We start from the raw sequence: 72,089 nt of genomic DNA on the forward strand, positions 1-72,089 counted from the left end.
TAGATGATTATTATCCATTTGTTAAATATATACATAAAAATTATGCTGAACTTTCAAAGAATGATTGCGAACTTCATAAACAATTAATTAATGAAGGAGTTAATCCCAATGAAATTGCAAAAATAATTCGATATGATGAAATCGAAAAACTTCAAGAAATATCATCACAAGAAAACTTTGATTTTAATCAATTTATTGAGCCATCACTTTATGAAAGATGTTCTTTTATCAACCAAGATAATGTTTCATTAATTGATTATGCAGCATTTTTTGGATCAATAAAATGTTTTAAATATTTACTCATGAATGGTTCCAAGTTATATTATACAGGCAAGTACGCAGCAGTAGGTGGAAATCTTGAAATTATTCATTTATGCGAAAAAAATCATTCATCATTTGAAGCTTCATTAGAATCAGCAATTGAATTTCATAGGAATAATATCTTTACATATATTTATGAAAATAAAATGGATGAAATTAATTATTCAATACATCTAGGAAAAACATGTGTTTTGTATCATAATTATGAAGTTTTATCTTACATACTTGAAAAAGGAATGGAAGCCAAAGATTCAATTATAAACCAAGCAGCTAGAATGGGAAATATATTTCTTATCAAATATTTTCTTCAAGAAAATCTAATACCTGATGACATATTAACATACTCTTCAGAATCAGGAAATATTGAACTAGTTAAATATATTTTAGAACAAGAAGATATTGATATAAATGAAAAAAATGTTAATTTGTTTTATATAATATTTACATTCATATTTTAATATTTCAAAAAAATGTTTGAAGAATATTTTAAATATGTAAAACATCACTAATAATTGCATCAGAAAATGGATATACTGATATAGTTAAATTGCTTCTTGAGCAACAAGGAATTGATATTAATATTAAAGATATTTATTTATTTTGTTTAATTTTTATATTAATAATTTGATATTTCAAAAATCTATTTGGAAATTATTCAATAAATTTAATACAGCTCTTATATTTGCATCAACTAATGGTTACCTTGACATCGTCAAATTACTTCTTAAGCAAAAAGGAAATGATGTCAATACTAAAGACACTTCATTGTCTTATTTGATATTTCATCATAATGTTTGAAAATTATTTAATTTTTTTAATATAGCGTTTATTAGAGCTGCTAAAAATGGTCATATAGAAATAGTTAAATTATTTATTGAACAAAATAGTATTGATGTTAATACCAAAGATCTTTATTTACTTTATTCAAAATAAATTTTAATAATTTTATATTTCAAAGTAATATTTGGAATTTATATAAATTATTCAACACAGCACTTATTGAAGCAGCTAAAAAAGGTTATACTGATATAGTCAAATTCTTTTTAAAACAAAAAAGAATTGATATTAATGCTAGAAATATTCATTTGTTTTATTTTGGATTTATTTTAATAATTTAACATTTAAAAGTAATATTTGGAAATTATTCAAATTATTTGATACAGCGCTAATGGAAGCTTCATATTATGGAAATATAGAAATAGTGAAATTACTTATTGAACAAGAAGGAATCGATATTAATGCACAAAATAATATTTATGCTAAAATTTTGATCTTTTAAAATAATATTTGGTAATTATTTAAATTATTACAGACACCACTCACATTCGCAATGAAAAATTATCATACAGAAATATTTGAACTACTTCTTAAAACAAAAAGGGGTTATAACAAATAATATTTAAAAAACATAAAATTTCTAAAGTAACATAGATGATATCTTAATAAATATTATATTAAAAAATTCTTTTATTTTAAAAATCTCATAATATACTATAACCAGTTACAATATTTTTTCTTTCTGGTGCTTTCAATAAAATTTAGCTCTTGAGTTTAATCAAATTGGCATTACTTCAGACCTTTTTTTATTATGAATTTTCTCATGTTAAATGTTCATCTGACCATGAAAAAGTGTCATCAAAGGTGTAAACAATTCAATTGAATGGAGAAAGAAGAAAATAACACTGAAGAAGAAGATTTTGAAACTCTTCGAAATCTTCATGTTTTTCAGGTTATAGAAGAAGACAGCATCCCAGAGTTATCAAAGTTAATGGAAACTTCTGATATAACATCAACAATTTTATCACCACATGAAACAAGAAATGATGATATGTTACAATTTAAACCTAATACCATATCTGTTGCAGCTTTTAACAAATCCATCAATTCATTTCGATATTTACTTATTAATGGTTCAAATATTGAGGAAAAAGATGAAAAAGTTTTTTTATTTTGTAAGGATTTTCTTTTAATTTTTTCGATCGTGTCCACATTTTGCCGCAGCTGGTGGGTCTATTGAAATCATTAATATTCTTTCTGAACATGGTATTAATTTTAATGAATGTCTCGATGTTTTTTCAAAACCTTTGGCGAAGGAAACCTTCCTATTCATTATGCATCACTATACGGGCAACTTCAAGTTGTTAAATTTCTTTGGAGTAATGGTTCATCACTTCAATCAAAAAATGCCAAAGACGTTAATTTGTCACTTTTTGGGAACCTATTCATTTTGCGTCAGCTAAAGATCAAATTGGAATTATATCATTTTTATTAGATAATGGATCTGATGTAAACTGTCCATCTAAAAATGGAATAACGCCATTGATGATTGCAGCACAAACCAATTCTGTTAAAGCCCTTAACTTATTATTAGATAAAGGTGCTAACATATCAGCTGTTGATTCACTTGGTAATAATTCCTTAATATTATCAGTACGAAGCGGGTGTATTGAAGCATCTGAAGCACTTATTGATCGTGGGATTGATGTTAATTATCTTGATTCTAATAATTGGACTGCATTACATACAGCAGTACGTATGAAATCCTTCGAAATAGTTTACTTACTATTACGAAAAGGTGCTGAAGTTAATATACCCGATAAATATAATATGATTCCACTTCATTGGGCATCAAAATTTGGGCTAACTGATATTGTCCGTGTTTTACTTGATTACAAATCAGACATTTCCATCAAAAGCTTTGAAATATATTTAAATTTTTTGGATTTTATTTGGAATGTTTTGGAGTGCATTGAGTTTAGCTGCTGGTTATGGTAGTTTGAGTTGTACTATGCTTTTAATTGAAAGAGGATCTGATATTAATGTGTCGGATATGCATGGATTAACGCCATTTCTTTTCTCTTGCTTAAATGGACAATTAGAAGTCACGAAGTTACTCGTAAAATGTGGCGCTGATATTAATGTTACAGATTCAAAAATTTGTTTGACATTTTCGGAATTTATTTGTTGTGTTTTGGAATGCTTTACATTGGGCAGCAGCAAATGAAAGAATAGAAATGATAGAATATTTACTATCAATAGGTTTCGACCCATTAGCAAAGGCTAGAAAAGGTGTAACAGCTTATGACTTAGCTAAGAAATATAATTCGGTGGATGTGATGAATTTCTTGGAGGCGCATGGAGGAAAGCCTGAAGAAAAATGTTTCATATCTTGAAATAAATTTGATTTAAGTATTTGTCTAAAAATGAAAAAAAAAAATGTTTTGTTTTGTGGTAAATCGTTTAGTTTGATTCCCTAAATAACAATTACTATTTTTGTGTGTCTCATCTTATTCTTTTTTATTTCTATTGTACAAAAAATTAAAAATTAAATTGTTTTAACACAAAAATAATTTTTTAAAAGATGGCTATGAAAATGACATTTGATTTTCCTTTAATATATTCTAAAATTAATCAGTTTTAGAAGAAAAACTTCCAAGTACGAAAGGTTTTGGTGACATCAAGAAAAAAAAAGATGAAATTTAATAAATTTTTTGATATGTCAAAATGGAAACTTTCCGAATGTCCGCGTAACTTTTTGGGAAAGGGGTTTTTGAATGAGATCTTATTCAAATCCGATGACTTTTTCAGCCAAACCGTTATTCTTGTTCGGAGACTGACGGTTAACTCAGGTCAATGTGCAAAGAAGTTGACGAACCATCTGCGTCTTCAAGCAAGAAGCAGACAAAGCCACAACCACAATCTCCTCCTCCTCCAGCACCTGAAGCACCACCACCAGCTGCTCCACCACAACAGTCAACTCCTCCTCCAGCACCTGTTTCACCTCCACCAGCTGCTCCACCACAGCAACCACCACAACCTGATCACTCTGGCACAGATTCATCATATTATTCTTATGGAAGTGATGGATATTACACTGATGAATATTATACAACAACTGAATCGTAATCTAAAATATTTCTCACCAGTTCTATTGCTTTATTCAGTTCTAATTATTAACATGTGTTTTGTAACTGTTTTTATCAAATTTTAAATTATTTATTGGGAATAACCATTCTTTTTTAAGTATACATTTTTGATCTTTGAAATACTAAGTTATAATCTTTTACCATTTTTCATGAGGTCTTTGCTTTATCATTAAAATAAATTACCTTTTAGAGAAAAAAGATGCAAACAGACTTTGTCAAAATTCTGCTCACTCAATTTTGGAATGAATAGTTTATACATTGAAAAAAATACGGTTTTAATTTCCAAGCTAAGCACGTTTACAAAAAAATATCAAAACGTTTAACTGAATATTATTAAAAATGAAAAAATAAATGAATTATATTTATTGATTAAGAAAGGAATTGATGAAATTTTACCATCCGAAAAGCAATTTTAATGAATAATATTCATCGAAGTCCATCAACTGATTACAATGAAATTCATACAATTGCTATGAACCAAATTCAAATAAACAGTGATGAATGCTTAAATAAAATAACAAAAAGTGAATTCAATGAAGTACAAGAAAAAGCATATAAATATGTTAGAACTCAAATTTCTTCATTAAGAACATACTAGAAGAAATAGAAATAGTTACAGGAGAAAATACTGAACAAAGTCTTCAATCTTATAAAAGTAACGTTGATTCAAATAGAAATAATGAACAAAAGTATAGAAATAAAATCAAATAACATAGTCAAGAGCCCCATTCTTCGAAAACTTACTTGACCAAATGAAAAATAATTGTGAAAACGCAATTGGTTTAGAATCGATTCTATGATGAAAGAGTTAAAATGGAAATCAAAAATTATTTAATGCAAAAACTTAACGATACAATGAGAATATTATCTGAATTCTTTGATGAAAATATTCAAAACAACATTGCAAACAAAATAAGCTATCTTAAAAGAATTGTTAATGACTCAATCACAAGTTATACACAAAGAAGCTTAATTACAGGTACAAATAATGATTAAAGAGCTGAAAAATGAATATAACGTAACTTGCAAAGTTAATCGTGCAATACAAGAATACATTCAATAAAAAATGGATGAAATTCGCAATAAAATATTAAGAAAAAAAGTTTCATACTTGGTTATAAGGCCTTTATGCACAATTGCGTAATATAAATAATTATAACATCTCTAAAAAATGTTTCTTAAAATTAATTTTATTATTATAAATTTGAGTTGACATTGTTTGTTTTAATTTATCTGAAATTACAAATTTGCCGTTGGATCTATCGGATGGACATAAAATTTTTATGTAATGTCAAAAGCAATATGTCCGAAAATCAGTCTATTCGAGCTGCTGTTGAAAGTGATTTCCAAAATCGTGAATTCACACAAAGCATATCTCTTGGGATGATGAGAGTTGTCCGATTTTTAAACACTTTTCATTCAAACGTAAGAGGACGTATTGCTGACCTAAATCAAAAGTTAACACAATTGGAAAGGAGATTGGTGTTTATTGAAAATCAGTTGAATTGTTGCAATGGAAAATAAAATAAAAAAAAACAAATTATTTTTCATTTTTTTTTAAAATGTAAAAACATTAGAAAATAAATATTATTAATAATTATACATCTTTCATAATTTTAAGATTTATTTGATTGCCTTATATTAAAAGATAAATTGAATAATATGTAAACAGTTATTATATTAATGTGTTTTGATAAATAACTTTCTAATTCACAATGACTTAAGTAAATTAAATAATTCCTAGACCAGAACACCTAATTATACATGTGACTGATTAACATCACTCGAAAAAATTTATTATAAAATTTAATTGCTTTAAAAATGATGCATCTATGAAACACTACCTTGTAAATTATTAAATTGTTTATGTGCCACAAACGAAAAATCTAAAAATGTATTTGGACAAAGGAAATTTCTATAAAAAATAGATCACTCAAAAAATATTAAAACAAGATCTCAAAGACTTCCTTCTTTGGTTTAAATCGTAACTTGCAAGCGAAACTTGAAACTTAATTTATCGTAAATTGAAACAAAAATAATAATATACAATTGTACATAAACTATTTATTTGGTATGAATATCGTTCATACTTTCAACAAGTGGTTGATCAAGTTTCTTATCCATCCTATCTCTTCCCTTTTGAAGTTTAGGACCAAAAATCCAAACTATTGCTACAATTATAATACACGCAGAAGAGAAGACTGCAGCAATTGCTATACCAACAATTTCAATGGTTGATGAAGAAGGATTTACTTGATTTGGATATTCCGTCGGTGGTATACTCCATTCTTCTGTTTCTGATGGCCAAGCTGGCGTATTTGGTTTTGGCTGCCATGATATAGTTTCTGTTGGATAATAGGATGAGCAAAGCTTGAATATCAAGAAAGCAAACATTTCTTGTCGTTTTTCTATTTTTTTTTAAAAAGTGAAAATTTGAAGTTGGTGTAAAACTTACAATTTAAGCTACGTGTAAAAAAGTGACAATATATTTAAGCAGTTACATGATTCAAAGATCTTTATCAGAATATTACATTAATATCAAACTTCACCTAATAAAAAAACATAATCAAAGAATTCTTTGCCAACTAAAATGCATAGTAATAAGATTAATATTGAGATATGAATATTTTTTGATTTCGTAAAAAGAATGCTGGTTAAAATGGCACTTTTTGATAAACAGCCGCTTTGGTCGATTGGAAAAGTGTCATTCGGATGTCAAGTGGCCAAGCTGAATTGTTTTACCTTGGTGCTCTAAGACATTCCAACACACAAACACAAGGAATGCATATCTATTCGTTTTAGCTATGTATTTCAACCGTTTGAAATTCTTTTAAAGTTTTATTAATTATTTAATTTGTTTAAATCAACGCTGAATCCATAACACTGTTAACTTTGGAAAAGAATTCAAGAAGGTTTAGGCCAAACATCTTACTTATGAATTCAATTTATCTTTTCGGCGGAATCAAAATTGAATTTCCTATAAAAAAATGTTTTTAGAACCAAAATTGTTAACTTGTGGAATATGTGTTAATTTTTTCTTTTTATATATTTGGTTTTTTCTTTATAGTTTTCGAAAGTTATAAAAAAATTATCTAATCAAAATGAGTCATACATTTGCATATAAGTCTTTTGATAAAGAAGATCCAAATGATCAACTTGGCACTGAAAATGAGGTACGTCCTCCTGATAATGAGATGATCCCCTCAGTTATTGACACCAGTGAGGCAATGCCATCAACAATGTTTTATAGATCTTTTGCCATCAAGCGATCGAATCCCAAACAGCTCAGGCATGGACAAGATGGTGTTGGCAACTATGTTAGCATGAAGAAGCAAGAAAAAAAAGGTGGGAACTATGGGACGTTTAGTGGTGTTTTCCTTAGGTGCACACTTAATATTTTGTCTGTTGTTTATTATCTTAGACTTGGATGGGTTGTTGGCAATCTTGGTCTTGGATTAACAATTGTTTTAATTTTATTATGTGGTATTACAACTACGTTAACAGCTTTATCGTTGTCAGCACTTGCAACTAATGGAACTGTGAAAGGTGGTGGCGTTTATTATTTCATATCAAGATCATTAGGTGCTGATTTTGGTGGAACAATTGGAGTAATGTTTTCATTTGCAACAACTTTTGGTACTGTTTTAAATGCATATGGTTTTACTGAAGTTATTCATGAATTAGTAGGTAAAAATATTACAAAAGATGGGAAATATGATATTCCTATAATTGGTATAACTCTTGTCACAATATTGTTAATAACAGATATTATTTCTTTAGAATGGGAATTTTATTTGCAGTATATATTAGCTGTATTAATCGTACTATCTTTGTTTGCTATTACTTTTGGATTTTGTATTCCTTCAAATCCAAAATGGACGATTACAAATGTAAAAAATAACTTTGGTCCAGATTTTCGAAATGGAAATAATTTTTGGTCAATATTTGCTGTTTTTTTCCCAGGATGTACTGGCATTATGGCAGGTGCTAACATCAGTGGTGATCTTAAAAAGCCTCAAAAATCAATTCCATATGGAACATTAGGTGCAATTGCTTTTACAACATTTTTATATATACTGACAGCTTTGATAATTTCTTCTGCTGGTGATAGAGATACATTACATACAAATATGCATATATTAGCTGATATTTCTGTTTGGAAATATTTTATTACGTTTGGTGTAATTGCTGCTTCAGTATCATCTGCATCAGCTTGTTTAGTAGGTGGCCCTAAAACATTTCAAGCATTATGTAGAGATAATTTATTGCCTAAAATTTTCATGTTCTTTGAAAAAGGAAAAGAAGGATCTGATGATCCAATACGAGGTTTTGTTCTTGGTTGGGCAATTACTGTCGTATGTACTTTTATTTTCGAAAACTTAAATGCAGTAAGCAAAGCTCTTACTCAATTTTTCTTAATTAGTTATGCAATTGTCTGCCAAAGTTGTTTAGTAGGGAAAATGAGTCATTCACCTTCATGGAGACCTGCCTGGAAGTATTATCATCCTATAACAGCTATTTTAGGAGCTTCGTTTTGCATTGCTGCAATGTTTTTGATTAGTTGGCAATTTGCTTTTGTCGTGATAGGTATTACAGTTTTATTATTTATGTATTTCCATTGGAATGAAAAACCAAATGCAAGTTGGGGTGAATTTACGCAATCACTTCTTTTTACTAGGACTATTAATGGAATTGATACATTAAAGAAAATTCCAGAGCATGTTAAATCATATCATCCTGAAATTGAGTTTGTAATAAATTATGAAGTAGGAAACATTGAAAAGCAATTAAAGAATATTGTTCCATTTAAACAAATCATTGAACAAGCTTATTCACTTCTATGTGTTTCTTGTATTGGCGAAGAAACAGAAGAAAAACCTAACTTAGATGAATACTATACTAGAAATTGGAAAAAAATTGATCCCGTTCAATTTGTATTGTATGTAAGTAATACATGTAAACTTGGTAAAATAGGACCAAATATTTTAGCAATACCTTTTATTAAAACAACTTATGATAACACATATATATTTGATATGGTAGGTGCAGCACTTGATGGAAATCTTGGAGTAGCTATTTCACGTGGGTTTGAATTATTTGATACAAATATAGAACAAAGATGGCCTATAGATGTTTGGTGGCTTGCTGATGATGGTGGATTAATTATATTATTTGCACATTTACTTGATCAATATCCAAAATGGAAACATTGTAAATTAAGAGTGTTTACTATTATATCAAATGAACAATACATTTTAGAATTCCAACTAAAAATGGCACATTTATTGGAAATGTTTAGAATTAAAGCAGAAGTAAATGTTCTTGCAATCGATGCTCCACCTTCTGATCAAACAATACAACAATGGAATAATCTAAACTTAAACATTCAAAATGAAACTGATACAAGTAACTTAAATACTTTCTTAAGATTAAGAGAATTGATTTTAGAACATTCTGAAAATAGTTCATTGATTTTATGTTCAATGTTAATTCCAAGAACAAGCCAAGACCCAGCATTCTGGCTAGGTATATTAGATTTTGTAAGTGATGCTATGCCGCCTTTTATTTGGGTTCATGGAAATAATGAAAATGTGGTAACATTTATTGCATAAAAAAAGAAATATTAGCTAAAATATTTTGATTAAAAATATCTTAAATTATAATATCAATTATATGAGCAATTAGTTTCATTTCCTGGAAGTCAGAATTTTTATTTTTTTCTTTTTCTGAAATTCAATACTTTTTGATCGTATTTGGAATGGAAAGGATAGCTGATGAATTGTTAACACCAGAGAAATTAAATGAATTGGTAGTTAATGCATATTCATCAAGCACACCACAAAAATTACTAGATGGTATTTATCAATTATTTAATAATACTAATGCATCTGCATTTTTTTTAATTGATACATTAGCATGCAATGAAATTGATCTAAAAACAGTCAACTTTTGCCTCATTACACTTGCAAAGTATGTTAAAGATAATTTAGTTCCAATTATACAAATTCAAAGTTGGTTCAATCCATTTTGTATTAATAATATTCAAAGGTTCCAAGGAATACCATATTTAATTTCATCTTTATCAAAGTTATTTACACTTCTCTATAAAGAAGAAACAGAAAAAGGTTCGATATTATTGAACACAATTTTACCAGAAAACGAATCAAATTTATATGTTGGATTGCATATTTTTTCAGACTTTGTTAAGCATGTCAAATCTTTTCAAGAAATCGAAGGAATTGTTCGGATTCTAACAACTAATATTCAATCTTTATCTTCATTTAACATTTTCTTGTTAAGTGCAAAATGTTTATTTTCAGTCATAAAACGATTTCCAGCTAACAATAGTTTAATGTCAGCCATTTTTTCAAATAACGGTTTAAATAATTTCGAGGAAGTAATCGTCAATTCGCCCACACAAACATCAGCCAAACTTCTCTCACTTCTTCGTAAGTTTTTAAAAGTTGATTATGCCGACAAATTACATTTTTTATTTGATCTTATGAATTTGATAATTCGATTACTCAACGAAAGCAAAACATCAACAATTCAACTGTTAGAAATATCATTTATATTATTAACTCTCAAAGATATGAAAGAGATTCGTGAAATGGCGGTTGATGATTTTTGTATGAATTTCATCAATCAAATTTTTAACTTCAGTTTAATCATTTTCACTCCCATCAAAATTCATTCCAATTATATATTAATCGATAACATGATACAATTTTGGTTATCTGATATTCCATTTGTACATTTCAATGAAGAACAAGTTCAATTATATATTAACATGCAAACGCAAATCAAAAACACTTTTATTGATTCAATGATCGAAGAAACGGAATATCAACAAGAAATCATTGAGAATTTATATGAAGATCCGTCGATAATGTTATTTAATAACTTGGGGACATTTCTAAGTCAACATTATAAAGAAGAAATAACAAATTTTTGTAATTTGTTTATAATTTTCCCAAATAATTGTAGCTTAAGTATTATAATCGAAATCTTAAGTTATTTACTTCAAAACCATCATAATAACGAGAATTATAATTATTTCGTTTATCTTGAAATCGATTTAGAATTAAATAACACATTAATTAACTTTTTTCATAATGTTCAAATCGGCGATGATCAAATTGAAGATAATTCGATGTTATATTATTTAGAATTAAGTTTATGTAATTATTTACGTGAGTTTTATATTTGTTATTTAACAATGGATAAAATTAATATAAATGTTTTTAATTCATTTTTGGAGTTGTTAATACATTTAATAAACGTTTTACTGATTAATAAACAAAATGTTCATTTGATTCATGAAATTAATAAAGTTTTCGACTTTAGTCCAAATGTTTATGGATGTTTTAATCAACAATTTATTGATTATATAAATAATTTGGATTTTGTTATTGTGACTGATGATGAATATGTTGAACATTTATATAATTTCGTTCGATTTCTTTTTCATATTTATTTTGTTGCTGGTAATCAAAAAATTAATTTAATCATTTTCTCGGATTTATATTGTATTTCCATTCTAAATGAAAGTAAAAACATTAATTACGCAAACTTTATCCTTAATAATAAAATGAACTTTGATATAACGTGTCAACAAAAATCTGAATTCTTAAAATTGTTTTCGAACATTAATTTTTATACTTTAGTTAATACAAATTCACTTCAACTTGTGAAAGATGTAATAAATAATTCACAAAATCTTATAAATTATATAAAAGATATTAATTATCATTGTAAAGAAGTTGTTATAATTTTAATAAATATAATGGAAATAATCTCGAATTTCCTTTCGTATTCATCATTAAATTTCGGAGTTTTTTGTCTTTATGGTGATACATTTTTTAATGATTTTTTAAGTGAATTTTTTGATTTGATTATAAAATTAAATATAAAATATCTTTGTAACGAAGATATTTTCATAAATGTGAATATTAAATTATTAAATTTAATAAGAAAAACGCAAATTGAAATTAAGCCAATCGAAAATGTTTTAGTATATTTGTTAAAGTTTTCGACGGAATTCTTCTTAAGACCTGAAAATGATATAAACAATTCCAAGAAACTTATTAAATGTTTAATAAATTACTTCAATGTTGTCGACTTACAAAAGTTCCAACAAAATGTTTACGACTCATTGTTAATTAGTATCATTTCGTTTGTTACTTCCCAACAAAATGTTCCATCGATATTTTACACATTTGTTTTCGTGATTATTAAAATGACATTTCCTCTTTTTAATGATTTGTTGAATAAGTTACGAAAAAAGTTCTCCGATGAATTGAATGAATACTTTAATCAAACATTCCAAACAATCGAAAATAGCGATGAGTTGGATGACGCACTAAGAAACCAATTAGAAGATTGCTTGACCATAATGGAAGACGACGTGCAGGCGTTGCTGTTACTCGAAAATGAAGAAATACCAACAGATGTTTAAATGCGTAAATATAAATATTTGCTTTTGTTTTTGGGATTTTGTGAATTGATAAAATAATTATGCAGAAATTACACGTATTCATGAATGATCAATTGCTTGTACAACTGAACTTACTGTATTATAGCTTTATATTATTAAACATTTAAAATTTTAATTGATTTTGAGTTGCGATGTGATCAATTGACAAAACATTTTATGTTTAATTTAACTGAGAATCTTTTATATAGCCAATTGTTTCAATAAACTCAAAATTGGTTTAAATTCATCATCTAGTTTTAGATGCAGTTCAATTCTTGATCATTTTAATTCAGCATTTTTTTTAAAAAGTCACTTTTTAAAATACGACACTTTTGTTGTCAACAGTTGTTTGACAAAGAGCTTTGGCAAAAAAGATGGATTCTGGCGAAAGAAAAAGACCAGAGCGCAGCTATTCATGGAGAAATAGAATTGTGTTTGTATCAAACATACCATATAAGTTTAAAGCTCAGGATGTTATGCTAATGCTTAGGCAATTCGGTCGATGTTATCGTGTTGATTTGTCCAGAGATGGAATTGGCGAGTCTCGTGGTTATGCATTTGCAGAATTCGAAACCCCTGAAGGAGCCAGAAATGCAGCAGAATATTTAGACGGAGCAGAACTTGATGGAAGATATCTCCGTGCTGAAATTTCTGTAAAGCCGCCAAACGAGTTAATTGAAATGTAGTTTTTAATTCTAACATCAGATATCGTGCAACTTCTCGTCAAAGAGCAGAAAAAGATCGACGTGGAGAATTCGATGATGATACAAGACAGAAAAGAAATCAGAGCAGGAACGAACCTGCAAGGAATGGCAAAAATGATCGTGCCGATTATAGCCAATCTGATTCAGATTATTCATATTCTGGTTATTCATATTCATATTCTGATTCATACACATATTCATACTCAGATTCTTACTCTGGTTCACCTGAGTACTCTGGTTCTCAGTATAGTGGATCTGAGTCCTATAGTTATTCAAAATCCGAAAAATCCGATAATTCAGATAAAGGATCATATTCATACAGCGGTTCAGATTATAGTTATAGCTATGGCTCGGATAATCGTAGTTATAGCTCTGATTATAGTTAAACTTTATAAAGTTAATTTAAAATAATTCCGATAAATAAAAATTATTTCCATATATTTCTGATTTCTACTGATTTATTACAAGTACCGAAAATGTTATAATAGCGAAGAGTTTGTAAGGAATTCATTAGATTATCAAAATCAGTGATAAAGGAAAATATCAATACATTCAAAATTTAGATATTTGGTTTTTACTTAATATACTTTGAGAATTCATACTTTGCTTGGTGTATTCTTTGGTTAGATTAATTTTTTAGAATGTGAAAACATTTGAAAATTTGGTTTATTAGACATTATGAAATATTTACTTTCCCCTATTGACTTTATATTTCTATGATTAATATATTTGTGTTTTTTATGTCGCATTGTTTGGACTCAAAATTGTTGTTGAACTCGGCGGAAACATTTCATCAATTTCTTTCACTATAGCCCTAATTTCTGCACCTGCCGCCTCTTTTGCTCTTCCCTCAAGTGCATCATCGATTTTTTCCCAATTTGTAGTATCAATAGAATTTTCTCTCCAAAGAATATTTATAAATTGGTCTTTATTCCTTAACTTGAAATGAAGTTCTTCTATTTGCATTCTTAAGAGGAGAGCCTTAAGAATGGGTTCTGGTAAATTTGGAGGAAGAACAGTAGCAATATTTGGTATAGCATAACGAGTTTCTTGTTCACCCCAATGGGATTTTCTTTTTCTAAAGGGTATAAATTTCTTATCTTCTGTTTGAAATTGATTACTTGTTTCCATTTTTTTCACCTTTAACGTTCTTGTTGAATTTTCTATAGTTTATTCATGAGAACATTGGGGTGCCCCAAATTTTTTTTGAGGCATTTTGTATGGGCGATTTAGCCAATTTTTCGAATTCTTGGCATGTTGTTTTCCAAACTCCAGAGCGAGCACTTGTACTCTATAATTCGTCACTACAACAAATACGAACTGTTTCACAAACATCTGATCCAGAAGTTCCAATTTCATGGAGTTCGCCATCATATTTCCAAATTCTTGCAGATATTCTAAGTGGCAATGGTCCTATTCCATTTTCTCTTGGCGATTTTCTCATGAATGGATATTTTGAGCGGTTCTTTCCAATACGACAAATAATTGGTAAAGGTGGATGTGGCTGCGTTTACAGAGTCGAACATATTCTTGCGGGGATTCGCCTTGCCGAGTATGCTGTTAAGGTTATACCAGTTGGAGAATTTGCATGGCTCAAAAAAGTAATTTCCGAGGTGAAACTTTTAGAAAAACTCGCACAAAAGCCTAACCCTCTTATTCTCGGGTACAAGCACTGTTGGATTGAAGAATGGCAGACAGCAACATTTGGGCCAAAGATTCCATGTCTTTTCATTCTCATGGAATATGCGCCTTTGGGAAACCTTGAGAACCTTCTGATGTGTGATGATGGGTCTGGTGACTTCCAAGAGTTCTCTGAAGAAGAAACTTGGCAAATGTTCTTAAATATCGCAGTTGCAGTACATCACCTTCATTCACTCGGAATCATTCATAGAGATTTGAAGCTGTCGAATGTTCTGATTTTTGAGGAAAAGACAAATATGCCGCTGCCGCTAAGACTTGTTTTATCTGATTTCGGAACATCAATTGATACCGGATTCCAAATGAAGCAAACAGCTAGGACAGGAGCGACGGGAACAATTGAAACAATGGCACCGGAACTGTTAGTTCAGTCATCGAGTGGATCATATTTATATTCACATTCATTTGCAAGTGATATATGGTCACTTGGTGTAATATTGTTCTCACTTTTCTACAGAAAAAACCCTTTTACAGGGGATTTTGGTGAGAAAAGATTGAAGGAATTCACTTCTGTAGATGAATTAATATCAGAATTGAAGTTGGAAAACGTACAAGTACCGCCATTGGTTCATATGCTTTTGAAAAAGATGATGATGAGAGATCCTAGTAAAAGATGTAGCATCGATGAAATTCTTGGAAATCCGACTATTCACGAAATGGTGGTAAAATTTGGATTAGAAACATGCTTGAAAAACGATGGACCAAGAGTATTTGTGGTTTCGCCGTCAATGGAAGACATACAAAGCAGCGTACTGTTGGCGTTGACTGATAACTCTTTCATGAACGAAGAAACTCAAACAGATGAAATAACCGTCAAAAAAGCGGTTAAAAAGACCGTTAAAGTCGACAGGAACAAAATCATTATGAAAATGATAATGTTCCTCGCACTGATGGCACAGAAACCAAAATCAATCACATACGGAATAACAAGAGCTTTAATATATGCTTTTATCATTTTAATGATTTCTGATGATAAGATTCTTGCACTTACAACAATTTTCGGCTTGCTGCTGGAAACATGTTTAGGACTTTGTAAGAATTCTCATGTATTGATGATCCTTAATATCTTTGTTTGTTTTGTATTTTTAAGCGGATTATAATTAAAACATTTTTTGTTCTTAAAAACATTAGCCAATAAAACATTGCGTATGAGTTATCATGAATTTTGTGAGAAATGCGAATAAGCCATCAACTAAGTGAATTTATTTAGCTAAATGATATGGGAATTGGATATATCAAAATTAAATACCAATATCAATAAATAGATGTAAGCATGAATCTCTAATATTATCTTCTGTTTAGTGTTGAATTAAAAGATATTTACATTTTGATTTTGTTAGAACGAAAAAACGTCGGTTTGATTTTTAACCGCCATAATGGCGGTTATATACCGATCGTTTTTATGTGTTCTTAACCGGTAACGGAAATGAACAAACCGAAAACGAAAGGGTAATTTTACCATATAACCTCCACGATACAAGAAAAGTTTGCACAAATTCAAATACTTATGTGCGCGTGATAAAGTTTATGTAATTTTTCATAGTTGCTTGTATATTTTTACATTAGATCATATTCTTTAAAAAGCAAACTTTGGCTAAAAAAATGCTGGTGATATTAAATTTGATTTTAACGAAGATTTAGAGTGTTGTTAGTCGAATTGTTTTCTCCTCATTTAAATGTACATTTTTTTCGAATTATTTCAATCCTTATTTGGTCATTGAATTCAAAAATAAACGGTCACAAATGATCTAGATCAATTTAAACTTCGAATGAAAAGAAATGAACTCCAGTCAAACAAAACAAAAACAAAAAGAAAACAATTACTATCAAATGCTGAACAAAATGAAAAAGAAGAATCAGGAAAATGTTTCATTCCTTTTTCAGTTATGCTTAATTCATCACTTGTTTTTGCAAATAATCCTGTAATAATGCTTGACTGCATCTCAAAAATAAATTCCATTGGTCGTGGTATCGAAGATGGCAATTTTATTACTAATGTCACTCCAACACTTTTATACTGTCTGAAAGCACGTGCGTTTTCTTTTGTAGCTTCAAATGAAATATTTGAATTCTTTTACTTACTTAGTTTAAATATTCAAGGACATGATGATTTATTTCAAGTCCTCCAAGAAATTGACATTTTTAGTTTTTTTCAAGATTCACTTAAAGAAACAACTAATGTACAAGTTCAAGAATATATTCTAACTAGCACAGGTAATTTCATTCTTTATTCAGAAGCCATTCCAAATTATTTTTGTCAATCGTCTTTTCTTCAATTTCTAATTAATTGGGTTCCATTTGACATTGTCATACGACAGAAATGTTTTTGGGTTATTTCAAATATTTTTACACATAGTAACGAAACAATTCCAAGAGATTTACTTATTAATTTACTTTTATATCTCAAATCCCATCTTCGTGACATTGATGATATTCAACAACAATGTTTAAAAGGTTTAATTAATGCGTGCAAAAACATTAATGGTATAATCGAATTTGTTCGTGAAAGTAATTTGTTTTTTGATTTGTTGCAAATTTTGCAAACAGACTCTGTCAAATCTAAACGTCTCACTTTTGAACTGATTTCAATAATTTCTCAAATGGATTCAGAATTTTTGAATGCTGTTGACGTTACGGTTGTTTTTGAGAACATTGTAAACTGTCAAAACCGAATTGTAAAGTATTGTTTTGATTTGTTAATTAATAAAATTTCTAGGAGCATAAATGCGAGGAATGAAGCATTACAATGCTTTCAATCAGTTGATTTTTTGCAAATATTTGGAGGAAAAGATTTTTTGGCAAAAAGTCAATTTATAAATTTCATACAATATTTGGCACATAATGACGTTGACTTCTTTTATTCTTTGTTTTCTGAGAAGCTAGTTGATGAGATTATTGAGTTTTGTAATTGTGATGATCCGATGTTAAGTTTTAGTGTGATCGATTTGTTTTTGTTTGCTTCTATGAGAAATGATAATTTTAGCGCTTACTTCGCAGAGCGTTTGCTGGAAAATAGAGAAATTTTTGACTCATTGGAAAAAAATGATTCTTTTGATCGGGAACAAATCGAAATGATCGAATTGTTTTATGAAAAAATTAATGAGATTCAAAGCGATGAATAATGAATAAAATGTTTATATCTTTTATTTGTTTTCATATTCAAACTTTTATCTGATATGTAATAATTTCTTTTATTTCAAGCTTATTAATAAAATGTTTTCTTTTTCTTCTCTGTTTAAGTCGGGTAAATTTGATTTTGGAGATATTATAATTGTTTGAAAAATTTTTAAATTGTGTATTAAAACAAAAGAAATTTATGTTTGTATTAATTTTAACTAATATTTGAAATAAAGACGTCTTGAAAGAATACGAAGAACTGCTTAGAAAAGATAGATAATGATCATAATGATCCTTGTACCCGAAGATATTTCTTACCAAAGAACCAGAAGATTTTAATATTTACAATTGTAAAAAATTGGAAGTTGTTAAAAATGAAAATCCCTTAAATAAATTCTTCAAAAAAGCACTGTGAGTAAAATACAATGATATTATTAAACATTTATTCATTTAAACTTGGTATGGAATATCTGCTTTTTTATAGGTTTTTCATTTCTTTAATTTTGTTTCATCATTCATTCTTTGTAATTTTATACTTCAAAAGTAAACACAGGAGCAAAATCTTAAAAATTTAATAAATTGTTTAATCAAGTTGAAACAAGTGGAATACGCAAGGAGATTCGTTATGAATTTCCATAAGTTGATCCCAATACATAACAATGAACTCGGATTGATCTGTTCTACCGATTTCTGTTGGGTGTACGCCGCATTTTTCATATAGCTTTTGGAGGTCTGCTGCGATCAGATGCAAATTATTCGAAAAATCCAAAACGCTAAACAGCGTGTAATTTTCGTATGACCCGGCTCCTCTCCATACGCATCCTCCAAGTGATGCAATATCGATTGCCGGATGTGACAAATTGATGAAAGTTGATGGCCATTCTCTAATATTTTTGAAAGATATCTGTTGTTTCTTGTTTTCGAACAATTGTTCCACCAACTTAATAATAATATTTGCCTCAGAGAATATTATATGAGCTTTTGATGGGTCAACATTAACATCCATCATTGATGAACAGATCTGATTATCTCGATAAAAATCAATGCATATGATATACCGTGGAAACCTTTTTGGAATCGACCCAAATTTGGCCCAACAAATCTCATTCACCTTCTTTTCAATTGTACTGTTCCGTACGGGGCGACCGTTAACGAGCAAAAGTTGTTTTGATTGCATTCGACTCGTTGATGCGTCCTTCCATTCGCATGTAGGGGATGGGACCAATCCCTTCATACGTATCTTGATGTCTCCGCTATAAGTTTCGGCATTTTTCTCAACAAGTGCAGCGGAAACTTGAGATCCATACTCATATGTAACAGCTTGTGAAAGTGAGGCGAAAGGAGGTCGCGTTTGATTAAGAAATGGTGGTGCATCAATAACAAAACGAACTGATGGTGCTGCAAGATAATATCTGGAAAGAAGATTTTTCAAAGAATCAACAGAGAAATTTACACGCTCTTCACGAACACGTACCGGGAAAACAGAGAGCAAATTACAAACTGATACAGAAGTTCCTTGAGGAGCTGCAACAATTTCTGTTTTTAAAATATTACCATTATGATCAAATATGAGTTTTTTGGCTGTGTCTTCATCTTTGCACCTAGTAATAATTTCTACATCTCCAACACAACATAGTGAATGGAGTGCTTCGCCTCTAAACCCAAATGTTGTTAAATCATTCATGAGATCTTCAAAAGATAGAATTTTAGAAGTGGTGTATGCAAGACCACAGGTTTCTCTTCCATTTGGTGTAATTCCACAACCATCATCTGTAACAACAATGCGTTGTAAACCTTGATCTTCTAATTTTATTTTGATTGTTTTTGCACCTGAATCAAGAGCATTCTCAAGTAACTCCTTAACAGCATCAATAACACCGGAAATTACTTGACCGCTTGAAAGTAAGTTAATGCAGTCCTGGTTGAGTGCTTTCATGCGATTGTGAATCACTGCCCGCCATTGCTAGTTGGGGTGCCCCGCAGAACTCACAAAAGGAAATAACATTTATTAACGATAGAGTTGAATGAAAAACCATCGCACTTATATTCAAAAACTGGAAAGCCTTTGGAAGGACATCTTCAATCATAAAAAAAAAACTACAAGTACAGTCACTACTAACTAAATGAAAAAACTCACTTAGCTTAAGCTAGAATACATATTAATATTTTTAATAAATTATGATCTATGAATTGCAAATTTACATTATTTTTAAAAAATAGGAATGAATGTGCTTTTCATTAAACCATAAGAAAGTTTATTTGAGAACTTGCAATAGCCACCACTAACATGCAAATCTTATTCATATTTCCAGTTTGTGAACTTAGCAAGAAAGACACAAAAGTGTCATTAACTCGCCAACATAAAAATGGATTACTCAAGCCACCCTTCATACCGATCAGGGAAAAAAGGTGATGACACAGAACCATCAGGCATCCTTATTTCGGTTGAATTTGAGCCTGTTCCATTTTATTCATATGAAATATATAATTTCATTGAAGATTACGTAAAAGTTGAACTAGAAGATCTTTCCTTATTCAGAGACTTGAATGGCACACCAACAGGTACTGTAATTGCCCAATTTACAGAAGAAGTTACACAAAGTCGATTAGAAAGATTACAATCTCAGTTATTTAAAGGAAAAGCTGTTAAAGTTCGTTTGTTCCAAAGTGTAGGAGCTTTCCACAAATTCATTAGAATGATGTCAATTTCCAGACTCGATGCAATTAATTTTGATAACAAGCAATCTCCTCCAATTATTTATGTTCTCAATTTCAATGGTGATAACTCCGATGTCAATGAATTTTTCGGACAATGTGGACAAATTTCAATGGTAAAATCTTATAAGTATCGAAATACATTTTATTATGTTATATTCTTCACGACTGAAACAGCTGCAATGACTGCATATCGAACATTTAATGGCCACCGAAGGTCAGGCGTTCCAATTATTGTTGCACCTCTTTATAAAGGTGCTGCCGAAAGAACATTTGCAGTTCATAATTGTAACGACTTCCAATGGCTTAAGCAAGAAGTGAGTTACTTTGGTGGAATTGATTCAATTAAACAATCTTCCGATGGAAGCGGAGATATCTTTTTCCAAATGGATTCTCTTGAATTTTCAAAGGCAGCTTGCGTACTTTTGAACAACAGAGAACATGGTGGACGTACAATTAGAACAAATTTTGTTGATTTCGATTACTTCCAAAGAGTAAAATAAAGAAAATTATAAAAACCGTTTATTGTTCGCACGTTTATTATAGTATAAAGTCACTTTTTTACTTTCTGTGTTATCACGAAAAAAAATATTTTTTAATTGAATAATATTCAACCTGCAACGGCGGCGATCGAAGTGTCATATTACTGTTTTCAAAGTTTATGGGTTTTAAAATATTTTGTTTATTTCACCAAATTATTTGAATCAAAAAAATAGGAAATTAATATTTATCGATACCCATCCTTAGGCGCAGCGGAGCAGCTTGTCTGCGATCCATTAATCTTTTTTCCAATCCAATTATTAGCACTATAAATAAATACTTCATCGAAAATATATTCTATTTTAAATAATCCTAATTCATTACCTATATATCCCATATCATTTAATTTATTAAAATCGTTTTCAGATATCAATAAAAAATCAACTTTTGAATAATATACTTTATCAACAAGATTATAAATATCATTCATTTTTTTATTAAAGTTATCTAATACTGATTTAGCAAACTGTGGAAACGTATAATGTTCTCTAAATGAATTTACTAATGAAACATAATTATTATCATATTTTATTACATAAGGAGGAGAGTAAGTATCAATATATTTACTTATTGAAGAATTATTAATCAATTTATTAACATAATTTTTATAAGATCTTATACTAGTTCCCCAACAACTATTCATCATAAATTTAATTGTTGTAGATAGCTTGTCATTACCTTTTAATTTATCTTCTTTTCTAATATTATATAATTTAGTAATAAGTTCTTTTATTAAATGATTATTACCAACAAATTCACCTTTATCATTAGGTTTTCCAGTAGGTATTGATATAACACTACTCATATAAGCACCATTAAGATCAATGTAGTAATATTTTCCTATTAAATGCTTTTTTTTCCATATAGTTTTCTGAAAATTACATTCTGAACGAAGTTTATTAGCAATATCACCACTTAATTCATATACGTTATCAAAGCAACCATATTTATACATTAGTGTTGACATAAGATCTGAATATCTGTAATAGAGTATTACATTAACATCAATTTTTAAACTATTAATAGTTTGTTTTAATTCATTTAATCGATATTCTATTTCATCTCTGATATCATAACCAAATAACTTTTTATTATATTTACGTTCTATATTTATTTTTCCTAATAATAATCTAATAAAAATCAAATTCACCAGGATATGTTTATTTCATTAGTTTGAGGAACTCTGATTTACCTCTTTTTTCACTCAAAACTGAATAAACAAACACCCAAATTGATTTATTTACAGTTTTGCAAATTGATTCATTTATGTTCAGAAAGCAATTGGACAGTTGCTCTATTCTGTTTTCGTTTGCTAACTTAAGTGCTGTCTTAAATAATTTGAATAATCACCAAATATTATTTTTGAAATATCAAAATATTAAAATAAATTTTAAATAAAACAATTAAATATTTTTAGCATTAATATAAATTCCTTCTTGTTCAAGAAGTAATTGAATTATTTCTGTATGACCCATCCAAGATGCTAAAATAAGTGCTGTATCAAATAATTTAAATAATTTGCAAATATTATTTTGAAATAGAAAATTATTAAAATAAATTTTAAATAAAACAAATAAATATCTTTAGCATTAATATCAATTCCTTCTTGTTCAAGAAGTAATTTAACTATATCTATATGACCATTTTCAGATGCTTTCATAAGTGATGTTCTAAATAATTTAGATAATTTCCAAATATTATTTTGTTATCCAAAATTATTAAAATAAATATTAAATAAAACAAATAAATATCTTTAGCATTAATATCAATTCCTTCTTGTTCAAGAAGTAATTTAACTATATCTATATGACCATTTAATGATGCTAACATAAGTGCTGTTTTAAATGATTTAAATAATTTCCAAATATTATTTTGAAATCCAAAATTATTAAAAGAAATATCAAATAAAACAAATAAATATCTTTAGCATTAATATCAATTCCTTCTTGTTCAAGAAGTAATTTAACAGTTTCTGTATGACCATTTTCAGATGCGTAAATAAGTGCTGTCTTAAATGATTTAAATAATTTCCAAATATTATTTTTGAAATATCAAAATATTAAAATAAATTTTAAATAAAACAAATAAATATTTTTAGCATTAATATAAATTCCTTCTTGTTCAAGAAGTAATTGAATTATTTCTGTATGACCCATCCAAGATGCTAAAATAAGTGCTGTATCAAATAATTTAAATAATTTGCAAATATTATTTTGAAATAGAAAATTATTAAAATAAATTTTAAATAAAACGAATAAATATCTTTATTATTAATATCAATTCCTTCTTGTTCAAGAAGTAATTTAACTATTTCTGTATCACCTTTTTTTACTGCTAAAATAAGTGCTGTCTTAAATATTTTAAATTATTCCCAAATATTATTTTGAATTTTCAAATTATTAAAATAAATTTTATACAGAGTAAATTGATATCTTTCGCATTGAAATCAATTCCTTTTTTCTCAAGAATTAATTTAACAAATCTATTTTGATTTCTTTTAATTGCTAACAAAAGCAGTGTTTCAAATATATCAAAAAAAACTCCAAATTTTATAATGAAAAATTTTCAAATAGAATGAAAAAAAATTTTTATCATTTAAATCAATATCATTCTGATTAAAAAGGAACTGAAAAACATCATGATATTGGTTTTCATATGCTTTGTTTATTGCTGTTTCTAATTACTTTGATGAAAAATCCATAATTTGATATAAAACATAAAAATGTTTTTATAAACGTTATGATTAATAAGTTAACATTCCTATAATTTAAATTACATCCATTTTCAACAAGTAAACGAACAATTTCAAAATAACCTTTTTTACTTGCTATTAAAATTGCCGAATCAATTAAATTCAAGAAATACCATAAAATAAATAAGAACTGTTATAAATCAAATCAAGAAATAGTTCTCACATTAATATCAATATTTTTTTGCTCAAGTAAAAATTGAACAATTTCAACATGGTTATTTGAACATGCTGCATGAAGAAGAGAAAAAAATTCATTAAATAAACATTAAATTATGATAAAAATCATTAAAAAATTTATACTAATTATATTAAAAAAATATTTTTTATATTAACATTTACACCTTTTTCTAAAATAAAAAATTTAACAATATTAATATATCCTTTTAAACATGCACAAATAGGAGCAAATTCAAATGATATTATAATATTCTAAAATCAATATTGAAATATAAAATTATTAAAACAAATATTAAACAAAATAAAAATATGTTTTCATAATAGAGATCAATTCCATCTTGCTCAATTAGATATTTAACAAGTTCAATATTTCCTGAATTTATTGCTTCAATTAAAATATCTTTTGGAATTTCATTTTTTCTGATGAAATATTTCGTCAGAAATAAATTACCTGTTTTTACTGATAGATTAATAATATCTTCATTAATTGTTAGCCCTTGTTCAAGTAAAAATGAGAAAACTTCAAAATTAAATGAATAAAGACATATCTTTGCTAACTCTTCTATTTTTTTATATTTCTCAAAATTATTATCATAAATATATTTAAAGACATCATTTCGATGAAATTTAATTGATACTTCATATGCACCTTTAAATATTACACCTTGTTGTTCACATAAATGAATGATCTCTAAATTTCCGCCTGCAACTGCATATTTACCTGTGTTTGTTAAGATTGGTTTATTTAATAATAAAAATTTAAAACATTCAAGTGATCCAAAAAATGCTGCATAATCAATATATGAAACATGTTTTTCATTAATAAATGAACATCTTTCAAAATATGATGGTTCAATATATCCATTAAAATTAAAATTTGATTGTGATGTTATTTCTTGAAGTTCCTCAAGTTCGTCAAATCGAATTACTTTTGCTATTTCATTTGGATTATTCCTTCTTTATCATATTTGCGTTGAAGTTCAATATCAATATTCGAAAGTTCTGTTAAATATTTGTCTTTACTTGGACATTCTTTTGCTTTAAATTGTAACAATATACTTTTATCTATAATATTTCGTTCAGTCATACTATGTAGAAGATATAATGATTCATTAGAGCTATATTTAAGGAGAACTTTTGTAAAAATATCAAAAATTCGAGAACAATATTTTTCTTTAGTTTGAATTAATTGAAGCATTTGAATACAAAGTTCACCATCATTGGTATTATATAAAATATAAGAATATATTAATTGACAAACAATATAATTAAAAGAGTATTGAGTTTTCTTGTGAAATAAAAACAATAATTGATTAACATTTTCTTCAATATTATCTCTTTTTATATCAAAAATAATTTTTTCTATCTTTTGTAGGTATTTGAGTTCAGATGTTCTTTTCTTTTTATTTTGCTTTGGTTTTTTATTCATTAAATATAATGTCAAATCAAAATTTAATTGAATTACAAAAAAGTACTAGTATATAAAACCGTTCAATTTTACGCATAAGGGTAAATTAGGGACATGTTTATTTAAAAAATAACTATTTATAATGTTCTTACGTGTAGCTATTTGTGCTGATCAAATAATATATGTTAGTCAAATTATTTTAATCTAGCGCTGTACAGAACCATTAGGTTTTATAAGAAAGAAGGAAGATGCAGTAAACCTTTGATTGTGCCACAAGCAATGATGACATCATTTAGGTACGTTATGAAAACATGCAAAGTAATGTTTCGAACAATTGTCGCTTCAATGTTTGCGTTTTAGGCGAAACTGGTTTTGGCAAAGTCTAACATACTGTGAATGGTCGTTATCAAGAACTTAATTTTCAATATAAGCCTATTGATAATGTTTACCAATACTCCACACATTTAACAACAGAAAAATTGAATTTGATATCAAACTTGTAAGTAATTTTTGGGATGTACATTTTGATATAGCTGTTGAAAGAGAAAGGGGAAAAAGGTATTATACCTTGAAAGCGCGTTATCTTGTATTAGTAAAGCAAATGTCCCGGTTGGTAAACAACAGCTATTTTGTATAACATGTTCATAGAGACAGTAGTTAAACGGATAACATGTTCGTATAGGTTGTATCCGACGGTAAAAGATTAGCTCGCTAAGTGCTCCATTTTTGAAACTTCTGTACTTTTGGGAATTAATGTCGAAAAACCATTTGAAGAATTTGCCCAAATAATCATAAAACGGGAAGAAAAAAAGAAAAGAGGGAACAAATTTGTTCCATAAGTTAATTTGTTTATAAAATTTTTTTTGTTCTCTCCATCAACAGTAACAATACTTTGGTAAACTGACACTGACGTTAAACTATTCGATAATTATCTGAATTATATATATCCTAATCTTTACGATTTCCATTCTTGAATCCAATTTGTTTTGTCCAATGCTCATGGATGTTGTTTATAAGCAACATTATAAATATAAATTTGAAATAAATCCAAAATGCATTTAATTTTAAGGTTTTTATCATTTTCAAACTGCCGCGATAATATTTTAATATTTTTACTTTTCAAGCTCCAATGGGAGAGTAAAATTTTTCATGAAAAAGATGAAAATATATGTTATCTTTGTTTCATGAGAAAAGCATGCTTTTTGGCGATTTTACAACAACTTTTTTGTGGAAATTGCAACATTTTGTGAAAATAAACCTTTTTCATTCAATATTTTCTATGAGGTCTCGCAACCCCAACATTTCAATTAAAAGTCATGCAAAAACATTTAAAATCCCAAGAATCACAAAAAAAAATTTCAAATGCAATCTCATTCCGAGATTAGCGAAACCTTCGAAAATAATGATATTAAATCGAAACCTACAATCATGGAATTATTATTTAAACTTGAACAAATCATTTTTAATTTAACTCAAGATAACTTTGAATTAACAATTGATCAAACAATGAAATTATTCGATTTAGATTTCCCATATTCATATAATAAAATTATTAGTAATTTGGTTTATTTTGCATTTTATTCTAATAACGAACTTAATATATATTTAAATTATTTGGAAACAATACAAATAAAAGAAAAAGAAATTCAAAAAAATGTTACAAATATAACAAAAATTTTTAGTAATCATATAAGTAAAATAGGTTCTCAAGAATCATATTATTTACTTGAGGAAATGATTAGACGAAATTTGATTGATTCTAATATTACTAAAAATATTCGATCATTTTATTTTATGCATTATAAAGTAAACCCTGATATTTATGCTAAATTTTATATTTCACCTCATGAAGCATTTTTTACTTATGAAGAACTATCAAAGAATGATTTTGAACTTCATAAGCAATTAATTAAAAAAGGTGTTAATCCAAATGAAATTGCAAAAATAATTCGAAATGATGAAATAGAAAAACTTCAAGAAATATCATCACAAAATGATTTCGATTTTAATCAAACAATTCCAAAATCGGTTTATGAAAGATGTTCATTTATTAATCAAAGAAATGTTACATTAATTGATTATGCAGCATTTTTTTCTTCTATAAAATGTTTTAAATATTTACTTATGAATGGTGCAAGTGTAGGAAATACAGGCAAATATGCAATTGCAAGTGGAAATGTAGAAATCTTTCATTTATGTGAACAAAATCATTCATCATTTGAAGAATCATATGAAACAGCAATTCAATTCCATCAAAATGATGTCTTTAAGTATGTTTATGAAAATAAATTAGAACAAATATATGAAAATGCTCAATATTTAATACGTAAATTTTCGTCAAAAGGACATTCTTGTCCAGTCAATATCAATGACTTGGGATGTTTATGTATAAAAACAGGAAACTATGAAATTTTTTCATTTTTACAAGGAGTAGGGCTGAAAATAAATGATAGTATTATTGATGAAGCAGCAAAAGTCGGAAATTTATATCTTGTTAAATATTTCCTTCAAAATAATCAAACCCCAAAAGATATTTTTATTTTCTCTTCGGAATCAGGAAATATTGAACTTGTGAAATATGTTTTTGAACTAAAAGAAATTAATATTAATGCTATGTATAATTCAAAATTATATTTAATGCTTATTTTAATGTTTTATTTACAAATGATATTTGGAAATTATATAAATTATTAGAGACAGCATTTTTAAAAGCATCTGAAAATGGCCATATAGAAATAGTTAAATTTCTTCTTGAACAAAAAGGAATTGATATTAAAGCTAGAGGCGTTTGTTTGATTTCATTAAAATTTGCTTTTATAATTTTATATTTCCATATAAAATTTGCGAACTATTTATTTTATTTCAAACACCACTTATTTTGGCATCATTAAATGGTCATATAGAAATTGTTAAATTACTACTCGAACAAAAAGGAATTGATATTAATAATAAAGATATTTATTTATATTATTTGATATTTCTTTTAATAATTTTGGATTTCAAAATAATATTTAGAAATTATTTAAAATATTTAAAACAGCACTTATGTATGCATCTGAAAATGGTCATATAGATATAGTTAAATTACTTCTTGAACAAGAAGGAATTGATATTAATGCTAAAGATATTTGTTCGTTTTATTTAAAATTTATTTTAATAATTTCGGATAACAAAATAATATTTGGAAATTATCTAAATTATTTCAAACAGCACTTATGAAAGCATCTGAAAATGGTCATACAGGAACTGTTAAATTAATAAATGAAAGAAAGGTAAATACAAATACCTTTGATTTTAGTGTATTAACGAACAAAAATAACTTCTTGTTATTAAATGGTTTTCAAAATAATTTTAAATTCAAGGAAGATACTCATAAAAATTCAAATAACAAAAATATTTCTGGGTCTAAACATATTGACATAAGTACACAAACTAATAATATTGAAATCAATTCAAGAAAAACATCATCTAAATCATTACATTATCAAAATGTAATCCATATAAATTTACAATAAAAAAATTTAAAGGGAATTACTTTAACAAACTCAAAATGTTCATAAAAACATCATAATTATAGTGAAAATTTGATGAAATTACTTCTTTTATCGATTTATGTGATTGTAGTTCAGATTTGTTGATTTGAAGAAATTTTGGGTAGACTAAACTTTGAAATCAAAGAAATTTTTGGCAGATGTTGTAAAATTATCAAAAAGTTACGATTTGTTTAATTGAATGCATGATTCAAGTATTTTGAGCTGTTCGTTTTGTGCCTCAAAAAAGAAAAATGTGAACGTTAAAAAAAATGAATGTACAAAATGACCTTGTTGAATATGCGCGAGACATTTTGAAAAAAGTTATTATCCAAGGAGATATAAAATCACTACATGATTCTTTGGTTGATGAACTTCATGATGTTTTAACTATACAAATACTTGCGCAACGGATTTCAAAAATTGATGAAATTTCAGAAATTAGAAATGCAACAGAGCCAAAGCTTAATTTACTTTCTCCTGGCTTTTGGACTTTTGATATACCTGTGATCATCAAATCGACTGAATGGCTTGCTCACTTCTCTATCAATTCCTCGCATAAAATCAATGACTTTAACTTTTCTCAAAAACCACATTTCATATTTTAATCCACACAAAGTAATTTGCAACAATTTCTGATATATTTTTTTACAAGCATTCAATATCACTCAAAAAATGGTGGTTGGATGACCAGTTATATAGTCAAAATTTCAAATCACCATTTTTACAACAAATAAATCGAATCTGCTCAAGGAGAAAATACAATACGAAATCAAAATAAATGGGATTTAAATTTATTTAAAATACCACTTATTTTAGCTTCTGATAGAGGTCATACAGAAATAGTTAACTATTGCTTCTTAATGAGAAAGGAATTGATGTTAATATTTATACATCGATTAATTAAAGCGATCTGCTATTGTGACATAAACAAGATAACTATAAATTTCTGATATTTATCATGTGTATGCATTGCAAGTACTTGCTTCATTAATGATTTTGTATGAAATTTCTATTATTATAGAAGGCACATTTGCTGAAGTTTCAAGAAAAAATTAATTTGTGATTTATTTGTTCATTTACAGATACTTAAGTTTTAAACCTAAAAAAACGAAAGTATAAAGTATCCAAAATATTAATTTTTACTACTTGTATTACAATTTAATGTACTTTTATGGAAAAGCTAGAATGAGACACATGTGATTTATTTATAATCAAATGTCTAATATATAATCTATTTTGATGATATCATCAACAATTGGATGTCAAAAATAGCATCCATATTTTTTATAATATGCATCTTGCAGCAAATCATAAACCTCATCGCCTGGAAAGGCGTAATAGAATACGCCATAAAATAATATGAAGAAATTCCAATTAAGTAAAATATACATATAATTATGACAACAAACCTCAAATAAAATCAATAAACATCAGTTTGCTCAAAATCAGTATCTTCTCTTTCAAGAAACAATTTTACAATACCAGCATCACCATTAAAATAAGCAATATTAAAAGCACAACCAATCAAATTAAACAAACATAAGATTATTTTAAAATACATAAAACAATAGTTAAAAACATTGATATAACAAATAATACATTTGGAACATTAATATCAGTCTCTTTTTGATCTAAAAGAATCTTAACAATCTTAATATTACGATTTAAACATGCTGTCATAAGTAGTGTCAAAAATAATTTGAATAATCTCCATGATATTATATAAAAAATCAAATTAACCAAAAAAATATTTTTTTCATTAACATCAAAATATTTTCCTAGTTTAGAAATTATTTCAAAACATTCGGATGAATTTCCTGATTCAGATAATGCAAGAAGAATTTTATAACTATCACAGTATTTGTAATTCACATCTTTAACCACAAATATGTTTCCAATTCTTAAAAATTCATAAATGATTTCATTACTTATCTTCAATCCTTCATTTTCCAAAAATGTGAAAAGCTCATAATTACAATATTTTATACATTTAATTCCTAAACTTGTTTTAACGTTTTGATTTATATGTTTTTTATCATAAAAATAATGGAAAATATCATTTCTATGATATTCTATTGCTATTTCTAATACGTCTTTACATGGTGAGTGATTTTGTTCGCATAAATGAATAATTTCAATATTTCCTCCTGCAACTGCATATTTAAGTGAATTATTTACATTTGCACCATTCATTAGCAAATATTTAAAACATTTAAGTGAACCAAAAAATGCTGCATAATCAATTAATGTAACATTTTCTTGATAAATCAAAGAACATTTTTCATATATTGGTGGATCTGTCTTTTGATTATAATTAAAGTTTGTTTGTGATGCTTTTTCTTGTAAATTTTCAAGATCATCATTTCTAATAAATAATGTAATATCCATTGAATTAACTCCTTCGTTGATATACTTTTTATAAATTTTTAAATTATGTTTGTAAAGATCGCAAATATATATTCTAAATTGTTCGATATCTTCTTCTTAAATATTTGAAATCACTTCTTTTGTTTTATAATGTAAAAAATATGGAACTTTTAAATCCGTTCGAAAATGAGGTTCAATTAATTTTTGTCCAATCATCTTTCCAAGTATATAATATGATTCTTGTGTTTTTAATTCAACAAGAAACTTACAAAAACATGATATTATCTTTGGATTGCTTAATTCCTTTTTGTCTTGTATATTTTCAATTAATTGTAAATAATTAAGATATATTATTGGCTCATGTTTTTTGAATTTAAATACTGAATATACATACCTGCAAACTAGAAGATAAAATGAAAAAGGAAATTCTTTTGTAAATATATTTATTGTTGATTGAGCACATAATTCTACGTTATCTTTATCTAATGTGAAAATAATGGACTCCAATAATTTTGTAATTTTTCTCCATCCAATGATCTTCTTATTACTTCGCATTTTTATATAGTGACTAAAGTTCGAGTAAATAAAAAGTGTCAAATGAAATGGAAAAGAAATGTAATTAAATTAAACACAAAAATCTACTACAGATATTACAAAAAATTGAGGAAATTATTTTAAATTTAAATGGAGATAACATTTCATAATCTGTTAATTCAACTTTAATATTTATAAATATGCATTTTACATATTTATTCAATCTTATTATTTGTTAAAAAAAAAAAAAAAAGCAATTTAGATATAAATAGAATAATAAATGTTTTTGGTCATCTTCTCATTACAATCACAAGAATCTAATTATCTTCTTGAAAAAAAATAAAGAAACTGCAATGAATTCAAAAAGTTGTTTTTTCTTTTTTGTTTAGAGCCTCCAATCATGAACGAATTGCTTCAGGATTCATTCTACTTACACAACAATTCAATCAAAAAAATTTGTAAAAACAGATTTTTGCTTTGATCATTAGATATTGAAAATCATGTAATTTAAAAAAAGTAAAATAAACCCTTAAAATTAACATAAAAAATATTAAGTATCTTGAGTCTCATATATATCTTGAATTTGAACTTCTTTTTTAATTCTGAAACCCAAAAAAGTTTTGGAGATTGTTCACATAAAAAGATAAGATAACAAAATTTGAACAGTATAATTTCATTTATATAAAAAAATTTATTTCAATTTTATTATATTTAATTCAGAGGAAATGAAAAAATTAATTTTTTAATTCAAAACGACCGTTTATTAGATCTACATTGTTGTTTTCAAAATATGTAAAGTTCAAAAATTTATTTTTCAAAACTTGAAATACGCCAGTAAACGTTGATAAGCTTCGTAATTTTTCAGATGTTTATTTAAAACTGTCATCAAAGGTGTGCAGCACTTTTTACTAATTCAGAAAAATCAATTGAAAACAAGTTTTGAATTTGTGGATGGTCAGCCTCAAGATTGGTCACTAGTTGTATCTTTAAATTTAGGCTATTCTGATGAAGTTTATAAAGAAATTCTTCATCAACAAACATTTATCATAAAATGTTTTTAATTTTTCCTAATAATATCTTCTCAATCACAGGAAAAAAATCAAATTTTCCAAAAAACGAACACATTTTACATGTAAACCATCCAAAAAATTGAGCCTTTGTCACGGCCACTCCTCCGGCAGAAAAACAAAATGTCGTACCAAAAAAAAAACAACAGGCGCTTTCGTCGGAGGGAACAACCCGCTGAAGAAAACCCAAACTTTACAGCAAATTGGGACCAAAGAATTGATGATTTTGAACAGATGGGCCTGAATCAACAACTCGTCCATGGTATTTATAGTTATGGATTTAAGCATCCTTCCGATATCCAATCATTAGCAATTCAACCAATTATTGAAAAAAGACAAGTTATTGCTCAAGCTCAATCAGGTACTGGTAAAACTGGTGCTTTTGGTATCGGAATATTAAATAACCTTGATCTGTCCCTCCAAAAAACACAAGCACTTGTTCTTTCCCCAACACGTGAACTTGCTACTCAAACGTTTACATTTATGAAGGAAATTGGAATTAAAATGAATGGCCTTACAATTGAACTTTTCACAGGAGGCCACTCCGAATCCGAAGATCAAGATAAAGCATCCAGCCTTCCAATGGTAGCTGTTGGTACACCTGGCCGAGTCTTATCATTGATTGAATCAGGACATCTCCGATGTGAAGACCTTGTTATGGTTTGTCTTGATGAAGCTGATGAAATGCTTTCACAAGGTTTCATTGAGCAAATCCAAGAAATATTCAGGTATCTCAATCCTACCATTCAAATTCTTCTATTTTCTGCTACTGTACCACCAGAAGTCTTCAACATTGCTGAGAAGTTTATGGTTGATCCCATTAAGATTCTTGTTAAAGCAGAGAAGCTTACACTCGAAGGTATCCGTCAGTTTTACGTAAACGTCGGAAAAGAAAACCGTAAAATGGAAACATTGGCCGATCTCTTTGGCCGTTTTCGCATTCAAAAAGCTGTTATTTTTGCCAACACAAAAGATGTTGTTGACTACATCAAGGAACAAATGGAGCGGGAGAACTTTATGGTCTCTGCCATCCATTCAGGGCTTCCACAATCTGAGCGTGATAGGATCATGCAGCAGTTCCGTGTAGGAGCAACAAGAGTATTAATCGGAACTGATCTCATTGCACGTGGTATCGATGTTCAACAAGTTACACTTGTTATGAACTTCGAAATGCCAATTGATCGCGAAAGTTATTTGCACCGTATTGGTCGAAGTGGTAGATATGGTAGAAAAGGTATCGCAATTAATATTTGTTGTGGGAGAGAAATGAGAATTATTGCTGATTTAGAGAAATTTTATAATACAAATATTGAGGAGTTACCAAGTACAATTAGCGATATTGTACAAGAAGCAAACGAACAATTTGAATAAATAAAAATGATTAAATTTATGTTCGTGGTTGTCGGCGCTCTCAAAACAATTGTAAATTATTCAATATTCGGCTTTTTGATACTAACGATACGTTGTTTAGTGATTTATTTGAATTCAATTTTCCATGGAAAAAATGAAGTTTTAATTTTTCTACTGCAATAGAGCTATCTCCCAATGTTTAATTCCCAGAATGGTGTCACCAAGAATGTTCGACTCAACATAAAGGTCTATACCTTTTAATTATAATAGGGTTCTTTGCAAATTTTTAATTTGACATGTATAAGAGACCGTTTATTAATCAGGTGGTTTTGCGGCAAATTTATTTCAATTATATGAAATTCAATTCAGAGGAAAATGAAAAAATTAATTTTAATTCAAAACGACCGTTTATTATGTCCACATGATGGCAATAGCTATTCTTTTGATTATCTTCATAATGCTTCATTTTTTCTCCGATCATATTATTTTTATGAGAAAAATAAAACAATAGTGAGAATCAGAAAATGGTTTCATTGAAAATGCAATTGAGTTAACATATTATAAATATTTACATTTTCTTCATAGATATAACGAATTAATGTTTGAATATATATTTATATAAAAATGGAATTTCAGCATTTAAACATAAATTCTTACATGATAAAATTTTCTCAAAATTCTTTAAATTTAAGTTTTTCTCCTTGATCAAGGGAGACATAAATATTTTTTCCTGTGAAATGAACAAGTTTACTTCTCGGAGTTACTGGAACTTTTAATCAATTTTTACCTAAATCTTTTATACTTAACTATTTTTAAATACAAATGGTTCATCAAGTTCAGTTCCATCTGAAGCAATAACTGAAAAAGAATTAAACTAATTGGAGATTTATTTATAATTTGATAAAAAAATCGATTCAGAAACAATAGAAATATCTGATTTATTATTTGTCTGAATACGATTTGGATTCGACGGTTTATTTCCAAAAATTTGAGATGAAAATGATTATGTAAACTATACATTGTATTCAATTATAACAACATGATGAATTGACACAAAAGTGGCATTTGGTATGATATTTCAAGCAAAAAGCCAAATTCATGGGAACGAATGGGAAACATCACAATAATATATTAAGAATTTAATATTCAATTTAAACAAAGAAAATATCATTCTATCTTCAAAATTAATTATAAGTAAATTTGATGATATTTATCCATTATCTTTTAATTTAATTATTGTTAGGATTACATACGCAATTGCTATCATACGAATGAAAGATATTGATTTATATTTGGATTTTTTTAAAGAAATAAAAAAACTAGAAATGAACATTCATCAAGAAATTGATATTTTTGATATATATGGACATTTTCTTGTTAGTAAAAGTACACAAGAATCATATTATCTTCTTTCCAAAATGATTGAAGATAATTTACTTGATAAAAAAATCATTAAAAATATAAAACACTCGATTGCTTCTCAAGGATATTTTGTGCAATACATGCCAAATGAAACAATTAAAGAAGGAGCTAATCCAAGTGAAATTGCAAAAATAATTCGAAATGATGAAATCGATAAACTTCAAGAAATATCATCGCAAACAAATTTTGATTTTAATCAAATAATTGAACCATCACTTTATGAAAGATGTTCTTTTATTAACAAAGAAGATGTTACATTAATTGATTATGCAGCATTTTTTTCTTCTATTAAATGTTTTAAATATTTACTTATGAATGGCGCAAAAGTAGAAAATACAGGCAAATATGCAGTTGCTGGTGGAAATGTAGAAATCTTTCATTTATGTGAACAAAATCATTCATCATTTAAAGGTGCATATGAAACAGCAATTGAATTTCATCAAAATGATATCTTTAAATATCTTTATGATAATAAATTAGAAAAAATACAATCATATCCAAAAATGTCTAAAGTCACACATTGTTTGATAGATCTTTGTATTCAAAAAGATAATTATGATATTTTAGAATTTTTGGAAGAAAAAGGAATTGATGTTAATGCTTGTAATATAAATGAATCAGCAATAAATGGAAATTTATATCTTGTTAAATGTTTCATTCAAAAGAATCAAATTCCAAAAAATATTTTGCCATTTGCATCAGAATCAGGAAATGTTGAACTTGTGAAATATATTTTAGATTTAGAAGGAATTGATGTTAATGCAACAAATATTCATTTTAATAATTTGGAATATGTTTTAATAATTTGGAACATGTTTTAATAATTTGAAACAGCACTTCATATAGCAGTTAGAAATAATAAAATAGAAATAGTAAAATTACTTTTAGATAAAGAAGGAATTGATTTTAATGCAAAAACTATTCATTTGAATAATTTGGAATATGTTTTAATAATTTTATATATGTTTTAATAATTTGGAATATGTTTTAATAATTTAAAATATTTTTTAATAATTTGAAACAGCACTTCATATTGCAGTTAGAAATAATAAAATAGAAATAGTAAAATTACTTTTAGATAAAGAAGGAATTGATGTTAATGCAACAAATATTCATTTTAATAATTTGGAATATGTTTTAATTATTTGGAATATGTTTTAATAATTTAAAATATTTTTTAATAATTTGAAACAGCACTTCATATTGCAGTTAGAAATAATAAAATAGAAATAGTAAAATTACTTTTAGATAAAGAAGGAATTGATGTTAATGCAAAAACTATTCATTTTAATAATTTAGAATATGTTTTATTAATTTATAATATGTTTTAATTATTTGGAATATGTTTTATTAATTTATAATATGTTTTAATTATTTGGAATATGTTTTATTAATTTATAATATGTTTTAATTATTTGGAATATGTTTTAATAATTTTATATATGTTTTAATAATTTGGAATATTTTTTAATAATTTGAAACAGCACTTCATATAGCAGTTAGAAATAATAATAATATAGAAATAGTAAAATTACTTTTATATAAAGAAGGAATTGATTTTAATGCAAAAACTATTCATTTGAATAATTTAGAATATGTTTTAATAATTTTATATATGTTTTAATAATTTGGAATATGTTTTAATAATTTGGAACATGTTTTAATAATTTGAAACAGCACTTCATATTGCAGTTAGAAATAATAATAATATAGAAATAGTAAAATTACTTTTAGATAAAGAAGGAATTGATGTTAATGCAAAAACTATTCATTTGAATAATTTTGGATATGTTTTAATAATTTTATATATGTTTTAATAATTTTATATATGTTTTAATAATTTGGAACATGTTTTAATAATTTGAAATATTTTTTAATAATTTGAAACAGCACTTCATATAGCAGTTAGAAATAATAATATAGAAATAGTAAAATTACTTTTAGATAAAGAAGGAATTGATTTTAATGCAAAAACTATTCATTTTAATAATTTAGAATATGTTTTAATTATTTGGAATATGTTTTAATAATTTTTTATATGTTTTAATAATTTTATATATGTTTTAATAATTTGAAATATTTTTTAATAATTTGAAACAGCACTTCATATAGCAGTTAGAAATAATAATATAGAAATAGTAAAGTTACTTCGGAACAAAAATTCGAATTGTATTCTTTTATGATTAGAATACATTTGATTATCTGAATAAATATTAATAATTTGGAGACTTCCACATGAACTAAAAGTATGTGGTGATATTAATGTAACACTAGAATTGTTATGTTAGAGGTCCTCAAACTGAGGAAATAAACATATCCTGGTGAATTTTTTGATTTTTATTTAGATCCTTCTCAACATATGAATAAAAATCTGCTTTCAAATTGGGGAAAAAATATCCGGATCAAAATCGAAATTTCGAAATCGATTTTTTCCGGATCGGTTTTACAACCATCACACATTGAATATCCATTCAAAAAGTGGTACAATTGGTCAGAAGCCAGACTACAATAGCTCAAAAAAGCCAAGTCAAAAGATCAGCTGAAGATTCTTCGCAGTGTTAATGCAAACTTACGGTCGATCAGTTTTGGTTTCATATGTTGACTTGTAAGATTACATTTAAAACCATACCAATTTCCTTCTATTGTATTCGTGTGTACTCCATCTTCTCTTGTAAATCCTTTTTTATGATTCACAATTTCATGTTTAAAATTTGTATTTTGGTATGTGTTTAACTCTTCGATTGCAGGGACATAAGCTTTCCATGCATCGGTATAAATAATCGTACCAGGCTTAACATGATCTGATATTATTGTTTTAAGTATATGTTTGTCTCTAGACGTAACACTTAATGCAAATATTTTTCGTTCTTTTGTTCTTTCTACACCACCAACAACCCAGACACCTTCTACTCTGTGCCCTATATTATATTTTCTTTTTCCGAATTTAGATTCATCTAATTCTACTATAATTCCTTCACCACCGATTTCGAACCATGCATGAAACAATTTTTTCGAATTTTTGTATATATTTGCAAACTGTTGTTTAAGATAATCCTGTTATTGAATCGATTGATGTTGTTGGGGTTTTCAAAAGCCAATAATAAGCAACCATCAAAACCATGTCAAAAGGTATTGAACATTTTTCGTATATTGTCCCAATTGTGATGGATTGTTGTTTATTACAATATCTACAACGAAATTGATTGTTACTGGAGTATAAAATTATGTTACATTTTTTGCATTCTGTTGTTTTAGGAAAAACGCCTTTGAATATTAGATAATCAATTGCAGCGAGATGAGTGGGGATCATTTGTATTAAGTGCTTAATACAATAATTTTGTGGAGTCTGTTTGGCCATTTATGCCACTTTTTGAATGAGCATTCAATTTTGAGTGAACGGGAAACTTTTTGAGAGAAACGACAGCACTTTTATGCCACTTTTCACATAAACTTATCGACAACCTCGTATGACCAGCACAAATTGTCTACGGTTATTATTTGGTCGGATGTTAAGTAGTCAAGAAGCGACGGTTATTGTACGGTCGCATGGCGAACTTCATTTTCATAAATGCTAAAACCTGTGACTAAAACGTATTTTTGTACTTTTCAAAAAGAAAACCGTTTTCCGCCTGAATTTTTGGATTTTCAAAATCCTAGATATATAGTAGTACAACAATGTAAGTGTAAATTTAAGGATTATTTGATATCTGATGTTACAATGCACGCTGATTTTATCGAACGTGACCATTATGAAGATTATTTTTGTATTTATACGAATGAAAATAGAACTAAATATAAGAAATATGAATATAAAAGTAGAAAACCAAATATTAAAATATGGCTTAATAAAATGAATGGTAAAGAAATTGAACCAGAATATTTTATGTTAGAATTATTATTAATTTATAGAATAAAAATCATTTTTTCTTTATGTTTAGTATTGGAAATGCTACAAAAAATATAAAAACTAATGTTATTTCTGCTCCTGATATTATTGACCAAAATGACTTACAAAAAGTTTTAGAAAATTATTCTACAAATGATCAAATAACAGAAAAACTTAATACTATAACTTCGATTACAATCCCACAATTATATTATAATAAATCACAATCAGATGAAAAATATTCTACAAAAAGTCATACACATAATACAATAAATAATGATTTAACAGTAAATGGGAATGTACAAGTTACTTCATTAAATGGTTTTCAATTGTCAACAGCAGAAGGTGGTAAATGGGATACAAAATTATATGTTCCAGCTATTATCACATTAAAAGAAGATGGTGTTGTAGAAGTTGGACAATATATTGATATGCATAATAATGCAGATTACGATAAAGATAATACATGGAGAATTACTGCTAATACTAATTCATTAGATTTTAAATCAAAAACTTAAACATTATTAAGTTTTGGTAGTAATGGCAATATTCGATGTGCGTCTATAAATAATGTAGATACATCTGAAATATCTTTAAATGATCATAATCATGATGAGATTTATGCTAAAAAAGATCATGAGCATGCAAACTATGCTTCATCAGATCATACTCATAGTTATAATGATTTAGCTAATAAACCTGAAAAATTTTATAAAGTGTGTTAAATAAACAAAAGTTATTAATATAAAATTAAAATTAAATCATTATTTGCTTCCATAATTCAAGTATTTTTTTTTGTTGATCTGACATTTTATATTTTATCAGAATTATCCTGACAAAAATAGAAAGTATCCAAAAATAAATCGAATAGGTGATATTTTCTACCAATTCCTAAATTAGTGATTTGAATACTCATTAAAAAATGGCATCATGAAAATGAAAAATTTTTTAAATAAAATCATATACATAGAATATTTTAATGAAAATATTATACTACCATATGTTTTAACATATGGAGGATTTGATTATGATATTTATTCCGAAAAAATTTTTTTACTTTTTTTAATCTGCATTAATTACATCAAAAATTATTTTTTCTTTATTATATGCCATAAAATATAATTTCTACTTATATATATTATGTTTTTGATATCATTATTTTGAAATACTTAATTTTATTTTATCGAAAAATTTTTAAATTTTGAAATTTTTGATTTTTTTCTTGTTGTGATTATACAACAGTTCAAAAAGTCAGAAATTGAGTCGATAACCGTCCAAAAGTGTGTATGTTTTGTATATAGAATTAGACTTCCCTAAAAAATTCTATACCAATAGGGAATGGTTAGATTCTTACCTCCATGAATTTTGCTTCAGGAGGAACTTGGCACCAACATTTGCTCATTGCTGGAATGCAATAGTTAATGAGGTTGAGGAATGAATTTCAAAAAATAAGTAAAAACCCATTTTAAAAGGTTATTGTTAAAAACGAATATCGTATTTTTTAAGTCACCCCAAATTTTGATATAATTGAAGCATATCAAATTTATTGACTATAATGGTGTAGAGCTGGAATGAATTAATAATTTTTTTCGAAAATAATTGGCAGGAAAAAAAAATTTTAATCTTATCATCGAATTGATAATTTTTGTATTTTTCAAAAATGTTAATATCGCTTATGATTAAATAACTAATCACTATATTTTCTAATCTTTCTTGTGAGCATTGCTCACCCGTCTCGGAACTAGACATTTTCTGCTTGATGGATTTGCTCTCAAATTTTTTTTGTAAAGTATTATAATTTGACTACCCATTCAAATCTTGATGGATTTGTAACCGCATAATGAATTCAAAAATTTATTTTTTCTTCTTTGTTCAGAGCCTCCAATAATGAATATACTGCTTCAAGAATTATCCTATTTACATAACAAATGAATCATAAAAATTTGCAAAGACAGATTTTTGAGTTTTTGCTCTGATCTATAGATATAGAAAATCTTGTATAACTCAAAAACAAGATGAAAATTAAAAAAAATTTATATAAATTTATATTGACTATTATTAAACTAAAATCCAAAACTCGGCAATGAATAAAATTTAATTCAAATTTAGATTTGTTATGAATATTTCAATCAAAATACGCCGTTGATTTCAGTTTGTAATGAGTAAAGAAATGAAAATCATACAAGCATTTATTCAAGGAAAAACATACCAAGAGATCACCCACCAATATTCCGTTGGAACTCATAGAGTTCAAAAAACTATTAATCATTTTAAGGAAACAGGTAGTTATATTGAAACAAAAATGGGTCGACCATCAAAAATTACCCAAAGAAATTCTGAATATATTTCTTTGAGAACTCTCCAGGATGTTACGTTGACGAATTCTTCATTGGTGAAAGAAGTAGAACAAAAATTTGGCATAAGTTTGTCTGATAGTACCATCAGACGTGAGAGATTAAAACATAGATTCGTTTTTGGACCTCCACTCCACACGCAATTGCTCACTCAAAAACAAATTGATAAGAGAATTGTTTTCTGTCGAAAGATGCTTGATGAGCAATCTGATATAATTTCAAAAATCGTGTTTAGCGATGGATCACGATTTGTCCTAGGGTCGGACAAAAGGTGGATGTGAAAGAGAAGGGGTGACCACATGCCAAGTTCTACAGTTGACCAGCAAAAGTTTCCATCATCTGTAATGGTTTTTGGGGTTATTGGTGTCAATTTTAAGTCAAAACTTCTTATTGTCGAGGGTTCAATTGATTCTGATCGTTATATTCAGAATCTTGAAGAATTGAATTTTTATGATGAATCGGACAAAATTCATGGCACATTTAATTGGGTTTTCATGCAGGATGGTGCCAGATGTCACACATGCCAGAAGACCCTAGATCACATAGAACAAAATTGTGACATTATTCCAGATTGGCCCCCGAATAGTCCTGATTTAAATCCTATAGAACTATTGTATAAAATTTTGAAAGCATTTTTAATAAAAAAGCCTCAATCGAAGCAAGAATTGGTTCAAGAACTTGAATTTGCATGTAACTCGATTTCAATGGACATTATCAATAAATTGTGCGAGTCCTCTGAATCTAGGTTGAAATTGTGTCTGAAATTTAATGGACAATCAATCTCTGAGCACCTTCATCTCTGTAAAGAAATTGAAAACTTCGAACTTGATCAAGCACATGTTACTTGGACAAAAGATAAAGATGAAATTCTAATGAAGATGAGAACACAGATCGGGAACAAATAAAATGAAATTGCAAAAAATATTTTCTACAAAAAAGCACATCATTGCAAAACAAGATGGTACACATCGCTGAAGTACAGGCAATTGGAATTTATTCAAAAAAAACTGAATAACATTCAATTTTAATTTTCGACGAAAGTCGGCAATGTGTAAAGTATTGAATTATGAATGAAACCATCACGATAAGTCCGTTGTTGAAGTAAAAGAGATCTATCGTATTGCCGGCTTTTGAACTTTAGTTCATTTCTATTTATATTTCAAATTTGAACTTTTGTTTTAGCCCAAATGAGCATTTTGAAATTTTTGAGATCGATCATTAAAAAAATATGATAACAAAATTAAGCCAAATTAGTTTTATTAAATTTGATATATATAATAATTTTTTCTTAATTTCTCTAAATTTAATTCAGATAAAAATAAAAAAAAAATTAATATTTTGTTTTGAAACGACCGTTTATTTGGTTGACAGCGTTATCTTTCAAAATATTTGTTTCCATTTATATTTTTCATTTTTATTACACAAACATTTTCTTACATATGGAATGAAAATACAAAAACACTTATAATAGATAATGGAGACCAAATTCTTCAGGAAGAAATACAAAGATATCATACTGCTGAAAATGTTATTATTTCAAATGGAATCACCACAATACCATCCTACGCATTTTATCAATGGGAATCGCTTTTATCATTGCAACTTAGTGGTACAATTGTATTAATTGATAGTTATGCATTTTCTCAATGTAAAAGTTTGATTAGTATTACAATTCCGAATTCAGTTAAATCACTTGGAAGATATGCATTTAGAAAATGCATTAATTTAGAAACAGTTAAAATATATGGAAACATTCCACAAATTGCAATGGGTACATTTCATAATTGTAGCAAATTGAATTCTATATTACTTCCAAACACGATAACATCGGTTGATGATTATTCATTTTGTAGATGTTCAAGTTTAACAACTATTAACCTTGGAGAAAATATTGAAACTATTGCGTATTGCTCATTTATGCATTGTTTTAATTTAGAGATCGTTATTATTGGTCAAAAATTAAAGACAATTGGTAATTATGGATTTAATCGATGTTCAAGTTTAGAAAATTTCACAATTCCAAAATCTGCTACATCACTTGGGCGTACTGCATTTCAGTTATGTAGTAATTTAGAAACAGTTGAAATTTATGGAAATATTCCTGAAATTCAAAATTATACATTTTTTAACTGTAGTAAAATGGTTTCAATAATGCTTCCAAATACAATTACATCAATAGGTTATGTTTCATTTTATTTTTGCAAAAGTTTAACAACTGTTTATATTCCAGAAAATGTTGTAACGATTATGGATCAAGCATTTCGCGCATGTGTTCAACTTAAATGTATATATTATTTCGGGGAAAGTGAGCCATATATTGAGGTGTCTGCATTTCTAGACGTTTTAGCAGAAACAGTTATAGTAACATCTTCATATTCAAGTGAATCATTTGGAGACCTTAAAATTAGCAAAATTAATATTGATAGATGTATTCCACCAACAGCTACATTTACACAATCAAATGTATTTTCGCAAAGTAACACATTTGATAAGTCAAGTACATTTACACAAAGTAATACATTTGATAAGTCAAGTACATTTACACAAAGTAATACATTTGATAAGTCAAGTACATTTACACAAAGTAATACATTTGATAAGTCAAGTACATTTACACAAAGTAACACATTTGATAAGTCAAGTACATTTACACAAAGTAATACATTTGATAAGTCAAGTACATTTTCTCAAAGTAACACATTTACTAAATCAATTGTATTTTCTCAAAGTAATACATTTACACAAGCAAGTATAATTTCTCAAAGTAATACGTTCTCTAAATCAAATACATATACATATATACATTCATATACAGAAGCACTTGATTTTGATACAACTATTTCATATTCTATTATATTAACTCTAACATATTCAAATACACAAACATTATCATTATTAAGAACTATTTAAAGAGCACACTTTTATATACACATTATAATTCCATATGTACGCATATTGTAAGTCAATTTATTTATTATGAATATACAATATTAATATATTCAACACATTATACATTTTATTCGGATTTCTTTACAATTTTACAAAATACTGAACAAAGCGAAAATGATAAATCATATATTTATATTATCATTGGAGTTTTGATAGCAATTATTATTATTTCAATTATTATTGTTTTATTAATATATATTCATAGGCGTAACAAATTCAATAATGAAGTAGTTCAAACAGAAAGTTTCCATGAAAATCAATCTGAAGATATTTATTTAGTTGGTATGACAGGAACAAATATTGAAGAAGATCCATTTGCTAAAGATTTTAAAGAAGATAATTCGATAAATAAAGTTGACATATAAACTTTTTTTTGTTTCATTAAAAAAAAGATTAATTGATTTTGTATTTCCACATTTTAATGTGAACATAATACTGAAAATATTCTGAAATAGGGTTTTGAAATTTTTATCGGCAATAGTGAAATTTTGAATGGTTGATATGGCCTTGGTTCAACAAACATCATGAAGAAAAATAAAACTATCGATGTTCAAGATAAAAAATATCTTCAATATTTAATTTCCATTCAAAAAATTGTTTTTAATTTAAACCAATATAATATTGAAGAATCTGTTCGAGGTACAATGAATCTTTTTGATTCAAAGTTTCCATATTCTTTTAACTTTGTATTATGCAATATAATTAAAAATGCTATTTATACTAGATTTGATGATGATGATGTATATTTTCATTATTTGAAAAAAATTGAAGCAAAGGAAATAGAAGAAAACAAATATAGTATCGATTTAATAAAAATGTTTTCTCAAATTCTTTGTGATAACTCATCACGTGAAGCCGATTTTCTATGTGAAAGGTTAATTACCAAGAAATTAGTTAATCCAGATGATGTTATTAAATATCCTAAACTTTATTTTGCGCATTATCTTAATGATGAAAAAATAGATCAGATGAAGAATTTTCCTGGCTATGGTTTATCTTTCTCTGAATATGAAGAGTTATTCAAGAATGATTTTGAACTTCATAAGAAATATGTTAAAGAAGGACATAATCCAAATGAAATTGCAAAAGTAATACGAAATGACGAAATAGAAAAACTTCAAGAAATATCATCACAAACAAATTTTAATTTTAATCAAACTATTGAACCATCATTTTATGAAAGAAATTCATTCATTGATCAATGGAATGCTACATTAATTGATTATGCAGCATTTTTTGGTTCAGTTAAATGTTTTAAATTTTTACTTATGAATGGCGCAGATGTAACTAACACAGGTAAATATGCAATTGCAAGTGGAAATATTGAAACTATTCATTTATGTGAACAAAATCATTCATCATTCAAAGGAGGATATGAAGCAGCAATTAAATTTCATCATAATGATGTTGTTCATTATATTTTCCAGAATAAGCTTGAAAAGAAAGAAAAACTAAATGCAAACGGGAAAAAATGTATTTGGTACAATAACTTTGAAATTCTTTCATTTTTCGAAGAAAAAAAAATGAAAATAGATGAATCATTCATTAATTATTCGGCTGAACAAGGAAATCTATTTCTCGTTTTTCATTTTTTGCAAGGGAATCAATTGCCAAAATCAATTCTTTATTCAGCCGCACATTCAGGAAATTCCGAACTTATAAAGTATATGTTAGAACAAGAAGGTGTTAATATTAATGGGGAAAAAAATTATATTATATATTTGATGTTTACTTTACTTAAATCAAATTTAATAAAAATATTTTTATCTCCACTTATGATCGCATCAATCTATGGTTATACTGATATAGCTAAATTGCTTCTTGAGCAAGAAGGAATTAATATTAATGCTCAAGATATATTATTGTTTTATTTACAGCTTTTTGTTTTAATAATTTAGTGTCTTAAAACAAAATTTGGGAATTATTTAAATGATTTCATGTAGCAATTGATTTTGCAATTTCTAATAATCACCCAGATATAATTAAATTACTTCTTGAAAAGGAAGGAATTGATGTTAATGTTAAAGATAAAATTTATTTTAAAAATTTAATGTTTCCAAATAATATTTGGAGATTATTCAAATTGTTTCAAACACCGCTTTTTGGCTTGTCTGCAAGAGGAAAAATTGAAATTCTTAAATGGTTTCTTAAAAAGGGCGCAGATATCAATATTAAAGATATTTATTTGACTTATTTAAATTTTGTTTTAAAAATTTAATTTTTCATAATAGTATTTGGAATTTATTTAAATGTTTTCAAACAGCAATAGTTAGTGCAATAAAAAATGGTCACACAGATCTCACAAAATTACTTTTTGAACAAAAAGAAATTGATATTAATATTAAAGATATTAATTTTTATAATATAATTTTTATTTTAATGAAATGATGTTTCTAAATAAGACATGGAAATTATATAAAATATTTATGACATTACTTATGCATGCATGCGCTTCTGAATATGACAATGATGAAATTGTTAAAATACTTCTCCAAAAAGATGTCAATATAAATAATAAGGCCATTTGTTTCTGATATTCAAAGTTATTTTTGATTTTTTAATATTTAATTATAAAAATCGGAATTCATTATAATCGTTTTGTACAGCTTTAATTCTTGCAGCTGCAAGTGGAAAAATAGAAATTGTGCAAATGCTTCTTGAAAAAGATAATATTGATGTACTTGCTAAAACAGTCTTTTTATGATATCCAAAGTTTGTTTCGAATATTTACTGTTTATATAATGAACTTGGAATCAATAAAATATATTTAAAACAGCTCTGATTGTTGCAGCCCAAAATGGACACATAGAAATTGTTAAATTACTTCTTGAAACAGATGGAAATGATACACAATCTTTGAACGTTTATATAAATAATTTAATATCTTTTCAAAATATAAAGAATCTAATTATTGTAATTACATTAGCATTTAAAGCAGCTGTGAAAAATGATAATTTTGATATTGTTGAAGTTTTGCTTAATCATGGTGGTATTAATATTAATATTAAAAGCTTTTATGTTAAAAATTTAATGTTTAATTAGGAAATTTGGATTTTCTTCAAATTTTTCCTTACTCCTCTTCTAGAGGCAACTCAAAATGGTAATATTGAACTAGTAAAATTACTTATTATTCAAAAAGGAATTGATTTAAATGCAAAAGGAGTTGGTTTTGCTCAATCAAAGATTTTTAAATATTTTCGGAATTTTAAAATCGAATTTGGAGTTTAATTCATTCTTTTAGAACTTCACTTATGATAGCAGCTCAAAATGGTTATATTGAATTGGTTAAATTGTTACTTGACCAAAAAGGGATTAATTTTAATGCTGTAGATATATTTTATTTTTATTTAGATTCTGTTCTTCATTTTTTCAATTTTAATAAAAATTTTGGATTTTGTTCTTGTGATTTATGACAGCACTTATCTATGCTGTTGCAAAAAATTCCATTGATATAGTTAAACTTCTTCTTGAACAAGAAGGAATAGATATAAATGCGCATAATCTTTTTTTAGTTATTATAATATTTAAAAATTGCATTTGGAATTCATTTATCTTATATTTTTCTGCAATTTTACTGGCAGCATCGAATAATTATAATGATATAGTTAAATTATTACTACAACAAGAAGGAATTGAACTTAATTTCAAAGATATTATTAATTTTTTTTCTCTGCTTCTTCAAATAATTTAATATTTAAATTGAAATATTTGAAGTTTTTTCATTTTGTTTCGGACAGTACTTTTACATGAAATAATTAACAATCATAGTGATATTGCAGAAATCATTCTTCAAAACGAAAATATTGATATTAATGCTAAAGATGTTTACTTATAAATTTCATTGTTTTTTTGAAATATATGATATCTTATATGGATTTTTGGAATTTAAATCATTTTATATCGTTCAGCTCTTTACTTGTCTTCGTATAGATCTACCAAACTTGTTAAGTTACTTCTAGAAAAGAAAGATATTAATGTTAATATTAAAACCATTTGTTTGTTATTATTAATTTTTGTTATAATAATTTAACGTTAAAATTTATTATTTGGAAATTTTTCGAAAAATTTTCTACAGCACTTATGGTTGCATCTATAAATGGTCAAATTAAAATTGTAAAATTACTTCTTGAACAAAAAGGAATTGATATTAATGCCAAAGATTTTTATTTGTTTTATTTAATATTTATTTTAATCATTTAATATTTCAAAATAATATTTGGAAATGATTTAAATTATTTATGACAGCACTTATGGAAGCATCTCTTTATGGTCATACAGAAATAGTTAAATTACTTCTTGAACAAAAAGGAATTGATACCAATGTACAAAATGTTAAATTATCTTATAAAAAATTCTTTTTTATGATTTAGAATTTTATAATTACATTTGGAATATATATAAATTATTCGAAACAGCAATTATGTTAGCAGTTAAGGATTCCAGAAATGAAATAGTTAAATTACTGCTTGAGCAAGAAGGTATAGACCTAGACGCTAAAGATATTTATTTTCTTCAGTTTTCGTTGATTTTAAATACTTTGTATATTAGAGAAATTTCGGGTGTTTTTTTAATTGATTATATACAGCTCTTTCATGGGCATCTTTTAGGGGGATAAATGAAATTGTTAAATTACTCCAAGAAAAAACTGAACAAAAATAAGGCGCTTCACAAAGCCCAAGACCAAAAAATTGGATTTATAATTACATTAAGTAATTACATTATAATAAAAAAAGAGTATTAGTTTAAATTAATCTTATTTTATTCGCAGCCTTTAAATTTCATGAAAATGATAACGCTGGTTTGACGTCGACATAGCTCAACAAAAAAAATGGGTACCCTATCGGATCCCACAAATCATACTTATTTCAATTTCACTATGTCATTTTATAATCTTTTACGTAATTTTTATCTACTTGTACTTTATCTTTTGTGACTCGGGTCGAATGAAATCCATATCAATCCTTACCGACACAATTTATATAAATCAACACAAATTGCACTTACTGATTTACTTCTGAGTGAATATAGTGAAATGTCACGTTCATATGATTTTATGATAAAAAATAACTTCAATTTACATATTCATTTCATCCAAATCACTTTTAAATAAATAAGATATTACTGTCATTTTCAGGAACCAAATGTTCACACACAGATGCATGCTTGGAAAATTCTTTTTTTCTTTGAAATTGAATTGAAACCTCCTAAAGCGCCTATCGGTGCGTTTTGAATAGTTTATTAAATATTTCAAAACCTCACATAAAATTGAAACAGAATTTTCTGGTATAACGGTTTTACTCATTGAATTGTCTCGTCTGAAAAAAGTTTATCACCGTAACTTTTTGAGTGTAATTCGATTAAAAACGATTGAAACCGGTAACTGGTTTTCGTTTGATTATTCCGTATTTCCACAAACTTGACCATCGTATTTCCAATAAATTCAACGAAGAAATTCCTTATACAATCAGAAAATTCAAATTTAATTACCAATTGTTTATCAAAGCGCATTAACCGATTATATAATGTTCTGTTACATTTTTATGAGAACCCATCCCAATCAATGTTGAATATATCATTCTGTTGTTGGGAAAAAATATCAATTGTCGGATTATTATCAAATGAAAACATATGTGATGGTCTGACAATCTCATTCTCCATAACCTCAGTAGGCACTGCACCGATATTGTAAGGTTCGATCTGCGAAATTTGTATAAATTCGTTACAAATTGGACATTTCCAATTATCGGTACTAATAGCTTTAGATAGGAAAGGAACAAGAGGAAATGGATGGTGCACGGTACAACTGTTGTGAATTACAAGTGGTTGAGCTTGACCACATATCCTATTAGCAACAGCTTGAATGCCAGAATATTGGTACCGATTGATACATATCATCATCTGTGATGGAGCTTGGATACGGAGCTCAAGGACATTTGTAGGCAGGATGCCTCCTGTAAGATCAATCGGTTGTGGATATGGATCATCAGGAAAAATATCAAATGGTGAGCCATTAATTGAACCATTCAAGGAAAGTTGTTGTGTCTTACCATTTTTGAAGTAAAATGTAAGACAGAACATGGAATTATTTGGAGCTAAATCATTTGTGAAAGTAAACTTTCCATTACTTTGACCAGGAGGAACAAGTATAGGTCCAAAAAAGGGTGATTCATCTATATATTCATATAATGGGTTCGTTAGTGGGAAATAATTTGGATCAGGATCACATATTTCTAAGTTATTGGGAACAGATGTAATTGGAGAAATCGAAAATGAGTCTTGCTGATCAGCAAGAAGACGATTAACTTCATTGAGAATGTCGATTAAACTCTTATCAAATCGAAGACTGTGAAATATTTTAATGACCAAACTTAAGAGTTTTGTTTTGTTTCCACTTGCTGGAATAGAGTATTTTTGAACAATGTAACGAAGCTGAGAAATTCTTAATAATTGAACAGATTTGATAAGAGCATCAAATTCTTCATAAGATAGCGAAGGCCCGCTGTCTTTCTTAATCATTCCCATATAAGGGTATCCATTTCCCATTTGCTGGCAGAAGTTGAATCCATTCTCCATTTGTGTATTCTAACCGTCAATTTACATCGTCATCACCAAAAAATCGAAAAAAAGAAAACATCTGGGGAAAAATTGCACAAAGATAGATCATCAAAAATCAGCAAAATGTAAAGCAGAGCAAATGCATTCACATAACTATCAAAGATTTTTTCATTATTGGAAAGAAAACAAGGCAAAACCACAAAATTTTTCAATCATTGAAAATTCAATGAAGCTGATTAGCTTTTCAAAGGAAAGTACTTTTGAATGCCCATACAAATTGTGAACTTCGATTTCTTTTTAATAAGGAGTTAAAGCCATTTTTGGCCATTCAAAGGTGTCAAGAAATTGTCAGAAAATTTAATGCTATTCAATTCCTACGTAGGAAATTTCAAATGCAGTGCCGATTAAATATCATACAAAAAGTAACACCCAACATCACCAAAAGCAAAAAAACGATTAAAAGAAATATTCTGATGTTTACAAAAAAAAGCAAAAATGGTTTGCACAATTTATTTTATTATGTTAAATTTAAATCAACATTTACACAACCAAACACATTTTTCTAATACGAATACATTACTGAATATATTACTATAAGTGGATTCGAATGTCAGCAATGAAATTGTATTTATGTATATACTATATAAAGTAATCGAATGTGTAATAGATAATGAGTGTGTTAAAGTGAACGAATGCGTTAAAGATAAAGTTACATCAGATGAATGAGCAACTGATGCAGTTAGTGAATCCGATTTATTAAATGTATATGATTTAGTGAGTGTATCACTTTTCGTAAATGTATTTAATTTCGTAAATGTATTTGAGTCAGTAAATGTGCGTGTTGGCGGGAGACATTCGTCAAGTGTTGTTCCCTTTGTAACATTCATATTTCCAAATGTTTCGTTTTGATATGTTTCTATTGTCATAACTAATGTCGCATTTATATTAACAAATGCATCATTTTGTATTTCTGGTGAAATTTCTCCATTAAAATGTATACATTGAAGTGATGTACAATTAACAAATGCACATGAATTAATATATTGAACATTTTCATCAATAAAAATTCTTTCTAAATTAATACAACTTGCAAAAGAATAATTCATAATAGAAATGACTGAATTAGGAATTGTAAATGTTTTACTTTTCCCATTCGGATAACTAATGATTTGTGTAATTTCTTTATCATATAAAACGCCATCGTTTTCATAATTCGAATATCCAATATTTTCTTCTGAAACATTAATAAATTGAAGTTTAGTACATTCTAAAAATGCATTTCCATTCGAATAAACAGAACTTGGTATATAAATATTCACAAGGTTTGTACATCCTCTGGATGCATCAGCTCCAAAATTTTGTACGCCTTCATCTAATGTTATCGTTTCAAGTCCTGTACATTTATAAAATGCATTACCAACAATGCTATTACAACGGATTGTAATGTTATTTAATGAAATACATTCTGCAAATGCACCACATCCAATTCCACCCATTAATTTCTCTGGAAATTGGACATATTCTAATTTTGTACATGATGCAAATGCTCTACTATTTATATTTCCAACTGTTTCTCCAATTATTACTGTTGTTAATAAAAGTCATTCTCTGAATACATCACTTTCAAGCTCTCCAAGCAACAACAAACATTTTACTTTTTTTTTTAAACAAGTACTTTAAAATTTTAATAACATTTTGCAGAGGTTGTATTCATTGTTAGAAGCCTTATTTTAATACAAAACGGCATTGAAATAAATTTAATATCTTATAATTTCATAAAGTTGAAAATGATTTGACACAAGGGTTGAAACTATTTTAGAATGAGAATGTTTGTAACATGGTAAAATAATATTTGGAAATTATTTGATACAGCACTTATGTTAACTTTTTATAATGGTCATATAGCAACAGTTAAAATATATATTTGCTCTGTTTGAAATTTAATTTAATAAATCCTTATTTTAAAATAATATTCGAAAATCATTCAAAATATTTAAAACGACAATTATATATGAATACAAACATGACAACTTGGAAATAGTTCAATTATTACGACAAAAAGAAAGAAATGAACGAATTGGTATTCATAATTAGGTTAATGAACAAAACTTATCTTGGATACTTAATAAATTTTATAAAATTTAATCTCTTCCAAATATTTTTTTTTTGCAATAGTTTTCACATCAAGCACATGCAAATATCATAAAATCAAAATAAGTTCAATAAATTGTTCTATATAAAATCCAAATCTGATATTTATTGACTTACTCATATTGAATATTTCCTCTCATTTTTACATTCCAAATCTTGAATGGATAAAACACAGCTATCTGTAACAAGTCCAAAGCCATTTTGATCATAGACAAAAACTTCATTTTCGATCCATCGATCTCATTCCACTCGACCGGGATTTCAGATATTTCCATTCTTTTCTTTCGCGCGATCACGAGAAGCTCTGGATCGAAACACCATCTTTGTATATGTTGATTCGGGAAGAGCCATTGCGCGGCCTCACGTGAAAACAACTTAAACCCACATTGCGTATCTTTTATGCCACGTACGCCAGAAAGCCAAATAAGAAAATGAAAACTTTTCCCAAGAAAATCTCGTAAAGCTGTTCGATTTGCTTTGTTTTCGCCATCGAGATGTGCACGACTTCCAACAACGACAACCATTGGATTATAATTTTGAAGTTGAAGAAGCTTCTGTTCAAGAACACCAAATTCGGATATTTTTGTGGCTCCATCGGCATCGACCATTAAAATCATTTTGCCGCGTGCATGAAGACAGCCGGCTTGAACAGCAGCGCCTTTGCCCATGTTGCGTGGTTGTCGTAATAAACGAACTTCGGGATGGTTTAAAGAATAACTGAGAACAAAATCTGCAGTACGATCTTTGGATCCATCATCTACGATAATAATCTCCCATGTAAAGTTGGGATCAGCTGATTGACGTGAAAGAAGGTAGTCAACAGTATCATCAAGCATTGATGGTAGACGCTTTTCTTCATTATATGCTGGAACAACAAAAGTAACATAAACTTCAGGTTGTGAGAAAACCGAAGGGAATGGAACAGGATTGGTTGGGTCTGATATGGGCTCAATATAATATGTAATATGTCTTGGGTCTTTTGGCGGTAATTGAATTATATCATATAAAGTCTGGTCTGATACAAAGCGATCAAAAAGAACAAAAATAAAAGAAATTACTAGGAGAATTATTAAAAAATACCCAATATATTCTGCTAGCTTATCTGGGTCCATTTTTTGGCCGACACTTTCATTATAAATAAAAGAAAAAGTTGTCGTATTTTAGACATCTGTCTTCATAAGACATTAATTTTATGAACTTATTTTATACACTTACGCAAATGCTTCAACAGCTTGACGAATTATTAGTGCATTTTGCTCAATAGCAGAATAATTTCTGAAAAACCATATGGTTCTTTCGTGAAGATATTCTGGGGCGTATGTCTGAAAAAGTCGATATTTGAATCAGAAACAGTTCATGATAATTCGCCAATTATACTAAGTATTAACTCAAAAAAACAACTTTTGCTGCACCTGCGGTAGAAGGCATTATTACTTACAACAAAAACACCGGAATATCAAGAAAACGAAAAGGTGATTTTTTTTGTTCTTATCAAATCTATTCAAATTCGTATCGTATTTATCAAAACATGTTTCTATCGTTGGATAATGGAGATTAATGACCGTTTGTATATCATTTAAATCTTTTAAAATATTTTGTAAACAAGCGGTTAATTCCAGAATGAAACCAAAACTAGACAAACTAAATACGAATGAGATTTTTGCTGCTGCTGCAGCTAATAAAACAAGATACGCATCAGATTCTATGCTTGCTGAAATTGCCGATCAAAATGATGAAGTTGAAGAAGAAGATTTTATTGATGACGAACCATTTGAAAATACAGCAGAACATCCAATACCAAAGGTAATCAAATCATACGAAATTAGAGGAACAGTAGGTGAAGGTGCATTCAGTGTTGTTAAGCTTGCATATCGTCCAAAAACTCGAGAATATTTTGCTTGCAAAGTTATAGAAAAAAAGAGGCTCAGGCAGAAAAAATTAGAGGCAAAATTTGAGTGTGAAATTAGTGTTCATCAACAAATGCATCATCCATCAATAGTTGGATTAGTAGATATCTTATCAGACGAATTTTATTACTATGTTTTTCTCGAGTTTTGCCCTGGGGGCGAATTATTCCAGCACATTGTTGACAACAAAAGGCTTGATGATCAACAAGCTCGCCCAATTCTTAAGCAAATACTTCAAGGCGTCAGTTACATTCATGCAATGGGTGTTTCTCATCGTGATCTCAAGCCAGAGAACATACTTCTTGACAATGTTGGACATGTCAAAATATCGGATTTTGGACTTTCTCGATTTCTTGATAAAGATGGCATGGTTGATACGCCATGTGGTTCACCATGTTATGCCTCACCACAATGTATTAATGGTCATCGATATGATGGCAGGAAAAGTGATTGTTGGAGTGTCGGCGTAATTTTTTATGCAATGATGACCGGCCAACTTCCATGGACGAAGCGAAAGCAAGCCGAACTGTTTGAGCAAATCAAACGAGGAGAGTACACCATTCCGACGTATCTTTCGCCACTTTGTCGAGATTTGATTTCAAAGTTGATGTGTGTCGACGATAAGAAACGGTTATCGGCGGCTGAAGCATTGAAGCATCCGTATCTAAGAGACACTGTTATCCCATTCGAAGGAATGATGGGAGCATCAGGACACATAATTAGTTTAAGAAAAGTGGATAAGTTCTTCGGGAGAGATATCAATCTCTCGAATTTGAACTTGGCACAAACACCAACAGAAATCCCAATAACATTCGATAAGGTATTAAGAATGATAAAGAGAAGGCAGAGAAAACAGAACCACAGACTTTCAAAGCCGGAACGAATGTCTTTTTCTATGCATGAAACTACTTTAGGATCTGGAAAAACGTCCCCGCCAAAGGTAATTCCAAAGGCAAAATAAATATTATTATAAATAAAGGTTATATAAATTGGACTTCAATCGATGATATTTTTCATTATTTTTTATAAAATTCGAATTTGGATTTCTTTAGAAGTTAGAAAACTTAATGAAGGAGATAAAATGATGATATTAATAATGAAATACGAACAAATATTAAATTTAATTTTATATGTTTTTAATCAATATAATTCAAATATTGAACATACTTATTGATAAAAATTTACAGGAATTTGATAAGATATACCCAGCATATATTTGTGAATATTTTTTATGAATCATATTCAGATTTTTCATGTGCACAAAAAGATATTTTAATTTTAATATCTGATTTCGAAATACGTTATGTAAACTTGGCGGGGACCGGTTGGTAAAAATGCCTTCGTTTTTTCGTAAAGTTCACAAGCAGATGAATATTTTCAATATACTGTCAATTTACAAACAGAGATTCACAAGTTGAAATGTTATGGCATATTTTATAACCGTTTTTGAAGAATTTTTTGGTGTCAACTCATGGAAAATTACAATATTCTAAAAATTTTAGGTGATGGAGGTGGTGGCATTGCTTGGCTTGCGGAGCATAAGGTCACACATGAAAAATATGTAATCAAAAAAATTTTCCCATCTTTAAAAAATGATGAACAAATCGAGAAAGAATGTATTCTAAAAACATTAGATCATCCAAATATTGTTAAGTTTATTGACTACTTCAAATGCAAAGATAGTATTGGATTCACTGAATTTTATATTGTTATGGAGTATGCAGAAGGTGGAGACTTAGCTAAAAAAATAAAAAGCTTTAATAATTTAAAAAAGCCAATGCCAGGGAGTGACATTTTAGATTATTTTGTTCAAATTTCCCTTGCAATTAAATATCTTCATGACAGAAAAATCATTCATCGTGACATAAAACCCAGCAATATCTTCCTAACCAAGGACAATACTATTAAATTAGGGGATTTTGGGGAAGTTCGTGTTCTTGAAAATACATATCAATCATGTCAAACTCAAGCAGGGACTCCTATTTATATGTCACCAGAACTTGCCAACTCATGTAGCTATGATTTTAAGACCGATATATGGTCGCTTGGTTGTATTCTTTATGAAATGTGCACACTTCATAAACCCGCATTTCCATTAGAAAGTAATTTCCAAAAGCAATGTGAACAAATCAAAAAATGCGAATATACAATTCCATTTAAGGAACATAGAAAAGAAATTTATGATCTTATTAATAAAATGCTTTCAGTAGATCCAACAGAACGACCAACGATTTATGGAATTCTTTCGTTACCATTTATCAAAGAAAGAATTGATTCACTTGTAAAACGTGGAATTATTGACGAGAAAATCTTGAAATTGGAAATGGATCATACGATTTTACATGGGTTTACGCCTATAATGGATTTACCAAATGACAAATACCATATGAAAGTTTTGTTTGTTGGATATCATTGCGTCGGGAAAACAACGTTAATTGAGCGCTTTGTGAATGGCGTGTTTAATGATGAAATATTACCTACAATAGGAACGAGATGTTATCGGAAGGAATTGAAAGTTGACTCGTTTTTAATGGATATCGAAGTGTGGGATACTCCTTCACAAGGAACTTATCTTAACATTAACAATATGCATCTCGATGGTGTTAATACTTATGTTATTATTTTCTCTGTTTGTGATCGATGTTCATTTAATGATGTTAAAAAATGTTATGACGAAATAATCAAGAAAGATAAAAACGCAACGATTTTCTTGTGCGGTAATCAATGCGATTACGAAAATAGAACTGTTTCAGTCAATGAAGGAAAACATTTGGCAAAGGTTCTCAATGTTGAATACTTCGAAACAAGCGCAGTGCTCGGAGCAAAAGTTGAGACGATGTTCGATGCAATTGCAAGAAAATATTTGATGCAATTGAAGAAAAAGTTTGATATGCAAAAAGAAGGAAAAGAAGAAGAAACTTCATCTTGTGTAATATGTTAATAAAATGAAATTGTTATTGTTTGATATTTATGTTCTTAATTGTAGATAATAACAAATTATTGTTATGCTCTTCGTGGCTAAATATGTTAATAACAATTTCAATATAAAATTCGGATTTTTAAATTTATGTAAATATAACGAATATACATTTGGTTTACCAATCCCATATAAGTTTTTTTACAACAAGCACTTCATTTATCAAGATCTGAAATACTTTTCACTTCCATTCCTGCTGATGTGTATTTTTCATTCTTCCATTCACATAATTAAAATGAAAAAGTATATATTGTTATCCAAGGAAAGGATGAGTATTAAGTTGATGATTCTATTTTCCTAATCGAAGAAAGATCTGTCATTCGCGTTGGCTTTGGGGCAAGTCGATGTTTATAGAATATTGGAAGCGAACTAATTAGTTTCAATTTAATTTAGAAACAATATGATTCTTCTGTATCTATTTTATATCTAATATTTAAATGATTTGTGGGACAAGATGATATTTTTTTAATGTTTTAAGTTTAATACAATTGATCAAAAAATTTAAGGAGTGAAACAAATTAATACTTGATCAAATTATAATAAATGATGTATCTTCAAGAAAAATCTCATCCATATTATACTCAAATTAATCGTGAATTGTCAAATAATAAAATATCACATTATATATCATATGAAAATCCATAAAAAGAAAAATTCAGTTCGATTGGCTATTTATGCGATTGGTACGCAAGCCAATGATGCAACCCCGCATTGGTTGTTGCTATCCTTTAACATGCGGATGTAACCACCTTCACCCCATGATGTGCCCCATGAGTTACGAACGATCCAATACTTAGTTTGATTTTCCGCTCCATAACCAACACAGCCAACACCATGATCGAGTTCTGTTGATGAGCAACGTGATTCATTATAGATACCTTGTGAATAAAGTTGGAAGCTATAGTGTGAGGCATCAATCGCAATACATGTTGGTCCATGTTGTGAAACCTTTGCAGCTAGATCTTTTTCATCGAATTTAGTAACTTCTATATACTTCGTGATTGAACCAGTAGCCTTTGATAAATCGAATCTGCATGATTCTTGAACACCCTTATATGGATAATCATCTTCGAGCATGAATTTACCACTTTGGTATTTGATCACATAGTCATAAGCATCTGTCATGTAACCACCTGCACAACCATAACATGTCGTAACACAATCAACAAGGTTTTGTTCGGATAATGAAATGAGTTTACCCGTCTTTAAGAAGTGTGCACCTTCAGCACCAACGATAGCAGAGAATGCCCAACATGAACCACAGCTACCTTGATTTTTGATTTGATTAACAGCACCTTTTGTACGCCAGTCAATAGAATCAGCACTCTTGAAGTTAGATTTCTCACCATTACTTGTCCTGATATGTGGAATAAACCCAAGAAGTGATTTATATTCGGCTGGTGTATAAGCAGCAAACTTGTTCATAGAAAGCTTGAAAGAGTTACCTTGGTTATGTTCTTGAATAAGACGTCGGTTGGTTAACCATATTCCGAAACGTGTATTATATTCATTACCAGTAAAAACTAGGTTGGTTGAGCGCATCCAAGAAAGAAAAGATTTTTCTTCATGTTCTAGGTAATATGCTGAGAATGCAGCTGATAAAAACAAACCTAACATATATAAACTTGAAATTAGATGAAGACATAAAAAAGTCATAACTGGAGCTATCAAAAATTGTACGAGGTAGTTAACTCCGATTCATTGAAAAATCATGACCAAACTTGGTTTTGTCTGCGTGGTTTTTCATTCAAAAAGATCGAAATTTTGATGTGTACAATAGTGTTTAATTTTCAATAAGGTTAGGAAAACATAAATTATTTTATGATTTTCTTCTGCTGCTCAGAGAGGCAATGATACGATTTAGATCAGTATTTGATTGGTTTTAAATTCACCAAATGTCGTTTAATTAAATGACATTATAAAACAAATAATTATTTGTTTTATAAAACAGGTTAAGAGAATGAGCACCATAGGTTTTCTGATCATATTTTAAAACAGCAAATCAAAACAATACACATATAAATGTATTCAAAAAAATTACTTTTAGCATATTATAAGTAATTCTAGCGCTATTTTTTAGAGTACTATTTGTCAAATTATATTATATAAGTTTCTAAATTTTTGCAAAAATAAATCATTTATACCTAAAAGTATTCCATATAGTATAATAATTGTTTTAATTCAAATTCATAAATTATTATGTTTTACCTTTAGTTCTTTATTGGCACTTAACATATACAATCATCATATATGACGTTATAACTTTAATAATATTATATAATTATATTATAAAGAATTCTTAATAAAATTCACAAATTCCATATTCAATATATGAAGTAATTGAGCGATTCAAATGAATGATTTGCCTTGAAATGAAATGATATAATTTAATAAGCTGAATTTGCGACATTCTGAATATATCATATCATTTTAAATTAATTTTTTTTAATAAATTTTTATTATTATTTTCCATTGCGGAACTATTCCTTCATTAATTATTTAAAGGTTATCAAAAGTAAAGTAAAATATGATTTAATACATCTTTTTGTATTTATTTTTAAAGCACACCAATTTAAACATGAGGTTTTTTTTAATTAAGTTTTGAAAATTTTGATTACAATTCTTTTGAATGAATTAGCAGATTGAGAACAAAAATATTTTTTTTGATATATTCCCGTAATAACGCAATCAATGAATATATCGTAATAGAGTTTAATATCCTAACATAGGATATTAAACCCTCGATTTTATGAAAAATTTAGCAAATACAACAGAAGATAATTAACAGTGTTTTGATCGTATTGACGGTTTAAAAACGTTACTTCCAACTTCATGCAACCAAATTTCGTTCCACCACAAGATCAACTATTAATGCGAAGTGGAAATGTAAACCCCAATATTCAGTCCAACTCTCAATATGATCAATCCATTTCCTTTGATGATGACGAAGAAGATTCACCAAACATGTATTCCCCACGTCCTGATCCAAATGATATTTTAGGGATCGACATGCCACAATACAAATCAGGGAAAGGCCAGAATTCATTATCTGGATTTGAAATCAAATTTGATGATCTTTCCAACAAAATGGTTTTCAATTATAGCAACACTAATTCTAACCAACGCGAACCCGATTCCCCATTACCCATGAGTCTACCCAAAAATCGGTTTTCACCAAATCCCACTAATACGCCACCTGAACTTACCAAATTATTCTCAATGATGAACAAATTCCAACCCACACCACTCGACATCTCACCCCATTTCAAGCCTTTTTCACCCGATCTTATACCATCCATAGGATCTGTTGATGCCTTCATCAAAGTTCCACGTCCTGATGGTGAACAAGATCCGCTTGGACTGAGTGTCATTGATGAGCCCACCATTGGATGTTCCAATCCCCAAATCCTCCGAATGCAACTTCGCGAAAAATTCGGAATCATCGGAAACGAAGGCGACGGTTACATTGGCTTTATTGAAGATCCATCGCACAACCATAAAGCGCTTGCATCATTTCTTGAGTCATATGACGAAATTTCGCGCAATCGCGCAGCGCCTAATATTGCGTACTCATATAAAATGCCGAATCTCGAAGACTTGATGCAGTTTTGGCCCGAAGGCGTCGAAAACGCGTTGCAATCATTGCCATTACCGACTGCTGATTTGGATCTGTCGCTTGAGGAATATATTAAAGTCGTTTGCGCTGTGTTGGGAATTCCAGTGAAAGGAAACATCGTTGAGTCGATGCATATGTTGTTCACATTGTACCAACAGTTTAAGGAGAACCAACACTTCCCGACTGCGATGTCAAGAGATTCGACACCTCAAAAGACACCGCCGAAATAACTTTGTTATATGATGCAAATAAAAATTATGGTAATAAAAAGATCGTTTTCGAAAACGATGTAAATAAAATAAAATAATAACTAAAAGAGAAATTTATCGAAACTGGTGGAAAAAATCGGCAGTATCGGTTTCACTTTTTGAACGTGATTCTGTCTATTTAAATATTTCTTATTCGTTTTTTAGGATAACGTTTTCTCAAACCAAGCAAAAAATTATTTGAATCATGTTTTGCGTAGAATTATAATGAATATGTTTTCTATTTTCTTTAAATAATTATTGTATTGATGCATATGTTTTTAATAATTTTCAAGATATTATTGAATTTCCTACTTGAAACCTTTTTTAATAACAATATTAACATATGCACAAGGAAAACTTTCGAAGAACAGAAATGGTAACTTTTTGAAAATGAAGAAATGTTTTAAGTATAAAAAAAGACTTTTCATCAAAGTTACGAACAATTTTCATGTAATGTATTCAATTTTCAGAAGAAGTTGGCGATTAATTTTCTTAAGAAGTTAACGGAAGAGATAAAAGTTAACATGTGGGGAGACCCATCATCTGGGGTATCTTCATATGCAAGCACATATACAAAAGGTGTATTTCCTTAACGGTTCGTTCCATCCCAAATTTTTACCAAACAAATTCTATACAAAAATGTAAACTATAAATTAAATATTTGGGATATGGGTGAAGGGACTGGTGCATACGAAGCACTAATCCTGAGATCATTTCCAAAAACAGATATTTTTCTCATTTGTTTCTCACTTGTAGGCATTGGCACATATGATTCAATATCAAGATATTAGGCTCCATTAATAAAATCACATTGTCCTCAAGTACCGATAATTTTAGTAGGATTAAATTATGATAGAAGGCAAATAGGCTCATTCGATTCCTATGGTGATATCTCAAGAGCTATCACTTACGAAGAAGGAAAAGCTTAAGCAGACGAAATTGGTGCAATTGCATACATAGAATGTTCTTCGAAAACCGGATACAATGTGGACAAAGTTTTCCAACTTGCTTCCAAAATAGCCATATGAAAAAAAAAAAAAGAATTGTGCAAAATATTTTAATTGTGTGTTGTTTTTGTTTGTTGTACTTTCTTTTATTTTAGAAGTAGGTGATTAACATTAAAAATTTTTATGTTCAAAATATCTCATTTTTAAATTTTGTTACCAAAATTTAAGATTTTACAAAATAGATGTTTAAACATTATTGTTAAAATAGGAAATTAAATTAGAGCTCATGAGAATTAAAAAAAATAATAAAGTTAAAATAAAGAACAATAAAATTTTATTATCTATTTAAATCTTCTTCCATTTTTGTTATTTCATGTAACAACCTATTGCCTCTCATTGCAATGTTCCTATTCAAATGCTCACACAAATCCGAAACTATTTCCATTCCTTCGCATTCATTAAAACAGTTCCAGCACACCAAAAACTCAGGCGAAGCCAAACTCAAACTTAACAATCTCAACAGCGCCGGCGCAGCTATGTCAATGATGTTAATATCATTCGTCGAAATCATTAACGCCAACATTTCGATTGCATTTTTTCTTATCATTTCCATTTTTTGCTCAATGTTTCCATACAACGTCACAAAAGATAAAATTTCGATCATTTTAGTTTTAGTTTTTATACTTTTTCGAGTAAATTCTTTTTGAATTTTTCCCAAAATATTTAACTCATAAAAAATATTAAAACTTTCGAAGTTGTTCTCAATGATTTTCACAATTAGCCAAAAAGAAGCAAACGAAACTTTATCATTCGATGAAGAAATAAGTCGAACAATTCGTTTGTAATCAATTTCAATGTTAAAGTTTTCGTTATCTTTTAAATATATAAAATAATTCCCTAAAAGTGTAATCGAATTAACAACAATTCGAACTTGTTTAAAATATATCATTTGTTGACAGACGTCAAGAAAGCCAAAATGATATAGAACTGTTTGACATGTCAATGGATCGCGAATTAAATTATTCGCAATTTGTAATAATGTGTGAAATACATTTATACATTTCGGAATTTGAATAATAGATTTTATGAAATTTAGAACCAGCTGTTGCTCAAGTATTGTGATAGGAAGCTTAGATATGGTTAAATATATCGAAAGACAAAATTTTTTGAGATCGAATGGAAGTGAAGTGAAAAGTTGTAAAAGAAATTTGGTGGAATTGAACTGAAGGGCTTCAGAACGAGCTGTAGAAGATATGGAAACAACATGCTTAATGAAGCGAAAAACAATTTCATAATATTGACTGTTATTCAAATAACGACCAAGTGTTGTAAAAAGAAGAAGAATAAAATGATTACTGATGAAGATGTCAAAAAGGGGCTGTGGTTCATCATCAATTGGATTACTAAGCTCATTAACAAATTGAACAATTTGAATTGCAACATGAGGATTTATACATATCCTAAATAAATCAAACATCATGGGAATTAATTTGAAATTTATAACTTGTTCAAAAATAGGTATGATTGAATTATGTGCAACATATTTTAGTTCTTCAAGAAATTGAATAATATCGCTTTCATTACCTTCATTTATTGCTACATAAAGTGAATGAAATTTATTTAGAATTTCATCTTCATTTAAATAAAATTCTGGAATTTCAGGAATAACTTTGGGTCTAACATATTCCTCTTCCAAAAATGCTTTTCTGCGTGCAATTTTTAACATGTCTTTTTCATTTCTTTTTTTGATAGGTTCTGCTTCTCTTGGCAGCAAAACAGGTATTCTGCTTAAACGGTCACAGGGCGGGTCAATTCATTTTAAAAAAATTATACAAAACTGACGACAAAAAGTGACACCTACCAAAAGTGTCAATAAATTAATTTACGATTACAATTTCCTTTAAGCTCGAAGAATGTTAAAATGAAAAATATAAACAAACTTGTCCAAATGTTATATCTATCAAAAGTTTATTCTTAAAAAATTTAAATGTTTGTTTATTCGTTTTATATGTAATTACAGGAATATTCTTAGTTGCGCATCCAATTTCTTATAATAAATAATTCCAAGCACAAGTAAAACCTGGAAAAGGGCGAAGAATATAAATGTCCACATTGTTGATGAGAATCTCATGATTTTAAATAATTTTTTAATTCTTTTGATTATACGCTTAAATTTTCCTTTTTGCGTTTCATCATGAATTTCAAAGAAATCTTCAACAGATTCGAGAACCCGATCTTTAAACAAGTTCATGTCATCTCTTATTTGTTCTTTCGAATTTAATATTAATTTTTTCATTGCTCTCTTTGTTTTAGTCAATTTTTCTCTAATAGAATTTGAATCTTCTTTAAGAAGTCTATTTGCAATTTTTACTCTTTCTAAGATTTCGTCAATTTTTTCCGAGATTTCTGTTTCGACTTCGTCAGTAGATACAAACTTATCAACTTGATGAGCTAATTCTGCAAGTGACCATATGATTGCTTGTTCTTCTTTTGATTTTGATGAATGCTCTCCTAATTGTTTTAGGTAATTATTGACAATTGGATTGTTTTTTCGGGATAAAGATAACTGGAATAGAAGAAGAAAAAAATTAATCATTTGATTTCTAAAATTCTGTTCAAATAAAATCTGTTTTTATTTTATGAAAGTTTTTTGTTTTTTATGTGATTTTAAAATTCTAATATGTTAACAGGAAGAAATATACAAAAATCTATGAAATGATAAACAAGTTTGCAGAAATGCATAAGTGCGACCCACCGAAAATTGTAGATTGTTATAAATAAGAATGAACATGGGCTCACACATTTTGCGAGTGAGGATACACTGAGCTTAAAATTGTATTAAAAAAAATGGGTTTAATAGTTATGGAGATATAGATCCGTTATACTTGTTTTACCTCAAAATGATAAGGATTTTATTAAATGATGCAAATGTTTTTTGATATTGGAAGATTCAATGGTAATTAAAAATAAATAAAATTTGGAATTAAGTATAAAATTAATTACATGTATGGATCTTAAGATTTCATTTAATGCAATTTAAATTGAAAACATAATTTTAGCATTAAAATAATAACTTGTCCTTTAAAAAAAATAAAAACCACATTTCAAACAGGAATTTGAACACTATGAACATTCCCATTTGGTAATAAAATCATTGATCTCATCAAACAATATATCACCAAATTTCTTCTCATAAATAAGCAAATACGAAAATATTTAAAAACACTTAAAATGGACAAACCCTTGTCCCACTTCGTCATATTCATTCCGTGTTATAACCATTTGTTGGAATGTCGGAAGTGATGCCAATTTACATCCTCCAATCCACGCTGCGTATTTCGGCTTTGGTGTTGACATGACATTTATTTTCATTATCGAAGGCGCAAGTTCCATAAGTTCGTTCTCTATACGCTCTTGAAATCCATCGAACATCGTGTTTCCACCTGAAAGGAATACATTAGCAAAGAGGTCTTTACGAAAATCGGCGTCGCATGCCATAATCGAATTAAAAAGTGTTTGATCAATGCCTTCGTAATCGAACCCATTCATGTGCGGCTTGAAAAGAAGTTCCGCACATTTGAAGCGCTCACTGCCAATGGTGATGACATCGCCATCTGGAAGTTTGTACGAGATATCACATTCAGATGTTGTAGAAGCTTTATTCAGCTCTTCATCAAAATCAAGTGCAACATACGAAAGGTTTTCTTTGATGTCGCGGATAATTTTCTTATCATGTATGGTGTAGCAAGCAAGCTGAAGGATCATTTGAAGATAAGATGTGACATCACTGCCAGAAAGGCCAATGCGCTTGGTGGCGTGTGGAAGGGAGTAACCTTCGTAAATTGGAACTGCATAGGAAACTCCATCACCTGAATCTAATACAATACCAGTGGTACAACCAGATGAGTAAAGGGAAAGAACGGCTTGGATACCAACATAGAATGCTGGAACGTTGAATGTTTCGAATTGGAGTTGGATCATCTTTTCACGGTTGGCCTTTGGGTTCATTGGGGTTTCTGTAAGAAGAACTGGGTGTTCAGCTGGGTCAACACGTAATTCGTTGTAGAATGTGTGGTGCCAGATCTTTTCCATATCGTCCCAGTTGATAACGATACCGTGTTCAATTGGGTGCTTGAGGATAAGGATACCTGCCTTATCAAGTGCTTCATCACCAACATATGAATCTTTGGGCCGGCTGGCAAAGATAGTACCAACATACTTTGGACGGCCAACAACAGAAGGAAATACTGAGCGTGGAGTTTCGTCACTAGCAAAGCCTGCCTTTATCATATATGAACCATTGTCAATAACTATTATTTGTTGTTCATTTTCGCCCATGAAATTTTGGGTTCCCGATAATAAACGGTCGTTATAAAAACTTAAAACGCATTTTTCTTTTTTATTTCAGAAAATATTTAAATTTTATATAATATTTCATATTTACCTATACGAAGATAGTAATATATTTTATTGGCACTGAATAATTATCAAGAAATTATTCTGAGTATAACATGTTGTGGAGACAATTTTTCATGTTAAAAATCAAATTAAAAACGAATTTTTGAGTTCACATTTGCTTAAAATTAACAAAGAATAAGGATCAATTACACAACCGCAGACCAAACCTCCAAATCCTCTCAATCGATTTTTAAAGGGTAAATTTCGAACGATAGGAAACGATCCCGCTTTTTCAAAAAAATTATCATTCTTTCAATTTGATTTTCAATAAAAATATAATTGACACGTGTTTTAAATGAAAATAGAAAATGAAAAACGGTTTGACAAAATATAATCCGATTAAAAAACATTAAAAAAGTGATATATGTCATAATAATTTATTGAATACTTTATGAGAATGTGTATATTTTTGGATAAAACTTAAAAAACAATGGAAGGACGGCATGATTATACACAAGAACAATTACAACAACATCAATCAAGGCAAAAATCCATTCCCTTTTATGATGAAATTTGTAAAATTTTTGAAAATGAAGAAATTGCAATCAGATATCTTCAATTTTACAATGTTTTACCTGTTACATATACATGCGATTTTTGCAAAGGCACTTGCACCAGGCATTTCAAAATTTTTAGATGTACAAATCCTGGATGTCGGAAAACATATTCTATTACAAAAAATACTTTTCTTTACAATTGTCATTTGCCAATTAACGAAATAATGCGTCTTTCATATAATTGGATAAATAAAATCAATGTAACTTCTGTACAGAATCAAATAGGACATTCTTTTACAACAATTTGTAATTATTATCATGAGTTTGATCGATTAATTTCATTTCAAATAAAGGATAATCCAAAATTGGTGGTGAAAACATTATCGTCGAAATAGATGAAAGTAAATTCGGGAAAAATAAGCACCATAGAGGACATCCAGTAGAAGGATCATGGGTAGTGGGAGGAGTTGAGAGAACTTCAGAGAAGAAACTTTTCGCACAAAAGGTAAACAGTAGAAACATTGAAACCTTATCTAATATAATTTTTTTTAATGTAGAAAAAGGATCAATAATATATACAGATTGTTGGAGTGCATACATGCCAGCAATCGAATATTCAAACAAAAATCTAAGTTGTAATTACACACTCAAACAAGTGAACCATTCCGAAGGATTTAAATCCGATGAAGGAATACATACCAATACCATTGAGGGAACATGGAATGGTATCAAGTGTGGACTGTGTTCAGTCCATAAAAATCAAAAATATATTAAAGGGCATTTATTTAGATTTATTTGGAGAAGACAAAACAAAGAAAATTTGTGGAATGCTTTTCTAATGGCACTTAAAGATATTCAATATGAATAAAAAATCAATTTTTATTTAGATTCTTTTTTATAATTTTTATTGTTTTAATGAGTTTTATTTTTTAATCATGCTTTACTTTTATTTATATTTCGTTTTAATTGTGCTTTATTGTTTATTTATGCTTTGTTTTTATTCATATTTCATTTTTTATTCATATTACATTTTTTATTTATATTTCATTTTTTTTCATGATTTGTTTTTATTCATATTCCAATTTTTATTCATGATTTGTTTTTATTCATATTACATTTTTTATTCATATTCCATTTTTTATTCATATTTCATTTTTTTTTTTCATGATTTGTTTTTATTCATATTCCAATTTTTATTCATGATTTGTTTTTATTCATATTTCATTTTTTATTCATATTCCAATTTTTTTTATGATTTGTTTTAATTCATATTCCAATTTTTATTCAAATTCCAATTTTTTTTTCATGATTTGTTTTTATTCATGATTTGTTTTTATTCATATTTCATTTTTTATTCATATTTCATTTTTTTTCATGATTTGTTTTTATTCATATTTCATTTTTTATTCATATTCCAATTTTTTTTATGATTTGTTTTAATTCATATTCCAATTTTTATTCAAATTCCAATTTTTTTTTCATGATTTGTTTTTTATTCATGATTTGTTTTTATTCATATTCCATTTTTTATTCATATTTCATTTTTTTTTCATGATTTGTTTTTATTCATATTCCAATTTTTATTCATATTCCAATTTTTTTTATGATTTGTTTTAATTCATATTCCAATTTTTATTCAAATTCCAATTTTTTTTTTCATGATTTGTTTTTATTCATATTCCAATTTTTATTCATGATTTGTTTTTATTCATATTACATTTTTTATTCATATTCCATTTTTTATTCATATTTCATTTTTTTTTTTTTCATGATTTGTTTTTATTCATATTACATTTTTTATTCATATTCCATTTTTTTTTCATGATTTGTTTTTATTCATATTTCATTTTTTTTCATGATTTGTTTTTATTCATATTACATTTTTTATTCATATTCCATTTTTTATTCATATTTCATTTTTTTTTCATGATTTGTTTTTATTCATATTCCAATTTTTATTCATGATTTGTTTTTATTCATATTTCATTTTTTATTCATATTCCATTTTTTATTCATATTTCATTTTTTTTCATGATTTGTTTTTATTCATATTTCATTTTTTATTCATATTCCAATTTTTTTTATGATTTGTTTTAATTCATATTCCAATTTTTATTCAAATTCCAATTTTTTTTTCATGATTTGTTTTTATTCATATTCCAATTTTTATTCATGATTTGTTTTTATTCATATTACATTTTTTATTCATATTCCATTTTTTATTCATATTTTTTTTTTTTTTTTTTTTTTTTTTTTTTTTTTTTCATATTTTTTTTTTTTTTCATATTTTTTTTTTTTTCATGATTTGTTTTTATTCATATTTCATTTTTTATTCATATTCCAATTTTTTTTATGATTTGTTTTAATTCATATTCCAATTTTTATTCAAATTCCAATTTTTTTTTTCATGATTTGTTTTTATTCATGATTTGTTTTTATTCATATTTCTTTTTTTATTCATTATTTCTTTTTTTTTCATGTTTTGTTTTTTTTCATATTTCTTTTTTTTTTCATATTCCTTTTTTTTTTATGATTTGTTTTTTTTCATATTCCTTTTTTTATTCAAATTCCAATTTTTTTTTTTTTTTTTTTTTTTTTTTTTTTATTCATATTTCATTTTTTTTTCATGATTTGTTTTTATTCATATTTCATTTTTTATTCATATTCCATTTTTTATTCATATTTCATTTTTTTTTTTCATGATTTGTTTTTATTCATATTCCAATTTTTATTCATGATTTGTTTTTATTCATATTTCATTTTTTATTCATATTCCATTTTTTATTCATATTTCATTTTTTTTTCATGATTTGTTTTTATTCATATTCCAATTTTTATTCATATTCCAATTTTTTTTCATGATTTGTTTTAATTCATATTCCAATTTTTATTCATGATTTGTTTTTCAATATTGTCAATCATATTTTTCTTGATCTTTTAAGTATTCAAAATATAGCTTGATTTATGCATATGTATCTTAAAAGTTAGAATGGTAGCCATACATCACAAACAAGCACACATATGTAAAACAGGAAGGAAAAAGCTCGAATTTATGAATAATCAATTTTTCTAATATTTTGATTCTCTCTTTAAATTCTGGGTGTAATGTTTCGTGGTGTGGATACTGACATATGATATGAAATGCCACGCAAATGTGGCCAAAGGCAAATCTTTGCTTGTTGTCCATACATCTAAACGCCATGATACCCCTATCACCTCGTAATGGCTTTAGGGCACTTAGGCGGTAACATTTTTTAACCATAATTTGTGATTTATAAGTAACCAAAGAATTCTATTGTTTTTCACTTTACATTAAATGCTTGTTTAACATTTTTTCCAACATAAAAATTTGGTTTTCCGGTGTGTGGAAAATCTTTGCTTAACAAAAGAATTTTTAAAAATAAGATAAAATTTAAAAACAAATTTACAAATAAAAA

The 72,089-nt window shown here is 27.7% G+C and overlaps 16 protein-coding genes across 16 annotated transcripts; 9 read left to right on the top strand and 7 right to left on the bottom strand.

Moving 5' to 3' along the window:
* Nucleotides 1-3,954: 3,954 nt before the first annotated feature.
* GO595_006773 (uncharacterized protein) lies at nucleotides 3,955-4,227 on the top strand (the record flags this gene model as incomplete). The annotated part of the gene is made up of 1 exon (XM_067920163.1): nucleotides 3,955-4,227. One exon carries the CDS (start codon nucleotides 3,955-3,957, stop codon nucleotides 4,225-4,227), a length of 273 nt encoding a protein of 90 aa, XP_067772993.1.
* Nucleotides 4,228-6,311: 2,084 nt separating this feature from the next.
* On the bottom strand, nucleotides 6,312-6,641 carry GO595_006774 (uncharacterized protein; the record flags this gene model as incomplete). Its single annotated transcript, XM_067920164.1, has 1 exon — nucleotides 6,312-6,641. The coding sequence occupies one exon, from the start codon at nucleotides 6,639-6,641 to the stop codon at nucleotides 6,312-6,314; it is 330 nt and encodes a 109-aa protein (XP_067772994.1).
* Nucleotides 6,642-7,348: 707 nt separating this feature from the next.
* Nucleotides 7,349-9,859, top strand: GO595_006775 (Amino acid permease family protein; the record flags this gene model as incomplete). The annotated part of the gene is made up of 1 exon (XM_067920165.1): nucleotides 7,349-9,859. One exon carries the CDS (start codon nucleotides 7,349-7,351, stop codon nucleotides 9,857-9,859), a length of 2,511 nt encoding a protein of 836 aa, XP_067772995.1.
* A 3,238-nt stretch (nucleotides 9,860-13,097) lies between these two features.
* On the top strand, nucleotides 13,098-13,409 carry GO595_006776 (telomere maintenance protein; the record flags this gene model as incomplete). Its single annotated transcript, XM_067920166.1, has 1 exon — nucleotides 13,098-13,409. The coding sequence occupies one exon, from the start codon at nucleotides 13,098-13,100 to the stop codon at nucleotides 13,407-13,409; it is 312 nt and encodes a 103-aa protein (XP_067772996.1).
* Nucleotides 13,410-14,165: 756 nt separating this feature from the next.
* GO595_006777 (uncharacterized protein) lies at nucleotides 14,166-14,558 on the bottom strand (the record flags this gene model as incomplete). Its single annotated transcript, XM_067920167.1, has 1 exon — nucleotides 14,166-14,558. The coding sequence occupies one exon, from the start codon at nucleotides 14,556-14,558 to the stop codon at nucleotides 14,166-14,168; it is 393 nt and encodes a 130-aa protein (XP_067772997.1).
* Nucleotides 14,559-14,647: 89 nt separating this feature from the next.
* GO595_006778 (putative protein kinase) lies at nucleotides 14,648-16,225 on the top strand (the record flags this gene model as incomplete). The annotated part of the gene is made up of 1 exon (XM_067920168.1): nucleotides 14,648-16,225. The coding sequence occupies one exon, from the start codon at nucleotides 14,648-14,650 to the stop codon at nucleotides 16,223-16,225; it is 1,578 nt and encodes a 525-aa protein (XP_067772998.1).
* Nucleotides 16,226-18,825: 2,600 nt separating this feature from the next.
* GO595_006779 (DNA mismatch repair protein PMS1) lies at nucleotides 18,826-20,178 on the bottom strand (the record flags this gene model as incomplete). Its single annotated transcript, XM_067920169.1, has 1 exon — nucleotides 18,826-20,178. The coding sequence occupies one exon, from the start codon at nucleotides 20,176-20,178 to the stop codon at nucleotides 18,826-18,828; it is 1,353 nt and encodes a 450-aa protein (XP_067772999.1).
* A 430-nt stretch (nucleotides 20,179-20,608) lies between these two features.
* GO595_006780 (uncharacterized protein) lies at nucleotides 20,609-21,460 on the top strand (the record flags this gene model as incomplete). Its single annotated transcript, XM_067920170.1, has 1 exon — nucleotides 20,609-21,460. The coding sequence occupies one exon, from the start codon at nucleotides 20,609-20,611 to the stop codon at nucleotides 21,458-21,460; it is 852 nt and encodes a 283-aa protein (XP_067773000.1).
* Nucleotides 21,461-33,458: 11,998 nt separating this feature from the next.
* On the top strand, nucleotides 33,459-34,706 carry GO595_006781 (eukaryotic initiation factor 4A-III; the record flags this gene model as incomplete). The annotated part of the gene is made up of 1 exon (XM_067920172.1): nucleotides 33,459-34,706. One exon carries the CDS (start codon nucleotides 33,459-33,461, stop codon nucleotides 34,704-34,706), a length of 1,248 nt encoding a protein of 415 aa, XP_067773001.1.
* Nucleotides 34,707-50,834: 16,128 nt separating this feature from the next.
* On the bottom strand, nucleotides 50,835-51,869 carry GO595_006782 (MIZ zinc finger family protein; the record flags this gene model as incomplete). The annotated part of the gene is made up of 1 exon (XM_067920173.1): nucleotides 50,835-51,869. One exon carries the CDS (start codon nucleotides 51,867-51,869, stop codon nucleotides 50,835-50,837), a length of 1,035 nt encoding a protein of 344 aa, XP_067773002.1.
* Nucleotides 51,870-54,115: 2,246 nt separating this feature from the next.
* Nucleotides 54,116-55,114, bottom strand: GO595_006783 (glycosyl transferase; the record flags this gene model as incomplete). Its single annotated transcript, XM_067920174.1, has 1 exon — nucleotides 54,116-55,114. The coding sequence occupies one exon, from the start codon at nucleotides 55,112-55,114 to the stop codon at nucleotides 54,116-54,118; it is 999 nt and encodes a 332-aa protein (XP_067773003.1).
* A 508-nt stretch (nucleotides 55,115-55,622) lies between these two features.
* GO595_006784 (CAMK family protein kinase) lies at nucleotides 55,623-56,870 on the top strand (the record flags this gene model as incomplete). Its single annotated transcript, XM_067920175.1, has 1 exon — nucleotides 55,623-56,870. One exon carries the CDS (start codon nucleotides 55,623-55,625, stop codon nucleotides 56,868-56,870), a length of 1,248 nt encoding a protein of 415 aa, XP_067773004.1.
* A 510-nt stretch (nucleotides 56,871-57,380) lies between these two features.
* On the top strand, nucleotides 57,381-58,850 carry GO595_006785 (CAMK family protein kinase; the record flags this gene model as incomplete). The annotated part of the gene is made up of 1 exon (XM_067920176.1): nucleotides 57,381-58,850. The coding sequence occupies one exon, from the start codon at nucleotides 57,381-57,383 to the stop codon at nucleotides 58,848-58,850; it is 1,470 nt and encodes a 489-aa protein (XP_067773005.1).
* Nucleotides 58,851-59,558: 708 nt separating this feature from the next.
* GO595_006786 (Clan CA, family C1, cathepsin L-like cysteine peptidase) lies at nucleotides 59,559-60,311 on the bottom strand (the record flags this gene model as incomplete). Its single annotated transcript, XM_067920177.1, has 1 exon — nucleotides 59,559-60,311. One exon carries the CDS (start codon nucleotides 60,309-60,311, stop codon nucleotides 59,559-59,561), a length of 753 nt encoding a protein of 250 aa, XP_067773006.1.
* A 1,407-nt stretch (nucleotides 60,312-61,718) lies between these two features.
* Nucleotides 61,719-62,732, top strand: GO595_006787 (uncharacterized protein; the record flags this gene model as incomplete). The annotated part of the gene is made up of 1 exon (XM_067920178.1): nucleotides 61,719-62,732. The coding sequence occupies one exon, from the start codon at nucleotides 61,719-61,721 to the stop codon at nucleotides 62,730-62,732; it is 1,014 nt and encodes a 337-aa protein (XP_067773007.1).
* A 4,181-nt stretch (nucleotides 62,733-66,913) lies between these two features.
* On the bottom strand, nucleotides 66,914-68,035 carry GO595_006788 (actin; the record flags this gene model as incomplete). The annotated part of the gene is made up of 1 exon (XM_067920179.1): nucleotides 66,914-68,035. One exon carries the CDS (start codon nucleotides 68,033-68,035, stop codon nucleotides 66,914-66,916), a length of 1,122 nt encoding a protein of 373 aa, XP_067773008.1.
* Between the last annotated feature and the right edge of the window lie 4,054 nt (nucleotides 68,036-72,089).

The sequence above is a fragment of the Histomonas meleagridis genome (assembly GCF_020186115.1).
Source record: "Histomonas meleagridis strain 2922-C6/04-10x chromosome Unknown contig_48, whole genome shotgun sequence".
In the NCBI taxonomy this organism is placed as follows: domain Eukaryota; phylum Parabasalia; order Tritrichomonadida; family Dientamoebidae; genus Histomonas; species Histomonas meleagridis.